This window comes from Nomascus leucogenys, chromosome 5, assembly GCF_006542625.1.
Source record: "Nomascus leucogenys isolate Asia chromosome 5, Asia_NLE_v1, whole genome shotgun sequence".
Lineage (NCBI taxonomy): Eukaryota > Metazoa > Chordata > Mammalia > Primates > Hylobatidae > Nomascus > Nomascus leucogenys.
The window spans coordinates 71,597,145-71,668,579 of NC_044385.1; the positions used below are offsets into that span (position 1 = coordinate 71,597,145).

Here is a 71,435-nt window from a genome sequence, read left to right on the forward strand (position 1 = left end):
GATCAACCCTGCAATGTTTGGGGGGGAAAAAAAAAAGAATATAAGCACACAAAGTTTCACGTGGTACAGGGAAGGTATGAGTTGCCCATTTTAAAGTGACATCAAACTGCTTATCAACCTTGAAGAAGAATCTAGGGATAGATAAAAAGATTTTTTGAGACCTCGTCTCACTCTGTTGCCCAGGCTGGAGTACAGTGATGCAATCTGGGCTCACTGCAACCTCTGCCTCCTGGATTCAAGCAATTCTCTCACCGCAGTCCCCCAAGTAGCTGGGATTACAGGCACCTTCCACCACACCCGGCTAATTTTTGTATTTTTAGTAGAGACGGAGTTTTACTATGTTGGTCAGGCTGGTCTCAAACTCCTGACCTTGTGATCCGCCCACCTTGGCCTCCTCAAGTGTTGGGATTACAGGCGTGAGCCATTGCGCCAGGCCTAAAACATATTTTTTTTTTTTTTTTTTTTTTGAGACGGAGTTTCGCTCTGTCGCCCAGGCTGGAGTGCAGTGGCATGATCTCGGCTCACTGTAAGCTCCACCTCCTGGGTTCACACCATTCTCCTGCCTCAGCCTCCCGAGTAGCTGGGACTACAGGCGCCTGCCACCATGCCCGGCTAATTTTTTGTATTTTTAGTAGAGACAGAGTTTCACCATGTTAGCCAGGACGGTCTTGATCTCCTGATCTTGTGGTCCGCCCACCTCGGCCTCCCAAAGCGCTAGGATTACAGGTGTGAGCCCCCGCGCCTGGCCCCTAAAACATATTCATGATGCAGTTTCCCAAGGCTACACAAAAGTCAGAGAATGTGAACAGGCATCCTGTATTTTGCACTGATTCAGAGTAGAGACCAGTATTGTAAGAATTTCTCATGGTAAAGGCACTCCTATGATAGCCTCTACTTACCAAATCAGCCGATGAGGTAAGTTATGAGTATCTGTTTTCTAGATGGAGATACTGAGGCTTCGAGAGGTTAAGATGCGGAGGTCTCACAGCAAGTGGTCAGGCTTTTATTAGAACACAGATTTCAAAATACCACCACTGCATAGTACTAATTCCACATGCCTTCTTCCAAAATGGAAAGAATGCCTTTTTTTCTTGTAAGTCTGCCAAATTGATGCAGACGCTTATCTTTTATTTGTTTTAGCTGAGCTAAAATAGAATGAAAAAAAAAAAAGAAAAAGGAATTAGGAAGGAAAATATCTAAAGTACACATTGGATGCTGAGACATCTGGTGTGCAAAGTGAGAAAAAGGTATCACAGTATAAGTTTCTGTGTGTTAGTCCAAAATCCACCTGCACCAGAGTGTGGATGGGGCAGACCTGGTTTCAGCAGCAAGCATGAAAACAAGTTTTAGCTGGCAGAAATTCAAGACCAGTCTCCTGTCTGATATTACCCAAAGAAAGCAAACGTCAGTTTAGGCTGCATTAAAATATTATTGCATTGGCTGGGCGCGGTGGCTCACGCCTGTAATCCCAGCACTTCGGGAGGTTGAGGGCAGGGAACACGAGGTCAGGAGATCGAGACCATCCTGGCTAATACGGTAAAACCCCGTCTCTACTAAAAATACAAAAAATTAGTCGGGCGTGGTGGCAGGCACCTGTAGTCCCAGCTACTTGGGAGGCTGAGGCAGGAGAATGGCGTGAACCTGGGAGGGGGAGCTTACAGTGAGCTGAGATTGTGCCACTGCACTCCAGCCTGGGCGACAGAGCGAGATTCTGTCTCAAAAAACAAAAAACAAAATTATTGCATTAACATACAATGTGGAAAACGAGGCCAAGCCACACCTGGGGAACTGCAGGGCCTTCACGGCACTGTGGTTAAGAGGGATGGAAGTTAAGCGTGCTGAGCACTGGAGAGGCGCATTAGATTCCTTTCCACTCTGGCGCTTTATATGTCGCTTTAGCAAGAGGGCAGTAACCACAAGCCAGCTGCCTGAGCTGTTTTCCTTTATCTCATGAGCTCATTTCCTTCCCATGGTTCCTGCTACCATAGTGGTTCCTCAATCCCCAGCAGGGAGCTGAAATCCCAGAAGGGTTTTTAAAACGCTGGACATTCTGGCTGGGCACGGTGGCTCATGCTGTAATCCCAGCATTTTGGGAGGCTGAGGCGGGCAGATCACCTGAGGCCAGGAGTTCAAGACCAGCCTGGGCAACACAGCGAAACCCTGTGTCTACTAAAAATACAAAAATTAGCCAGGCATGGTGGTGGGCACTTGTAATCCCAGCTACTCAGGAGGCTGAGGCGGGAGAATCGCTCAAACCCGGGAGGCAGAGGTTGTAGTGAGCCAAGATTGCACCACTGCACTCCAGCCTGGATGACAGAGTGACTCTCTCTCAAAAAACAAACAAACAAAAAACCCGAAATATTAAATGCTGAATATTCTGTTTCAATAGGTGTGGTGTAGGCTCGGCACAGTGGCTGGTGCCTGTAATCATAACACTTTGGGAGGCTGAGGTGGGAGGATCTCTTGAGCATAGGAGTTTGAGACTACGGGGAATTATGATCACACCACTTCACTTCAGCCTGGGCAACACAGTGAGACCCTGTCTCAAAGAAAGAAAGAAAGAAATTACTCTCATTCGAGAGGTACCCTCCATATACCCAGGGGAAATAAATATCCTCATCTCTGAAGACAGAAACACAGAGTAGAATCTGAACAAACAGGCCCTGCTAAGTTCCCCCAGTTTACCATTAGATCTTCCGCTTTGTCCAATACTTTTGCACAACTGTTCACTCTTCATTAAACCAAAACAGAAAAATACACAAGCTCACCTGTTTCTTTGGGTCATTTCCTTATGAAGGCTCCCATGTCACAGAAAACATTTTAAAAATGTGTACATTGGCTGGGCATGGTGGCTCACACCTGTAATCCCAGACTTTGGGAGGCCAAGGCAGGCGGATCATGAGGTCAAGAGATAGACTGTCCTGGCCAACATGGTGAAACCAACCAGCAGCTACTAAAAATACAAAAATTAGCTGGGCGTGGTGATGCGTGCCTGTAGTCCCAGATACTTGGGAGGCTGAGGTGGGAGAATCACTTGAACCCGGGAGGCGGGGGTTGCAGTGAGCCGAGATCGTGCCACTGCACTCCAGCCTGGCGACAGAGCGAGACTGTCTCAAGAAATAAAAACAAAAAAAAAGTGTATGCTTTGCTTTTGTCGACTTGTCTTTTGTTATAGGGGCCTCAGTCTTGAACTTAGCAATGGGTGTGGAAAGCAATTTTTCCTCCCCTACGTGAAAATCTCTGCTGCTCTCACACTCACACCCAGTCCTCCTCCTCCTCCCTGGTCTATGGAACAGAGCAGAACAGGTTGCACATTACTTAACCAAATTTCAGAAGCTGAGTCACTTTTACTTTTAATAGATACCAGCAGCTGGTGTTACCATGCTGATATAATGGCAGTCACCAACGGTACCAACACACAGCCTGTGTTCCATCTGACAAAATCCACCACTGTGGATTGAGTCCCTTCAAGCTAATACAATGGGAGAGGCCTAGGAAGGATGGGGTGCTAGGAACATAATGAAGAAAAGGTTACAGTGCATCATGCCCAAGATCTGAGTTTGCTTAGCTTCCAATTTTATACTTGCCATCTGTTGATGCACTTTCTTCTACCTCACTGAGGTGGTCAAGAGGTATTCATTTTTTCTTTCTAATTTCATGTGCAGTAATTTTCCTCTTTAACTGCCAGTTTCCACCCCCAGATTGAATACTAGTTTGGGTGTTTGACTTACATGAATTGGTAGTTCTTAAGGATAACTCCCAAATTAATGTACTCAAGGAAAAGGAAATTACATGTGTAGCTGTTTTGAATAGATGTCCAGAAAATACCAGTTTTCTACCAACTGCTTAGGGAACAGTAGAATAATTTGATAACCCTGTGCTCTAGATGAGGTCATGTGCAAGCTGCATTTGATAATAAACTAGGGCTTATCTGCTTTCTTTACATGTTGAGAAAATCAACAACTATATAAGTAGATTTTTTTTTTCTATTTTTTATAGAGATGGGCTTTCACCATGCTGTCCAGGCTGGTTTCAAACTCCTGAGCTCAAGTGGTCTGACCGCCTCAGCCTCCCGAAGTGCTGAGATTACAGGTGTGAGCCACCACATCCAGCCAACAACTAGATTTCTAGTAACTAGGTGTGGTAGCTCATGCCTAAATGTTTCCAGCACTTTGGGAGGCAAAGGCAGGAGGATCACTTGAGGCCAGGGGTTTGAGATTAGTTCCAGCAACATAGCAAGAACCTGACTTCCCCCCCAAAAAAAAAACAAAAATAAAAAAACCCCAGAAACTCAGGACTAAATGGTAGCTAGTAGCTCTACTGTCCTATTATTAAAAACACTGTGTTATAACTCTTGACTAATAATTGTGGCTTGTGTCCCAGAGGGCCCCTCCATTGAGTCCCTTGATGTCTCAATTTTCCTTTGTCTGTAGATTGTGACTCACACACAAAACAGCACTGCAGTGTTCTCCCCGGTTTGTGCTCCTTGCTCTACCTCTGGACTCAGAGAAGAGTGGAATGCATATATAAATGAATGGAGGAGAAAGTAATTGAGGGAAACATCATTGCACAAGTTATTTTGGAAAGAATCTTCCCCTACACTCATATCTCATGTTTCTCTCACTGAATTGTATTGACTCCAGCTAAAGCCACATTTACTCCCAAAGGTTCTCATGGCCCAGCATATGGAGGAAACTTCAATGCCAACTTCCAGGCTCAATTATATGAAACTATGTGTAACCGCACAAATCTACAGACTTTCAAAAAATAAACTGGAATGTTCTGGTAGTTAAAAATATGCCCCTACAGTAGTAAAATCTGTTTTGAACTGCTGACATGCACAGGGGCCTGATTTATCATTGCTGTATTGATTAAGGGATAGACTTGGAGGATTTCAGTGGGGTAAATAGAAACTATCAGCACTATTACGATTTTTAACTTATCTGCAAGCTCCACGTTTAGTGTAGCTAATTGAGATGGCTAGCATAGCAGCCAACTTTTATTCAATGGAAGGTATGTGGCACCCTTCTCTTTCAAGAGACAAGGCCTCCCTCCGTTACCACGGCTGGAGTGCAGTGTTGCAGTCGTTAACTGGCTCCAAGCTCAAACTCCTGGGCTCAAGCGATTCTCCCTCCTCAGCCTCCCAAGTAGTTGGGATTACAGGTACGAGCCACTGTGCTTAGCTATGGCAACTTTTTCTTTACTTGCTTATGTTAAAAACACTTTAATCAAGGCCTTTTCCTTTGGAATAATGAAATATTAAATGTTTCCAGAAACCTCAAGTTGCACTCACAGTTCTTATGGATAGTCTCTAGAAACACATACCAATTGCCACAAAGCTGGAGCTCTTTAGTGACCTACTAGTTGTAAATTACTGATCACTAATTTACTGGTTGTAAATTAGTAAATCCTCATGGTTTTAGTTCCATTTTACTGAGTATTCTGCTGCCAGCCAGTCACTCCACTCCACCTGTGTGCACACACATATAACCTTAAGGATGCTTTGTTATCAGTGTTTTCTCAAGTTGGTTGAGATTTATTGCTCGTCTTGCAATTTTACCATAATTATCACCAGTTTAGTTTGCTATAAGTTACTGACAATCCCTGCAGTTCAGAATGACAGAATTTACATCAATACAAATCCAGTGATTTAACTAGATTTTGAAACTCCTAATGATCCAAATGAGTAATTCACACCTATTACTGAAGCAGATGCACACATTAAAAAAACCATGTACCTTATTGTATTTCATGCCTGCGACTGTTAGTCTCGAGTGCATTTTAATTAGACTTACTTTCCCACTAGTGAAATCCAACGATAGTCAAGTTTACCACTATCAGGCCTCGTATTACTTAAGTACTTTGCAACAGGTAACCCTGTTGACTACTTCCTCCTTCCTAAAACTTTTTCCACCTGACCTCTGCGAGGCCCTCCCTTGGTTCTTACCTCAGGGGCAGTTCCTTCTTTTTTAAAATTTTTAAACTTTTATTTTTGAGATAGTGTCTCACTGTCGCCCAGGCTGGAGGGCAGTGGTATGATCACAGCTCACTGCAGCCTCAATCTCTCGGGCTCAAGCCATCTTCTTGGCTCAGCCGCCTGAGTAGCCGGGACTACAGATGCCCAGTTAATTTTTTTAGGTGTCGCTGTGTTGCCCATGCTGGTCTCTAACTCCTGACTTCAAGCGATCCTCCCCCCTCAGCCTCCTAAAGTCCTGGGGTTACAGGCATGAGCCGTGGTGCCTGGCCACAAATTTTAGAGATGGGGTCTTCCTGTAGTGCCCAGGCTGGCCTCAAACAATCCTACCACAGCCTTCTGAGTACAAGTGCAGTGGGAGCGCCTCTTAATTACCTTTGTTGGTTTCTCTTTGTCAACCAATCTCATGTTGGAATGCAGTCTATCCTCTCTCCAAATGACCTTATCCAGTATCATGGCTTTCAATGTCTATTGGTATCTTTCCACTCTCTATATAGTTCTCCAGCTTAGACTTCTCTGAAGAATCAGCATCTCAAACTTAACACATCCAAAACAAAACTAAACTCGACTTCCCGTCTCAGTGCCAACTTTCTTCCAAACGCTCAGACCAAAATACTTGCATCAACATTAACTCCATCCTGTCACCCATTAACATATCCTGTTGTCTCTCTCTTCATTTCTTACCACCTCAGTCTACCACCCTAGACTAAGCCACTATCATCTTTGCCTTAAAAACACATTATACACAATTATTCTGTGCTTTTGCCCTGCTACCTGGCAGCCAAAGTGATCCTTTAAAAATTTAAGTCCTATCATGTAACTCTTCTGCTCAGAGTGCCTGTGGTTTCCTTGAGGTCTGGTCTTCCTTCCTCGTGCACTCACACTGCTTTACAACCCTTCCTGTCTTCTTGGGTTAGCAAAGTGGCCACTTTTTTCCCAGAACACATCACACTCCAGACCAACTGCTGTTGTCTTGGCCTGGAATGGTTTGTCCTGATATCCACATAGCCTACTTCCACACCTTCATTTGTTTTCAAATGTCACATTACAAGGACCTTCCTAGAAAAGTCCTCTTACTCCACTCAGTTGTTCTCCACACGTTAACAAACCCCAGGGCCCACAGGCTACTAAAGCATGCCTGTGTTAAACCTAGCATCAAAGACAAAATGCTATGAGCTTTCTGATGTGCACATCCTTATTCTTGCCCAAAACGTCTTGACCCTAGGAATAACCAGAAAAAGATATAAAATGAGGCAGTCTTCAAAGTCTGAGAAGATTCTATCTGGAATCTTCAAAGGTTTACCATGAGGTAAACAGCTGGGGTTGATCACTTCTGGCTTAAATAGACATGATAAAATGCTATGTTCCAACCTTGATTGGATCTGGATGTTGGGAAAACAGCTAAGAGCACTGAAAGGACAACTGGGGAAATAGGGGCTCTTCTGCAGAACTGAACATTTTCAAGGCAAGTTGGAGCAGTGGAGCCCACAAGGCCTCTAAATTGCTACTTGTTTCAGGCTTCCAAGGCTAGTTCACCAATTAGCTTCCATCTCTCACCTCAAGGCCCTCTCCACTATCCTGGTTTCCCCAGCTTTGACCACTACCTGAAAATTCCCTTCCTGCTATCATTTCAGAGGACAAAAGGCCCTGTAAATGAGACACTTTTCATTACAATGTCAAATCAGAATGCTAAGCCAGATGCAAATGCCTCACACCTGTAATCCCAACACTTTAGAAGGCCAAAGCTTGAGGAGCACTTGAGGCCAGGAGTTTTCAGACCAGCCTGGGCCACATGGCATGACCCCGTCCCTACAAAAAAAACTATCAGAATGCTTAAAATTGCTATCAAGTTTTAAGTTTCCAATACGTATTTAGGTTTCCAATCACAGGGGGATGGAGGTTAACATGATTAGCATCTGCCTCAGGTTTTGGACACTATGGACATAGTCTGGAATTTCACACTAGGGCAAACTCCAGATTGCTCAAACCACTACATTCACATGTTCAAGCAGACCAGAGTCACCGGCTTGCTTTTAATCTTTTACAAGTGTAATCAACCAGGTAAGGCTGGTAGGGACTATTTCCCAAAACTCACGCTTTGAAAATTCCCCTCCCAGGCTGGGCCTGCACCTTGGGAGGCTGAGGTGGGCAGATCTCCTTGAGCTCAGGAGTGAGAGACCACCCTGGGCAACTAAGCGATACTTGGTCTCTGCAAAAATTAGCTGAGCATAGGGGTGCATGCATGCCTGCAGTCCCAGCAACTAGTGAGGCTGAGGTGGGAAGATGGCTTGAGCACAGGATGCAGAGAATGCAGTGAGTTGCTTGTGCCACTGCACTACAAGCCTGGGTGACCGACCTGCCTCAAAAACTCTTCCTGTTTTTTACCCCTGTATTCCTCTATTCAATCTCAGCTGCCACAATTAGACAGACGGAAAGCGCAAGGACATGTTTTTCTCGCATCTGTGGTGGAAACCTTAGTAGCAGATAGTAACTGCTCCAGGTCTGTCAAATAGATGCATTTTCTTACTCATTCACCCTGTCTTTTCAGATACAATACAGAGAACATTTTTACCCCTTTGCCCACCAGCCAGCTCACATTCTGTGTACCTTCATCTTTTATATCAGGGGCTGGCAAACTTGCAGGCTCTAGTCTGTTAGACACAACTCTGCTCATGCACTGACAACAGCCACGGTCAATCCATAAATCAATGAGCATAGCCACGTTCCAATAAAACTGGACTCGAACTTAAATTCCACATCCCACAAGGTATTATTTTCCCCTCAACCATTTAAAAAGGCAACAACCACCTTAAAGTGTACAAAACAGGTGGTCGGACAGGCTAGTTTGCCAGTCCCTGTTCTAGTTACCAGGGAGTTTAACATTCATCCCAATAGACTTGGCTCTCTTTATGTGAAATAAGCTGAGACAAAGTTGCTTCCACTGAATGAGTCTCTTTTTATTCTCTTGGTAATCTCTTCCAGTTAACTATTTCCGTTGTAGGTGATGAAATGGGCAAGGCTCCACACTTCAGATGTTGGCACTGCTATGAGCATGGTCTTTCCCTTTATTGCAACTCAAAATCAAAACTTTTGATTCTTTTTTATATTCCAGTCCCAGAAGTAGTCTCCACTGTAGAAGTAAATTGATGAGTAGTAGCCTACAACCAGGCTCTAGCTTCTCCAGGAACACTACAGGATGAATTTAGTTTAAATGTGCATTAAACTAAAAGGCATTCTCTCAAATGAGTTTAAATGCATTTTATTTTCAGACAACCTACATGACATGTTTTTCTTAAAAACAATGCCTCCAATCCAAATAAATCACGGTCAAAATAAATGAAGAGCTCAAGATGACATCAGTCCCATTTGTCTTAAGTCCTGGTGTTGTGTGGATGACAAGCAGAAGCCAGTTATGATGACAGGTGATAGATCCAAAATAATTGCCAGATTTGTTACTGTAAAAACAAAAACTACATTAATATTTTTCAAACACTACACTGCAAAAGTTACATTACCATTAACATGCAGCCTACATTTCTAGGCTATAGATGTATTCCCCAATTCAATCTGGGCCGCCACAAAGACAGACAGAAAGCGCAGGGATTTCTTTCTTTTGCATCCTAGTGCAAACCAAAAGAACAACAGTAAATTGTTCAAGGTCTATCAGTGGATGCAGAACACCCTTACCAAATCAGCGGTAGCTCATTTTCCAGAAGGCTGTGGCATGTACCACCCACACCCTGCTCTACAAATAAAAACCTCAGATACTGTCTGAATAACCCCTTTGGTAAGTCATCTTATACTGTTCTAAGTAATTTCTGTCTACTGTTGACTCTAATCTTGCTTGTTCAGTATAGCCTTATGTTTATCTTCTTCCTAATTTATACAGAAGCCTATGAAAGCTAGAATGAATGCCTTTGTTTCTGTACAGCTTCCAGCAGTTCCTTCCATAGCAGGCACCAAGTTATTTATTAGTAAAGCATTTTGCATACCAGTTCAGCAGTCAGCTCTATTTACTAAAAGCTAGTACTGCACTATGCTTTCAATGATCAGCTGCCCATTATCAGTAAACCAAAGTGAAAAACACGGATACTGATCCATACGTATACAGCAAAACATGATTATGAAGTGAAAGTGAGGCCATATCTAGAGGAATATCAATGGTGTTCTCTGATCTCCTTCAGCATTTAAACTGTACTGTATTTTTTTGAGACAGCGCCTCACTCTGTCACCCAGGCTAGAGTGCAGTGGTGGGATCTCTGCTCACTGCAACCCCCCTCCCAGGTTTAAGTGATTTTCCTGCCTCAGCCTCTCGATTAGCTGGGATTACAGGTGCCTGCTGCCATGCCTGGCTAATTTTTGTATTTTTAGCAGAGATAGGGTTTCGCCATGTTGGCCAGGCTGGTCTTGAACTCCCAACCTCAGGTGATCCACCCACCTTGGCCTCCCAAGTGCTGAAATTACAGGTGTGAGCCACCACACCCAGCCTAAACTGTACTTTGTTATGCCCCATCTGCACTCAACGTTTTCCACAAACAAGATTCTAAGCCTTTTTATACCCTAAGAATCTTTTACAAATGAAACACAATTCTCTTGATCCCCAAAGAGAAAATAAAACCATGTTTCAGAACGCTGTAAAACTCATTCTCAGTGTCACAAAACTGCAAATCACATCTAAAATATCTTCTTTTTTACGTTACTTATTTTAACCTACTCCCTTGTACTTACACATTTTTCCATTTCTAAACCATCCTTAAAGAAAATCATATATGGGGTCACACCATCCTCACGGTAGTCCAATAGAGCAACCATGCCATCTGGATTCATGTTTTCACCAATAAAGAACTTGGGAAGCAAACAAAATATCTAGAATTAGATCATTACATACAAATACATGCCATTCAAAACAAACTACAGTACAAGGGAAGGTTTAGACCACCACAAAAATCAAAACTCCAGTACCCAAAAGCTCTGATGCTCACTTATCATAGACATCTGTTCACTGGATTAAGGCACCTTAATAGTGACCTAAATAGAAAAATAATGTACAGAGCAATCCAGGAACACTAGGCTTTCAGGAAACCTTTACTCTCAGTCCTAAATACAATCCCAAACCCCAAAGGGTGCTTATATAGTCAACCACAGGGAACATAAGGCTGACCGTGATAGAATATATCATACAGTCTGGAAGTATCTTATGGCCAGGGGATGCATGAAGCTGGAAAATTAGAGGAAAGGAAAAGCCAATGACATTTTCCAAAAGTAGAATTAACAAGCTCAGATACATTAGGAGGAGGACCAGTAGCAATGAGACACATTAGAACTGTAAGCAGAAAACTCAAAGGTGGTTAAGCAATTGATGAAAAGAAAAACTGAGAAATGTCATCTGGGAAGCACATTTTCAGTCAGAAGACAAGATTTGGAAACACTTGAGAGCTGGGAAAGCCACTTTCTACACCTGGAATACTAGTATAGAATTGAAGATTAATCAACTTAATTTTTGCTCTTGCAGTTAAAATTGTACAATCCTTTGATCCAGATACTTAAGGTATTTACCTGGTAGTTTTTGAAATTAGCAAGGATGTGCTTGATTTGTTCTGCAGCCCCTGTCATAAAAGGTTTTACTCTTTCTGGTCTCTGTTCTTCAAGTTTCCCTTTGATTCTAAAACAACATTTCATTAACAGGTTGAAGTATTGAATTTTCAGTAAAATCAATTTTTAAAGTAAAAAATATCCAAGCTTAAAAAAAGAAAACACTGAAAAAGGCAACCAGCTGTTAAGAAATTACTAGTTCACAGAAGTTATCTTTCAAGAATGTTTACATTTCTTGTTGACTATTTTCAAAATACTATTCTAATTCTAAACAGAACCAGACTGCAGGCTTCAGTATGCTCCTATTATAGAAAAGCAACCACTCTTTTCAGTGAACTCATTAATAAAAAAGGACTTCCACAAAAGTATATCCACTGCGACAGAACCTCAAAAGTTAGCCAATCTTTAAATCCTGTAAGATTCTAGACATCAGCTAGGTACTGCCAATATCACTTACGATTTCATGTAATCTTTGATGTACTTCTTGTAGGCTTCTTTTGTGAAACTTGTTTCCTGCAGGTGATGGTTCATGACAATATCGACACCAGTGATTACTGTGCTTTCGGTACCTTCGCCCTCGGGACCTTCAGCGGAGGCATTTCCACCAATGAGCGAGTCATCAATGTTACCTTCTGTCCTACTGACCATCTGCATTAAGAAAACGCAGTATAATTGCAAAAGACACAAACGCATCCAAAGCACCTTCCACGACAACAGTTCACGGATAAAAAGTATTCTTAGTTCTTGCTGAAAATAAAAAAAGCACCATTTTGGGAATAAAGTTGTGACCTGTGGATTTCTCAAAACGGCCTAACTTAAAAGAGTTGTCTGTTGGCCGGAACAGAAAGTGGGGTCATTAAAAAGTAGTTTCCAGTTGCGGGCATGTGGTGCCTCTGGTTGGTAAGTAGGGATAGGGCAAACACGAAAGGGCTCGGGGCTCCTAAGCCGGAGGCATCATGTCCCTGACAACCCCGGAAGGAGGATGGGCGCCGAAGCGGCGAGCCTATTTCCAGGATCAGCTCCGCCTCCAGTTTTCTAGAAAAACCCAAGCCCGGAAAGAGCGTCTCCTCCGCCAGGAGGCGGCGGGGAGGATTGCACAACCTCAGGCGGGGGAGCGGCGGAAACCCGAACCTGCTCCGCCCGGACTCCCCCACGCGCAGGCCCGACCGACTCACCTTCCCCTCCACCTCCAGGCACAGCCCGTCCGCGATCTCCCGGATCTTGTAGATGTCGGAGAACATCTCATCGTCTGCAGCATACACGGAGCCGCCCGTCACCGCGCGCCCGGCGCCGCCATTTCCCGCATTTCCCGCGCCGGTGGCCGCACGCGGTATCTGCCCCTCCCGAGCGCACCAGGGCCGGGCGCGAGACCCGGGCACTGACCCCTCCGTGCTCGGCTAAGGCCGCCGGCGTCCCCTAGGCCCGCGACGGCTGCGCCTTCCCCGCCCCCACCCGCACCCCAGACCCCCGTGTGCGGCAGTAAGGACAGTGCAGTGAGGACTCACGGCTGATGAGGTCCCGGTAGATAATCATGATGGCGACTGAAGGGAGACGACGGCGGCGCTGGGTTAGCACGAGCCTGAAACTCTGAGCGGGCGCGGTGCAGCCGGAGCGGCGCTCGGGGGGAGGGGGGAGCGGGCGGAAAAGGCCGACTCAGCCGCTCCCCAACCTCATATAGAGGGCACGTCCCTCTACGTCATCGCCCGCTGCGCCTCCGGAAGCGACGCAGGCAGTGACGTGGCACGAAGAGCCGCGCGGGGGCGGGGCCACAGCGGGGGCGAGTCGGGGAGGTGAGCATCCGGGGACTTGACGCGGAGACCCAAGGCTCCGTTCCGCTGGGCACGCCAGCAGGTGGGGGTGGGGGCGGGGAGGTGCGCGCGGAGCGTGGGAGGAGGCCAACTCTTGGGGCGCTTCCTAGCCCTGGGTGGGTGGAGCGGGGGAAGCGGAGTCTGTTGGACCTAGCTCCGCCCTACCCCACGGGGCCGCCTGGAGAGGTGCTGGGAGCTGGGTGAAGCTTAGAGGAATTAAACTTTCGCCCTGCGCCTCGTCCAGCCTAGGTTCCACCCTTTTCTGGGAACCTGAGTATCAACCGATGTAGGAGAACGTTGCATTTAGGGAGGGTCAGGCCCTCTGGCCTGGGGGAGATCTCGGGACTGCCCGAGGGCCTCTGACAACTTTTCAGCATCTGCCCCAGGGCTGCCCCAGCTGGAGTTTTTCGGACGCTTTTGTGGGGGCACCGCTGAGTCCGGGTAGTGGGACCCAAGTCGTCCTGCTCGGCCCCTGGGGAATAATCGTTTGGGGCGCAGGGTCTATGGGAAGGGACTTGGAGAGGAGGGAAGATGTCACGGGAGTCTGCACAGAGTTTCCATGTGTTCCAATTTTGTCCCATAATTGAAAGCTTGTGGCATTTCTCTGGCGGGCGGCTACGGAGCTAGCTCTTCCCTTTGCTATTTCGCACTTGGTCTTGGAAAAGTATGTTGTCACTTTAAGATGAAGTTGGAATTTTATCCCTGGTGCTAGAGTGTCAGACAAACAAAGGGAGTTTCCCACCTGCCCCACCTGTTTTTTGAAGGACTTTACACCCAATTACTAAGTATTAAAACAAAACAGGTCTTGCATGGTAGCTCATGCCTGTAATCCCAGAACTTTGGGAGGCAATTACTGAAACCCTGTCTCTATACACGCACACACAAAAAATTAAAAATTAACTGGGTGCGGTGGTGCCTGCCTGTAATCCCAGCTATTAGGGAGGCTGAGCTGAGAGGATCGCTTGAGCCCGGCAGTTGGAGGTTACACTGAGCTATGATTGCACCACTGCGCTCCAGCCTGGATGACAGAGCAAGACCTTGGCTCAATAACAAAACAAAACTTCCATATTAAGACACATCCTCACATCTTTGGCATAAGGCAAATATATATGCGAGTATGAAGTCTGAAAGCTTGTTCCATTTCGCAAATATTTTGTGCTTTGTATCCCTTAGAACTAGGATTTGCACGAAGATCCCAATTGTGAACAAGTTCGATCCAGTCCTGCTCTCATAGAAGTGTTCATTCTGGTAAATCAAAGTATCAGACAATTATAATACATTAACAATTGTTCATGAATCCAATAATATAGCATTCAGCAGAGTAAGAATGCAACCCTTGGGAAAGAGCAGGACACAGGATGGCAGTTGGAATGATGGAAAAGTCAAAATGCAAGAGCCAAGAAATGAACCCCTTTAAGAAGATGGGGGGACTGGGCGCGGTGGCTCACACCTGTAATCCCGACACGCGCCTGTAATCCCGGCTACTCGGGAGGCTGAGGCAGGAGACTCGCTTAAACCCGGGAAGCGGAGTTTGCAGTGAGCCGAGATCGCGCCATTGCACTCCAGCCTGGGCAACAAGAGTGAAACCCCATCCGCCCCCACCCCCAAAAAAAGAAGATAGAGATCTTGGATGGAAAACTCCAGAGGACATTGGGCAACTGGGAGGAAGCTAAAAATGGGATGAAAGGGAACAAAGAAGAAGATGGGGGTCTTGGATGGAAAACTCCAGAGGACATTGGGCAACTGGGAGGAAGCTAAAAATGGGGTGAAAGGGAATAAAAAAGAAGATGGGGGTCTTGGATGGAAAACTCCAGAGGACATTGGGCAACTGGGAGGAAGCTAAAAATTGGGTGAAAGGGATCCCAAAATAAATGGATAGGACACATGGTCAGTGAAGGCTCTCTGAAACCTCATTTCTGGAATGTATGAGATGATTATCACACAATACTGTGTGAACATTTTTTTTGCAGATTATTACAGTATAATTATTTTCTACCCTCCCCTCCCAGACGGAGTCTTGCTCTGTCGCCCAGGCTGGAGTGCAGTGGCATGATCTCGGCTCACTGCAACCTCTGACTCTTGGGTTCAAGCGATTCTCCTGCCTCAACCTCCTAAGTAGCTGGGATTACAGGCGCCTGCCACCATGCCCAGGCAATTTTTTTGTACTTTTAGTAGAGACAGGGTTTCACCATGTTGGCCAGGCTGGTCTCAAACTCCTGAGCTCAGGCAATCCGCCCTCCTCGGCCTCCCAAAGTGCAGGGATTACGGGCGTGAGCCACTGCGCCCGGCAAGTATAATTATTTTCCTCAGTTTTAATATTTCCAAACTATTCAGAAATATTATCATCGACCCATGCAGTACTCTCAAACATTACTCTCAACTGCCCAATCTCATATTCAGGTCGAAACATTTAAGTTTTATAAAAATATAGTCGTGGTGAAAAAAAGTACCGAAGAGTCATGGCACTCTAGATTAAAATCTTGATTTTGGCCGGGCACGGTGGCTCACGCCTGTAATCCCAGCACTTTGGGAGGCCGAGGCAGGTGGATCACTTGAGGTCAGTAGCTTGAGACCAGCCTGGCCAACATGATGAAACCTTGCCTGTACCAAAAATACAAAAATTAGCCGAGCCTGGTGGCCGTTGCCTGTAATCCCAGCTACTCAAGAGGCTAAGGCAGGAGAATCGCTTGAACCTGGGAGGCGGAGGTTGCAGTGAGCCGAGATTGCACCACTGCACTCCAGCCTAGGCAGCAGAGTGAAACTCTGTCTCAAACTACAAATAACAACAAAAATTTTATTGATAAAATTGCGGGCTCTGAAAAGAAAAGATCTTGAACACCCAACCAACGAGAATAAACAGACAGTTGAGAAACAATTTAGTGAATAGTGAACAACTTTATTTAAAATGAAATAAGATAGAATAGAAAAGAAAAATCACCTAATAAAGGCGAATCACGGTAAAGGTGAGTATTATTTTGTGAAACTTTTATTTTATTTTATTATTTTTTGAGACTGAATCTCGCTCTGTTGTCCAGGCTGGAGTGCAGTGGTGCCATCTCGGCTCACTGCAACCTCTGGCTCCCAGGTTCAAGCGATTCTCCTGCCTCAGCCCCCTGAGTGGCTGGGATTACAGGCACGCGCCACCACTCCCAGCTATGTTTTAGATTTATGTATGTATGAATGTACCAGATCCCACATATATTTCTTCCCGTGGATATAAGTCAAGTGTTTTGAAATCCATTGACTTGGGCAAATTTTCTTTTCAAATATATTACTTGGCACCATAAACTGTTCAATTTCAGCAAATGATTTTTTTAAATGACCCCAATGTTTTGTGAATACTTATATTTGACTCTAGCTCATTTGAACAATTTTTGCCAGGAAGAGAAAACAGCCAAGTGGAGATCTGGCTTGCTGTGTAGGGGCTGAGAGAAGTGTGATCATTCTGACCCTCTGTTAGCAGGAAACTGCTCAACAGTCAGGTCTTGAAGTAAGTTGAGGCAACTGCAGCAGGGCTGCATGGCGGGAAAGAAATTGCTGAAAACAGGCTGGGTGAGCTGGCTTGTACCTGTGATCCCAGCACTTTGGGAAGTGAAGTTGGGCGGATCACTTGAGGTCAGGAGTTTGAGACCAGCCTGCCCAACATGGTGAAACCTCGTCTCTACTAAAAATAATAAAATTAGCCAGGCATGGTGGTAGGCGCCTGTAGTTCCAGCTATTCGGGTGGTTGAGGCCTGAGAATTGCTTGAACCTGGGAGGTGGAGGTTGCAGCGAGTCGAGACTGTGCCACTGCACTCCAGTGTGGGTGACAGAGCGAGACTCTGTCTCAAAAAAAAAAAAGAAATTGCAGAAAATTTATTTTTCTCCCCTCCCTTTTTCACTACTGTCTTTGACTAGTTTAAACACAAACAAACAAACAAAAAAGCCAGCTGGGCTCGGTGGCTCATGCCTGTAATCCTAGCACTTTGGGAGGCTGAGGCAGGTGGATCACCTGAGGTCAGGAGGTTCAAGACCAGCCTGGCCAACATGGTGAGACCCTGTCTCTATTAAAAATACAAATATTACCTGGATGTGATGGCAGGTGCCTGTAATCCCAGCTACTCGGGGGAGGCTGAAGCCGGAGAATCACTTGAACCCGGGAGGTGGAGGTTGCGGTGAGCCTAGATCGTGCCATTGCACTCCAGCCTGGGCAGGCCAAGGTGGGAGGCTCACTTGAGGCAGAGTTTGAGACCAGTCTGGGCAACATAGCGAGACCCCATCTCTATGAAAAAAAAAATCATTGAAAACACCTCAGTTTTCTCTCCCTCTGAAAAAGAAGCTACTGTCTATAGAAAGAAAAGGCGGCCGGGTGCGGTGGCTCACGCCTGTAATCCCAGCACTTTAGGAGGCCGAGGCAGGCGGATCACGAGGCCAGGAGATCAAACCATCCTGGCTAACACGGTGAAACCCCGTCTCTACTAAAAAATACAAAAAATTAGCCAGGTGTGGTGGCGGGCGCCTATACTCCCAGCTACTCGGGAGGCTGAGGCAGGAAAATGGCATGAACCCGGGAAGCAGAGCTTGCAGTGAGCTGAGATCGCACCACTGCACTCCAGCCTGGGCGACAGAGGGAGACTCCCATCTCAAGAAAAAAAAAAAAGAAAGAAAGAAAGAAAGAAAGAAAGAAAGAAAGAAAGAAAGAAAAGGCATTGACTTCACTCAAATTGCCACCCTCTCCACAGGCTATCCTTGACCATCATGTTTAAAATTACAATCCCTGCCTCTTGGAAATCCCTGTGTTTTTGTTTTTTTTCCTTTTGAGACGGGATCTCATTCTGTTGTCCAGGCTGTGAAGCGGCACAATCACAGCTCACTGCAGCCTCTGCCTCCCTCCTCAGCCTCCCGAGTAGCTGGGACTACAGACACGTGCCACCATGCCTGGCTAAGTTTTCTATTTTTAGTAAAGTCAGGGTTTCGCCATATTGGCCATGCTGATCTTGAACTCCTGGCCTCAAGTGATCCGCCCACCTTGGCCTTTGAAAGTGCTGAGATTACAGGCATGAGCCACCACGCCTGGCTTTTCATTTTTTTTTTTTTTGAGACGGAGTCTTGCTCTGTCGCCTGGGCTGGAGTGCAGTGACGCGATCTCGGCTCACTGCAAGCTCCACCTCCTGGATTCACGCCATTCTTCTGCCTCAGGTTCCCGAGTAGCTGGGACTACAGGTGCCGCCACCACGCCCGGCTAATTTTTTTGTATTTTTAGTAGAAGTGGTTTCACCATGTTAGCCAGGATGGTCTCAATCTCCTGACCTTGTGATCCGCCCGCCTTGGCCTCCCAAAGTTCTGGGATTACAGGTGTGAGCCACCGCACCTGGCCCGGTTTATCCCTAATATTTATTTGTGGGACTAATTAACCAACGTGTTATTTCTTTTCTTTTTTTTTTTATTTTTTTGAGATGGAGTTTCGCTCATTACCCAGGCTGGAGTGCAATTGCACAATCTTGGCTCACCAGAACTGCCACCTCCTGGGTTCAAGCGATTCTCCTGCCTCAGCCTTCTGAGTAGCTGGGATTAGAGGCATGCGCCACCACACCCGGGTAATTTTGTATTTTTAGTAGAGATGGAGTTTCTCCATGTTGGTCAGGTTAGTCTCGAGCTCCCGACCTCAGGTGATCTGCCGGCCTTGGCCTCCCAAAGTGCTGACATTACAGGTGTGAGCCACCACACCCAGCCCCAACATGTTATTTTCTTATACTTACTTTATTTTCTGTCTCCCCTCCAGACAATGTAAGTGCCATGGAGGTTGAGAGAGTTTTTTTGTTCACAGTTGTATTCTCAGTGCATTAAACAGTGCCTATGGCTGGGTGCGGTGGCTCATACCTGTAATCCCAGCACTTTGGGAGGCCAGGGTGGGCAAATCACTTCAGGTCAGAAGTTCGAGACCAGCCTCGAGGTCAGGAGTAGAGACATGGCAAAACCCTATCTCTACTAAAAATACAAAAAATTAGCTGAGCCTGGTGGCGTGTGTCTGTAATCCCAGCTACTTGGCAGGCCGAGGCACAAGAATCCCTTGAACCTGGGAAGTGAAGGTTGCAGTGAACCAAGATCATGCCACTGCACTTCAGCCTGGGTGACACAGTGAGACTTCGTCTCAAAAACAAAACAAAACAAAACAAAACAAACAAACAAACAAAAAAACCATGGAGAAGAGCTCTTCCCTGGGAGGAGGAAAAGTGGCCTAAGACATACTTAAATCATAAAAGCAAGTTGTAGAACAGCACTCCTTCATTTAACACCCAGATACACATGACAAAAACCAATAGACTGCTCTAGCTATGTGTATATATTTACAAAAGCAAACATAAGGATCTAGAAGGTTGTGCATCAAACTGGTAACAGTGGCTAATTCTGGGAGGCAGCTGGGGAAAAGTGAGTGGTCAAAGGGGAACTATAGCATTAATTGTTTCAATTTAATATCCAATAATGTTTCACATTTAATATCCAAAATATTCTTTTTCTAATAGATACCAAACATAATAATGCAAATAAAGTATGGGGAAGTATTTATATCATATATAAACAATATATAAGGAAAATGCACCAAAGAAATAAGCATATATACCTGAAACAAGCTAAGGGAGGGCCATGCATAAATTGTTGGCCAGGCGCAGTGGCTCACACCTGTAATCCCAGCACTTTGGGAGGCTGAGGCAAAAGGATAGCTTGAGTCCAGGGTTTCAAGACCAGTTTGGGCAATGTAGTAAGACCCCGCCTCTACTTTTAAAAATAAATGAATAAATTGTGTGGCTGGGTTTTCTGATCACTCAAGCAGTATGTGAGTGTGAGTGTGTGTGTGTGCACGAGCACACACAGGGGTGAACTAGCTTGATTTTTGAAAAATGGGCCCATCAATTGTTTTGCTAAAAATATCAGCAAGTCCTTATTTGGGAGTAGTGAAGAGGGGCTGGGTGAGTGCTTGTCAGCATGCCGCAGGAGGAAGATAAATTATCTTTTTACTTTCCACGTTTTCAAGTGAAGAGCATAGTGAGGTGGGAATTAGAGATAACAGAATTTGGAAAGCATATTAATTTTTTTCATTATGCTTTGCCTTGCTTGAAAAATTACTGCTAGCAGCTTTTATAGTTCTATGTAGCGCAGCTCCCTCAAACATTAAGGAGGCCATTGGTGCAAACCGAAAATACAAATAAGACAGTAAGGTGAAGCCAGGGGTAAGGATGATATCAAAGAATGTGCACAAATGTGCACAGTTGTCAGAGGTGGACTTCACACAAGGCATTTCTCTCATGGGCCCTCATAATGTGATTTAGTCTCAACGAAACCCCTACAGTGAATTTAGTAATGGGTTTCCTATGGCTTATTTCTTTCTTTTTTATTTTTTATTTTTTGTGACGGAATCTCACTCTGTCACCCAGGCTGGAGTGCAGTGGCACTATCTCGGCTCACTGCAACCTCCACCTCCCAGGTTCAAGCGATTATCCTGCCTCAGCCTCCTGAGTACGTGGGATTACAGGCATGCGACACCACACCCAGCTAATTTTTACATTTGTAGTAGAGACAGGGTTTCACCGTGTTAGTCAGGCTGGTCTTAAACTCCTGACCTTGTGATCTGCCCGCCTTGGCCTTTCAAAGTGCGGGGATTACAGGCGTGAGCCACCGGACCTGGCCGGTTTATATCTTTTTACTTTACTTTTCTTTTTTTTGAGACGGAGTCTCGCTCTGACACCCAGGCTGGAGTGCAGTGGCGCAATCTTGGCTCACTGCAACTCTGCCTCCCGAGTTCAAGCGATTCTCCTGCCTCAGCCTCCCAAGTAGCTGGGATTACAGGTACGTGCCACCACACCTGGCTAATTTTTTGTATTTTTAGTAGAGATGGGGTTTCACTGTGTTAGCCAGGATGGTCTCGATGTCCTGACCTCGTAATCCGCCCGCTTTGGCCTCCCAAACTGCTGGGATTACAGGCATGAGACACCGTGCCCAGCCGATTTCTTATAACTTTCTTCAGTGTAGGCCTAACCTTCATATTCAATTCAGTAAAAATAAGTCTGCTAGTAGGCAGAACAAAGGGTCCTGCCTCACAGCTTGCCTGCCTGCCTGCCTGCCTTTCTTCCTTTCTTTCCCTTTCTCTTTCTCTCTCTCTTTCTTTCTTTCTCTTTCTTTCTTTCTCTTTCTTTCTTTCTTTCTTTCTTTCTTTCTTTCTTTCTTTCTTTCTTTCTTTTTCTCTAATGAAGTCATAACTTACAGCTTTCTGAGGTCTGGATTGATCCACAGGTAAAATTATTTCATGATCTGTAATGGACAGAATATTCTTGCAGCAATCTGCCACAAGTATTGCTTCACAACAAAGACTTGAAGGGCAGAGAACGTTGGCACATACACTCTAGGGAATTCCAAACCGTCCCCAAGATTTCTGCTGATGTTTATGTTGTCATAATCACTGATGACACATGGGAAGGAAGAGAGTGGATTACATCACAGCAGTGGAACTTCAGATTAAACTCTGAGTGTCCCTGTGCTTAAAATATCATCAGTCACCCACCATGACTTCCCACAGTCCCCAACTCAGACCAGCTCACTGGCTCTTCTCTCTCTTTCCTCCTTAGCCCCACTCTCCATCAGTAGGAAAAAAATAAGTGACAAATCCCTCTTGTTTTCCCATAAAGAGGCAGCATAAATATTCTCTTTTTCCTTCCTTCAAGGCCTCTCACTTTTATTACAGGTAACTTGTTAAAATATTTTCCTGAAAGCAGTTCTTTCCCTAAAGGAGATTGTCTACTAGTGCCAGAGTGTTTGATAAAAATTGAGTACTGTTAGGCCAGGTTCTGTGGCTCACGCCTGTAATCCCAGCACTTTAGGAGGCCGAGGCAGGCGGATCACCTGAGGTTGGGAGTTTGAGACCAGCCTGACCAATATGGAGAAACCTCGTCTCTACTAAAAATACAAAAATTAGCTGGGCGTGTTGGTGCATGCCTGTAATCCCAGCTACTCGGGAGGTTGAGGCAGGAGAATCGCTTGAACCCAAGAGGTGGAGGTTATGGTGAGCCGAGATCGTGCCATTGCATTCCAGTCTGGACAACAAGAGCGAAACTCCATCTCAAAAAAAAAAAAGAAATTGAGTAGTATTAGTTTTTTATTAATTAATTCAGCAAATACATATGACGCAATCACGATGTATCAGGTTCACTCCTACTAGATGTACGTGAACAAGGCCTTGCCCTGAAGGAAAAGTGGAATAGACATGAGATTAAGCATGCAAATTACAGCCTCTTCCTCAGAGAGCTGCCGATAGCAACTAACCCTGATGAAAGTCAATCACAATATCAGTTCCTTCCTCTACAGAGTGTTAAAAGTTTCTCGGCACGGCTGGGCGTGGTGGCTCAAGCCTGTAATCCCTGCACTTTGGGAGGCCAAGGCCGGCGGATCACAAGGTCAGGAGATCAAGACCATCCTGGCTAACACGGTGAAACCCCGTCTCTACTAAAAATACAAAAAATTGGCCGGGCATGTTGGCGGGCGCCTGTAGTCCCAGCTACTCGTGAGGCTGAGGCAGGAGAATGGTGTGCACCCGGGAGGCAGAGCTTGCAGTGAGCCGAGATCCGCACCACTGCACTCCAGCCTGGGGGACAGAGAAAGACTCCGTCTCAAAAAAAAAAAAAAAAAAAAGTTTCTTGGCTGGGTGTGACGGCTCACGCCTGTAATCCTGGCACTTTGGGAGGCTGAGGCGGGTGGACCACTTGAGGTTAGGAGTTCGAGACCAGCCTGGCCAATATGGTGAAACCCTATCTTTACTAAAAATACAAAAATTAGCCGGTTGTGGTGGCGGGCACCTGTAATCCCAGCTACTTGGGAGGCTGAGGCAGGAGAATCGCTTGAACCTGGGAGGTGGAGGCTGCAGTAAGCCGAGATCGTGCCACTGCACTCCAGCCTTGGCAACAGAGTAAGACTGTGTCTCAAAAAAAAAAAAAAAAAAAAAGAGTGTTAAAAGTTTTTGAAGAGAATAGTCAAAGCAAATTTTTAAACTGTAGAACACCTTTAATAACTGTGTTCTCGCCAGGTGCAGTGGCTCACTCCTGTAATCCCAGCACTTTGGGAGGCCGAGGCGGGTGGATCACGAGGTCAGGAGATCGAGACCATCCTGGCTAACACAGTGAAACCCCGTCTCTACTAAAAATACAAAAAATTAGCCGGGCGAGGTGGTGGGCGCCTGTAGTCCCAGCTATTCGGGAGGCTGAGGCAGGAGAATGGCGTGAACCTGGGAGGCGGAGCTTGCAGTGAGCTGAGATTGCACCATTGCACTCCAGCCTGGGCAACACAGCGAGACTCCATCTCAAAAACAAAAAAACAAAAAAACTGTGTTCTCAGCAGTGGCCTAAAATTGCTAATGCTTACCTATATGACCATGTTGGGGTCTTTGAGGGGCATTGTAATGGCACCCTTATTCCTCACCAGGGTTCTGAAGCAATTAAGATATGAGAACAGGGAGGCAGCAGATGGAGACTAAAATGTCACCTTTACTACTGACAAAGGCTAGGTTGGAGGGCAGAGATTTTTTTTTTTGGGACAGGAGCTCACTAATTTGCCCAGGCTGGTCTTGAACTCCTGAGATGAGGCAATCCTCCTGCCTCAGCCTCCGGAGTAGTTGGGATTACAGGTGTGAGCCACTGCACCTGGCAGAGGTCAGAGACTCTGTGAGCAAATGACTTCCTAATACTTTATAAGACTTAACCCTAAAATGAGACAGACAGGCCTATAAACCTTACTACGTAGAGGAGGGAGTGGTAGGCCAGCTCCCAATAGGAAAAAGGGAGAGGAAGAGGCTACACATGTTAGTTTGTTCTTCCAGATTCCCCAGATAGGTGACAAGGGGAACAAGGCCGTGGGAAAAGCAGATTCTCACAATGGAGTATGGTTGATTCCTTATCTCCTTTTGAAGTTAGAGAGAGTAGCTATACCTTAGGAAATCTGGCTGGACAATTAAGCTGGGTTTATTAAGAATATATGCAGGATGAAAGTGGAGTTAGCTGGTACCCATCCCTGGGCCTTATGGTTGTGGAGGAGTTCACTTAAGGTAACTATCCTGTATGTGCTGGCAGTGGTGGGGGAAATACTTTTGTTCTTGGGGCCCAATCTGTTCCAGGTGGCCATGAACCTGCTGTGAGCCTGTGGTGAGGAAGAAGAGAATGAGAAGGGGCCAGCTCTTGGGATTGGACATTAGTGATTTCAGATCAGATCTGTGATGCTTATCCCGGTTTTTGTTTTGTTTTCGTTTTTGAGACAGGGTCTTACTCTGTGACCCACGCTGGAGTGCAATGGCACCATCACGACTTACTGCAGCCTCAACTTCTGGGGCTCAAGTGATTCTCACGCCTCAGCCTCCCGAGTAGCTGAGACCACAGGTGTGCACCACCATGCCCCACTAAATTTTCTGTTTTTTGTCGAGATGGGGTTTTGCCATGTTGCCCAGGCTGGTCTCAAACTCCTGGGCACAAAAGATCCGCCCGCCCATCTCGGGCTTCCGAAAGTGCTGGGATTACAGGCATGAACCATCACACCTGGCTTACTCAGAGAATAGGGAACGCTTCCTTGTGCCAGGGGAGGTGGAGCAGTCATGACTTGGGCTTCGGGAGCCTCAGGCTCGCAGCCACAGTCTTATACACACTCACATCAAATGCTGATGGGGCCAGAGTCTGAAATAAATTAGCCAGACTAAGAAAAACAAGGCTTTGGAAATACAAACATTTGAATGAACATTTTAAGCATGCTATCTGCCTGCCACCGTGGTTCTCAAAGTGGTCTCCCAGACCTTTTCAGGGGTCTATTACATCAAAACTATTTTCATAATTAATACCAAGATGTTATTTGCCTTTTTCACTCTTATTTTCTCACAATGTTCCATGGAATTTTCCAGAAGCTACATGATGTGTGATATTGCAATAGACTCAATGCAGAAGCAGGTATAAAATTCAGCTGTTAGAGATATTTGAAAAAATGTAAAGCAATGCCACTCTTTTCAGTCTTTATTTTGAACATATATTTTCATTTAAATGTATTTATATTAACATGAAATGGGCTTATTATTGTTAATAAATACATATTTTAATTTTCTCTTCATTTTAGTATTTAATATGATACTAAAGTACCAATAGGGATCACTCAGATAAACAAAAGCTTTTGAAGGCCTCAATAATTTTTTTTTTTTTTTGAAACGGAGTCCTGCTCCATTGCCCAGGCTGGAGTGCAGTGGTGCGATCTTGGCTCACTGCGACCTCCACCTCCCAGGTTCAAGCGATTCTCAATAAAGGCCTCAATAATTTTTAAAAGTGTAAAGAACTGGCCAGGCACGGTGGCTCATGCCTGTAATCCGAGCACTTTGGGAGGCCGAGGCGGGTGGATCACCTGAGGTCAGGAGTTCAAGACCAGCCTGGCCAACATGGTGAAACCCCCATCTCTACTAAAAATACAAAAAATTAGCTGGGCGTGGTGGTGGGCACCTGTAGTCTCAGCTACTTGGGAAGCTGAGGCAGGAGAATCACTTGAATGTGGGAGGCAGAGGTTGCGGCGAACTGAGATTGTGCCATTGCACTCCAACCTGGGCAACAAGAGTGAAACTCCATCTCAAAATAAAAAAGGTAGCCGGGCGTGGTTGTGTGCACCTGTTGTCTCAGCTAGTCCAGAGGTTGAGGCAGAAGAATCACTTGAACCCAGGAGGCAGAGGTTGCAGTGAGCCGAGATCTTGCCATTGCACTCCAGCCTGGGAGACACAGCGAGATTCCGTCTCAAAAAAAAAAAAAAAAAAAAGTACATTGGTAGGAAAAGCCAGTGAAATCCAAATTAGTTAGCAGTATTATACCAATGTTAGTTTCTTAGTTTGATAGTGTACTGTGGTTGTATACAATGTTAACATTAGGCAAAGTGGGTGAAGGGTATATGGGAACTCTTTGTGCTATCTTTCTGACTCTTCGTAAATTCTTTTTTGTTTGTTTGTGTTTGAGATGGAGTCTTGCTCTGTCACCCAGGCTGGAGTGCAGTGATACAATCTCGGCTCACTGCAAGCTCCACCTCCCAGGTTCACGCCATTCTCCTGCTTCAGCCTCCCAGGTAGCTGGGACTACAGGCGCCCGCCACCAAGCCCGGCTAATTTTTTGTATTTTTAGTAGAGACAGGGTTTCACCATGTTAGTCAGGATGGTCTCGATCTCCTGCCCTTGTGATCCACCCGCCTTGGCCTCCCAAAGTGCTGGGATTACAGGTGTGAGCCACCGCGCCCGGCCTTGTTTGTTTTTTGAGACAGAGTTTCTCTCTTGTTGCCCAGACTGGTATGCAATGGCATGATCTCGGCTCACTGCAACCTCCACCTCCTGGGTTCAAATGATTCTCCTGCCTCAGCCTCCTGAGTAGCTGGGATTACAGGCATGTGCCACCATACCCGGCTAATTTTTTTTTTGAGATGGAGTCTCGCTCTGTCGCCCAGGCTGGACTACAGTGGCGCGATCTCGGCTCACTGCAAGCTCCACCTCCCGGGTTCACGCCATCCTCCTGCCTCAGCCTCCTGAGGAGCTGGGACTACAGGCGCCTGCCACCAAGCCCGGCTAATTCTTTTTTTGTATTTTTAGTAGAGACGGGGTTTCACCGTGTTAGCCAGGATGGTCTCGATCTCCTGACCTCATGATCTGCCCGCCTCGGCCTCCCAAAGGGCCGGGATTACAGGCATGAGCCACCGCGCCCGGCTAATTTTGTATTTTTAGTAAAGACGGGGTTTCTCCATGTTGTTCAGGCTGGTCTCGAACTTCCAACCTCAGGTGATCCACCTGCCTCAGCCTCCCAAAGTGCTGGGATTACAGGCATAAGCCACCTCGCCTGGCCAATTTTTCTTTTTTCTTTTTTTTAAATAGAGACATGGTCTTAGTATATTGTCTGGGCTGGTCTCAAACTCCTGGGCTAAAGCAATCCTCCTGCCTCGGCCTCTCAAAGTTCTGGGATTATGGGGGTGAGCCACTGTTTTTAAGGCTGGGCACTGTGTGGCTCATGCCTGATATCCCAGCACTTCGGGAGGCTGAGGAGGGGGGATCACTTAAGGCCAGGAGTTTGAGAACAAGACCAGCCTGGGAAACATAGTGAGACCCTCTCTCTACAAAAAAAATTTTGAAAATTAGCCAGGTGTGGAAGTATATATGTGTAGTCCCAGCTACTCGAGAGGCTGAGGTGGGAGGATTGCTTAAGCCTGGGAAGTTGAGGTTGCAGTGAGCCGTGTTCATGCTACTGTACTCCAGCTTGGGTGACAGAGTGAGACCCTGTCTCAAAAAAATTAAAAAAAAAAAAAAAAAAAAAAAGTGGCCGGGTGCGGTGGCTCACGCCTGTAATCCCAGCACTTTGGGAGGCCGAGGCGGGCGGATCACGAGGTCAGGAGATCGAGACCATCCTGGCTAACAGGGTGAAACCCCATTTCTACTAAAAATACAAAAAAATTAGCCGGGCGTGGTTGCAGGCGCCTGTACTCCCAGCTACCTGGGAGGCTGAGGCAGGAGAATGGCGTGAACCCGGGAGGTGGAGCTTGCAGTGAGCCAAGATAGCGCCACTGCACTCCGGTCTGGGCGAAAGAGCGAGACTCCTTCTCAAAAAAAAAAAAAAAAAAAAAAAAAGTTTTTAAAAACTGTAAAAGACTTCCAAGATGAAAAGTCTGAGAATTACTGGCCTACCATAATACAAACCCCATGTCAGGATCTGGAAATATGCAAATAAATGAAAGGTTAAGGAATACACACTAGCCAGGTGCACACAAGCAGGGTATACCATCAGCTGATTCTTTTGAGCAATTAGTTTTTATTATATGGACCCAGTCTTATAACTGATCATGTTTCCCTTCTCTCTTTGACTGCTAGCAAGCTCAGAGCCAAATTTGGGCTTATTTCTGTTAACAGGATCTTAGAGAATGCTTTTACATTACAGCTTACTCCTGGTTACACCCAATGTAACTATTTGTCCTGATTTGTTTTGCTTTTGTTTTCTTTTGTTTTGTTTTGAGACAGGGTCTCCCTCTGTCACCCAGGCTGGAGTTCAGTGGCGTGATCTGGGCTCACTGCAACTTCTACCTCCCAGGCTCAAGCAATACTCCTACCTCAGCCTCTCAAGTAGCTGAGACTATAGGCGTGCACCACCAAGCCCGGCTAATTTTTTTTTTTTTTTTTTTTTTTTTTTGTAGAGAAAGGGTTTTGCCATGTTGCCCAGGCTGGTCTCCATCTCCTGAGCTCAAGCAATCTGCCAACCTTGGCCTCCCAATGTACTGGGATTACAGGTGTGAACCACGGCACCCTCTCAATTTTTTGTTTGATTTTGCTTTTTGTTTTTTTTTCTTTTTTGAGATGGAGTCTCCCTCTGTCACCCAGACTGGAGTGCAGTGGCACAATCTCGGCTCACTGCAACCTCTGCCTCCTGGGTTCAAGTGATTCTCCTGCCTCAGCCTTCCAAATAGCTGAGATTACAGGTTTGCACCACAACACCTGGCTAATTTTTGTATTTTTAGTAGAAACGGGGTTTCACCACATTGGCCAGGCTGGTCTCATACTCCTGACCTCAAGTGATCCACCGGCCTCAGCCTCCCAAAGTGCTGGGATTACAGGCGTGAGCCACCACGCCCGGCCTCAATTTTTATACTAAGGATTTTCCTCGTATGTATTTTACTTGCTGTGCTATCAGGTGTACATCTGTAAACCACATACAATCCTGTTTGAAACAAGGCAGGACGCAAAAAAGAAATACCTAGAGTGAGAACTCATGGAATTTCAAATCTTTTTTTTTTTTTTTTTTTTGGGATGGAGTCTCACTCTGTCTCCCAGGCTAGAGTGCAGTGGCACGATCTCGGCTCACTGCAACCTCCGCCTCCCAGCTTCGAGCAATTCTAGTTCCTCAGCCTCCTGAGTAGCCAGGATTACAGGCATGTGCCACCACGCCTGGCTAATTTTTGTATTTTTAGTACAGATGGGGTTTCAACATGTTGGCCAGATTTATCTCGAACTCCTGGCCTCAGGTGATCCACCATCCTCAGCCTCCCAAAGTGCTGGGATTATAGGCGTGAGCCACTGCACCTGGTCCAAATCTTTTTAAAAATGCACTCTTAAAACTTGGGAATATATAAAATACCATCCCTGCCTTTGATGAACTTAAAATCTATTGTCATACGTGTAAATGGTTACCAGAAACAACGGAATATGATAGATCACGAAGGTAGTACAAGCAAAGTCCATAGCAAGGGTTGCACCTTCTCCCCAGAGGCAAAGTTAAAATGAATGGAGTTACCAGGATTTAACTTTTCTTTTGTAGAACTCTAGGAATTCAGGGAAAGAGAGGCTCATTCCTGCCTTAATGGGAGGTTTCAGGGGAAGAGAGGCTCATTTCTGCCTTTATGGTGGGTTTCAAACTTGAGTAGAAAACACTGTAATTGGAAAATGGCTTGAAGACTAATTGAAAACATCAGCATATTACCAATTCTGAGATGCATGTTTTTCACATTTTAAGATTTCTCGTCTTGGGATGCATCTTATGACATGCCATGATTACTCGTCAGAATTTTTTTCTGAGTGATATATAAAATAATGATGCTTCTTATGATCGATAATGTCTTAGATTAGATGAAGACCATTATTAGTTGTTATTATTATTATTATTATTATTATTATTATTATTTTGAGACGGAGTCATGCTCTGTTGCCCAGGCTTGAGTGCAGTAGCACAATCTCGGCTCACTGCAACCTCCGCCTCCTGGGTTCAAACGATTCTCTCGCCTCAGCCTCCTGAATACCTGAGATTACAGGCACACACCACCATGCCTGGCTACTTTTTTTGTATTTTTAGTAGAGACAGAGTTTCGCCTTGTTGGCCTGGCTGGTTTTGAACTCCTGACCTCAAGTGTTCCGCCAGCCTCGGCCTCCCTAACTGCTGGGATTACAGGTGTGAGCCACCGCGCCCGGCCTTGTTATGATTATTGTTATTATTATTATTATTTTGAGACAGAGTCTCACTCTGTTGCCCAGGCTGGAGTGCAGTGGCGCAATCTCAGCTCACTGCAACCTCCACCTCCCAGGTTCAAGTGATTCTCCTGCCTCAGTCTCCTGAGTAGCTGGGATTACAGGTGTATGCCACCACACCTGGCTAATTTTTGTATTTTTAGTAGAGATAGGGTTTCACCATGTTGGTCAGGCTGGTTTTGAACTCCTGATCTCGTGATCCACCTGCCTTGGCTTCCCAAAGTGCTGGGATTACAGGCATAAGCCACCGCGCCTGGCCTAGTTAGCATTTTAACATGCCATATGTCTACCACAGTGGTTCTCATGGTGTGGTCTTTGAGATGACTGTAGCATTGTACAGCAGAATGTGGCCTACTGCAGATGAATGCTATGTGGCTAACAAGTTGCTAGAAGACCATCACCTATTGAATGGAGAGAAGTGGGGACAGACTCATGGAAAGCAATGAAACTCTCAGCTTCCAATTCTGGGTTTTCATCCTCCTCATGCCTCAATCTCAAAGGCTCTTCCCAGCTCAAGAACTGGGGGCCGCCCTTGATAAAGCTTTATCTGGCCCCTGATGTATTCTCATCTCCCCAGCAACCTTGGCCTAGATCTGCAGAAATCCCTTTCCTTTTCCTTCTGTAAACCAAAAGCTGAAAATTTTCAAAAATAACATGACCAGAGAACAAAAGAAAATCAAGTACAGAGAAAACACTGTAGCATGAAAACAAACATGTATGGATTTTGCATGAATTTCAAAACAGATTTTACAACTTTCTCATCCTAATGGATGTAAGGTATAGCTACAGGTTTGGTAAGGCTAATGGAAATTTCAGGGCACCTGCTCTTTCCCCTTAAAGCTATCAGGGTGGAGTGCCAAGCTCACTCTTGACCATGTAGATTTGGGTGGGCATGGAGAGAGGCATGCTGGAAAATTCAGGCCCTCCCCAAATCACCTTCCATGTTCAGTCTGCCAAGGCCACGTTGCTGACCGGGGTCAAGACAGCCTACAGTTGCCTTGTTCCTGAGGCCATGGCTGGATGAGGACGCCAGCTTCCAGTCCAGCCCTTCCGATTCCTTGCCACACTTCAAGCTTATGGCTCTGATTGCCACTTCTTCCTGGAAGGCTCAGATATAATTTCTGAAAGTCACGTTTTCACCAGGACCTCTTTTCCTGTGTCTCCTTCACTTGCTCAAAGGAAGCAGATGCGCTGTGGTTTCTCCCTGTAAGCAAAGATTAGCGTCTTCACCAGTTCTGGTCAACTAGAACCTGGCCCTTACCTTCCCAGTAGTCATGGGGCGTGTGGTTTGGCTGGCTCCGCACAGGGTTAACAAATGCCTCTTGGGGAAGACAGTGTGGTCTGGTGGAAAGAACCACCACTTACTAGCTACATGACTACTAAGCCTGCAAGCCTCTGTTTCCTCACCTGTAAAATGGGGTGTGACTTTCACAGTAGTTGTGAGGAGGGACTGAAATCAAGCATATAAAAGCAACAACAAGGGACAGGTGCGGTGGCTCACGCCTGTAATCCCAGCACTTTGAGAGGCTGAGGCGGGCAGATCACCTGAGGTCAGGAGTTTGAGAGCAGCCTGGCCAACATGGTGAAACCCTGTCTGTACTAAAAATACAAAAATTAGGCGTGCTGGTGTGGGTCTGTAATCCCAGCTACTAGGGAGGCTGAGGCAGGAGAATTGCTTAAACCTGGGAGGCGGAGGTTGCAGTGAACCGAGATCACACCACTGCACTCCATCCTGGGTGACAAAGTGAGACTCTGTCTCAAAAAAGAAAAACAGTAGACAATTTTTTATAGCAATGGGACATCATCTTACAAGGCATTTGTTTCACTAAGAGAGGAATTTTGAGACACATGGTATTTCCAAAGCACTTTCTGGCCAAGGAGCTCAAATAGCCATACGGATATTCTTAAGGAATGAGAATTACCACTTCCTTTCCTGGCAGCTTTCTTTTTTTTTTTTTTTTTTGAGACGGAGTCTTGCTGTCGCCCAGGCTGGAGAGTGCAGTGGCGCGATCTCGGCTCACTGCAGGCTCCGCCTCCGGGGTTCACACCATTCTCCTGCCTCAGCCTCCTGAGTAGCTGGGACTACAGGCGCCTGCCACCTCGCCCGGCTAATTTTTTGTATTTTTAGTAGAGATGGGGTTTCACTGTGTTAGCCAGGATGTTCTCGATCTCCTGACCTCGTGATCCGCCTGCCTCGGCCTCCCGAAGTGCTGGGATTACAGGCATGAGCCACCGCGCCCCGCCAGCTTTCTTTTTTTTATTATTATTTTTTTGAGATGGAGTCTCGCTCTGTTGCCCAGGCTGGAGTGCAGTGGCGTGACCTCGGCTCACTGCAACCTCTGCCTCCCAGGTTCAAGCAGTTCTCCTGCCTCAGCCTCCTGAGTAGCTGGGATTACAGGCATACTTTTTGCCGGGCGCAGTGGCTCACGCCTATAATCTCAGCACTTTGGGTGGCTGAGGTGGATGGATCATTTGAACCCAGGAGTTTGAGATCAGCCTGGGCAACATGGCAAGACCCCATCTCCACAATAAATATACAAATTAACCAAGCATGGTGGCACACACCTGTAGTCCCAGCTACTTGGGAGGCTGAAGTGGGAGGATCCTTTGAGCCTGAGATGTGAAGGTTACAGTGAGCCGAGACTACACCACTGCACTCCAGCCTGGGCAACAGAGTGAGACCCTGTCAGACACAAAAAACAAAACAAAACAAAACAAACAAAAAAACAAAAACGACTCCACCCCTGCCTGTTGCCCTCTTCCCAGAATCCTCTGTATGGGACTTCACACCTTCACACACACATACACATACACACACACACACACACCCCAGTTTGGCCACTCATCAAGGAATACATCAAACAAACACTTTTACAGCTGATTGCTTTACAGGATCATAATTTTAATTTCTCAGAGATCTCATTTAGTTTTCTCTACTACTGATAACTATGACAGATTCTATTATCAGAATGTCCTGACTTTTAAGTATCAGGGCCCTAACTCAAGTCACCAGAGGCAGCTTGAAGAGGACCTCTGCCTTGGCGTGCTGTATGAATGTTTGTGTCCTTAGGGCTGGCCGAGCAGGGCTCAACCTGGGCACTTTAAAAACATAGTATCTGGCCTGAATTCATGGCCAAGGATATTTGTAAAATGATGTGCTTCTCATTGGGAATAGAGGCCACATTAAGGTTGGAGGCAGAAGAGAATGTAAAACACAGTTCCTGTGTTAGCTCAGACAGGAAATGATGGACATTCAGTTCAATAAGCCCAGTGTGACACCATTCTGAAACAGATTGCCTTCAAGTTTTTTTTTTTTTTTTTGAGACCGAGTCTCGCTCTGTCGCCCAGGCTGGAGTACAGTGGCGCGATCTTGGTTCACTACAAGCTCCGCCTCCTGGGTTCACGCCATTCTCCTGCCTCAGCCTCCCGAGTAGCTGGGACTACAGGCGCCTGCCACCACGCCTGGCTAATTTTTTGTATTTTTTTTAGTAGAGACAGGGTTTCACCGTGTTGTCCAGGATGGTCTCAATCTCCTGACCTCGTGATCTGCCCGCCTCGGCCTCCCAAAGTGCTGGGATTACAGGCGTGAGCCACTGTGCCTGGCCAAGATTCAGTTCTTAAAATGAACCAAAGTGCTCTTTATCCTGTTTGCTGTCTTGGCATTTCCACTGATGTTAAATCCCAAGAGGTAAAATCTGCATACAAATACTCACTGTCACTCAGGAGGACGCAGCTCAGGTGGACATCACTGAGTTGGTACAGGTCTTACATGCAAGGCAGAAGCCGTGTTCTGGCAGATTCGCTGCTCTTCTTTGGTGTTAAGCCTCTTGCTTTATTAAACAACTAAGTCATATGATGAACCATTGGAAGGAGCTACGTTGTTTCCAGTTTGTCTGGAGGATGTACTAAAAGACTAGTTTCTGGAATACATTTGCATAACTTAATTTTGTTGATGTTTTCTTATTTGATGTCTATTAACACTTTTTTTTTTTTTGAGACGGAATTTTGGTCTTGTTGCCCAGGCTGGAGTGCAATGGCGTGATCTCAGCTCACCGCAACCTCTGCCTTCTTTTTTCTTCTGTTTTTAAAACTTATGGTAAAATCTAGATAACATAAAGTTTGCCATTTTAACCATTTTTAAGTGGACAGTTCAGTGGCATTAGTTATATTCCCAATGTTGTGTAACCACCACTACTATCCATTTCCAGAAAGTTTTCATCGCCTGAAACAGAAACTCTGTACCTATTAAATAGTAACCCCCCAATCTACCCTTCTCTCCCGCCATAACCTCTGTTTTACCTTCTGTATCCATCAAATTGCCTATTATAGATAATTCACATAGAATCATGCAGTATTTGTTTCTTTTTGTATCATGTATCAACATTTCCTTTTTTATTTTATTTTTTTGCTTTTGAGACAGTCTTGCTTTGTCGCCCAGGCTGGAGTGCAGGGGCGCAACCACAGCTCACTGCGGCCCTCGCCTCTCCTGCTCGAGAGTTCCTCCCACCTCAGCCTTCTGAGTAGCTGGGACTACATGTGTGCGCCACCACACCTAACTAATTTTTTGGGCTTTTTTTTTTTTTACAAAAAAACCCAAATGTTGAAACCCCGTCTCTACTAATACAAAGTTAGCCAGGCCTGGTTCATAAACACTTAATATTATATGCAAAATTTTGTGGATATATGCATTTTTCTGAGGAAGAAGGTTTTGCCATGTGGCCCAGGGTGGTCTCGAACTCCTGGGCTGAAGTGATCCACCTACCTTGGTCTCCCAAAGCGTTGGGATTACAAGCATGAGCCACTGCGCTGGCTAAAACAAAAGTTTCATTAAACAATACTTCTTATTATTATCATAATTGATGCACTCTGTTTTATATTTTATTCTAGTCTATTTTTTAAAATACAGTCACAACCCATTAATGAATCATAATGCACAGTTTGAAAAATATAGCCTGCTGCTGTATACCCTTTAAAACTAGTAGGTTCTCCAGCCTGGCCAACATGGGGAAACCCCATCTCTACTAAAAATACAAAAAAAAAAAAAAAAAAAATGTTAGCCGGTCATGGTGGTGTGGCCTTGTAATCCCAGCTACTCGGGAGGCTGAGGCGGGAGAATCACTTGAACCTAGGAGGCGGAGGTTGCAGTGAGCAGGGATCCCATCTCAGAAAAACAAAACCAAACAAACAACAACAAAGAAATACATGAGGCCGGGCACGGTGGTTCATGCCTATAATCCCAGCACTTTGGGAGGCCGAGGCAGGAGGATTGCTTGAGACCAGAGTTGAAGACCAGCCTGGGCAAAATGGTGAGATGCCATCTCTACAAAAATAAAAAATTCAGGTGCTCATGCCTGTAATCCTAGCACTTTGGGAGGCCGAGGTAGGTGGATCACCTGAGGTCAGGGGATTGAGACCAGCCTGGCCAACATGGTGAAACCCCGTCTCTACTGAAAATAGAAAACTTGGCTGGGCGTGGTGGTGGGCATCTATAATCCTAGCTACTCAGGAGGCTGAGGCAGGAGAATCGCTTGAATCAGGGAGGCAGAGGTTGCTGTGAGCCAAGATTGTACCACTGCACTCCAGCCTGGGCAACAGAGCTGAACTCTGTCTCAAAAAAAAAAAAAAAAAAAAAAAATTAAAAAAAATTTTTTTAAAGAGGAGAATTACTTAATTGTTTTGAAATGAATGTCTTTGGCCACAAAGATCAATAACAAGGGTGACACTAGTCCACATTTGCACAGGCAGTTGCTGGGCAGATGTCCCTGCAGAAGTATTTGTGTAAGGTTTCAGTGGCCTTTGTGCACGGTTGTGGTTTTTGTAGTCTTTTGTTGTGATAGTTTTTGTTATAATGCATTCAAGCATAAGAATCCTCTCTCCGTAGCCTTCCCTGGCTCTATTTGTCAGGGTTTCCTAACATTAGTAACTCCATTTTGATTCTGATATCTTCCACATTTTCTTTTTATTTTTTTTATTTTTTGAGATGGAGTCTCGCTCTGTCGCCCAGGCTGGAGTGCAGTGGTGCAATCTCGGTTCACTGCAAGCTCATGCCATTCTCCTGCCTCAGCCTCTCCGAGTAGCTGGGACTACAGGCGCCCGCCACCACACCCGGCTAATTTTTTGTATTTTTAGTAGATACGGGGTTTCACCATGGTCTCGATCTCCTGACCTCGTGATCCGCCCGCCTCGGCCTCCCAAAGTGCTGGGATTACAAGCGTGAGCCACCGCGCCTGGCCCACATTTTCTTTTCTTTTTTTTTTTTTTTTTTTTTTTTTTGAGACGGAGTTGTGCTCTCCTTGCCCAGGCGGGAGTGCAATGCCACAATCTGTTCTCACTGCAACTTCTGCCTCCCGGGTTCAAGCAATTCTTCTGCCTCAGCCTCCTGAGTAGCTGGGATTACAGGCATGTGCCACCATGCCCAGCTAATTTTGTATTTTTAGTAGAGATGGGGCTTCTCCATGTTGGTCAGGCTGGACTGGAACTCCCAACCTCAGGTGATCCGCCTGCCTCGGCCTCTCAAAGTGCTGGGATTACAGGCGTGAGCCACTGTGCCCAGCCACATTTTCTCTTTTTAATCAAGATCTTTACTCGGAAAGCATCACTGATCAATCATCCTGTAATTTTAATGTCCCTTGATGTTGGGATGGACTTGACCCAGTTGCTGGTGTCATCCCATATTGGGGCAAGTGATTGTTGACTAGGAGTAAGTGTCAAAAACCTTTTTGTCACATTTGAGCAACAAGGGAAGTTTCAAGGGAGTGGCTCTTGGACTAAGTCTACCTGGAGTCCATTATGAAGTTAAATCTTGTCTTCTGTAGTCTTTTGCTATCATCTTAAAGTGCTGGGAAAGCATTATTTTGTGAGGAGTTGTACTTCTGCAAATACTTTAACAAGTAACATATACAAAGTTTAAAAAAGGAAAGTACAAAATAAAATTAATAGTAATATGACAATTCCAATTTGCATAATGGTTTTGAGCCATGAATTTAGGCTTAAAGGCAACCAGATGAATAAATCAAATGACCACAGGGAAGTAGGTGAGATCTGTTATAACCATGTGGCCTATTTTCTTATTTTGTGTATATGAGTCTCAAATTTTGCAGATGAGTCTATCCAGGTATAGCATGTAATATTAGCATTAGCCGCCAGGCACCGTGACTCAACACTTGTAATCCCAGCACTTTGGGATGCGGAGGCAGGGTGATTGCTTGAGCTCAAGAGTTTGAAAAAACCAGCCTTGGCAACATAGTGAGACCTCGTCCTACAAAAAATTTAAAAACCAAATTAACAGGATGTGTTGGCTTGTGCCTGCAGTCCCAGCTACTCGGGAGGCTGACACAGGAGGATTGCTTGAGCCCGGGATATCATGCCACTGCACTCCAGCCTGGGCAAAAAAAAAAAAAAAAGCAATAGCACAGACATTTTCTTATTTAACCAATGGATACTAAAATTGTCTTAGATTAGTTTATGTTAAGTTAGAAGCAGAAGCTAGGCCAGGCGCATTGGCTCACGCCTGTAATCCCTGCACTTTGGGAGGCCGAGGCGGGCAGATCACGAGGTCATGAGTTCAAGACCAGTTTGACCAACATGGTGAAACCCCGTCTCTACTAAAAATACAAAAATTAGCCGGGCATGGTGGTGTGCACCTGTAATCCCAGCTACTCAGGAGGCTGAGGCAGGAAAATTGGTTGAACCCAGGAGGTAGAGGTTGCAGTGAGCCGAGATCGTGCCACTGCACTCCAGCCAGGGTGGCAGAGCAAGACTCTGTCTCAGAGAAAAAAAAAAAAAAAAAAAGAAGCAGCAGAAGCTATTGATGTGAAATTTCAATCAGATCATTATTCCTGCCAAGTGAAAAAGTAGCACTAAAGTGGGTAAAGTCTCAGTATAATTTGGAATCTTGCTCTGATGTCTTGGGAACAACGTATAAATAGCTGCTTGTAGTATGGAAACATCAACTTTTCCTCTTGGGTTGTAGTTTGAATGTCTTGGGCCATGACTTTGGGTGGTGTGGTGAACTTTTTGTGTGACCTGTACATCAGGCACAAGGCTTGTGCCTTTTTTTTTTTTTTTTTTTCCTTGAGAGGGAGTCTCGCTCTGTTGCCCAGGCCACAATGCAGTGGCACTGCAGCCTTGAACTTCTGGGCTCAAGCCATCCTCCCACCTCAGCTTCCCAAGTAGCTAGGACTACAGGAGTGTGCCACCACAGCCAGCTAATTTTATTTATTTATTATGCAGTCTCACTCTGTTGCCCAGGCTGGAGTGCAGTGGCATGATCTTGGCTCACTGCAACCTTTGCCTCCTGGGTTCAAGCAATTCTCCTACCTCAGCCCCCTGAGTAGCTGGGATTACAGGTACAAACCACCACACCCAGCTAACTTTTGTATTTTTTAGTAGAGACAGGGTTTCGCCATGTTGACCAGGCTGGTCTCGAACTCTTTTTTTTTTTTTCCGAACTCTTGACCTCAGGTGATCTACCCTCCTCAGCCTCCCAAAGTGTTGGCATTACAGGCCTGAGCCACCATACTCAGCCTATTTATTATTATTATTATTTTTTGTGTGTGACAGAGTTTCGCTCTTGTTGCCCAGGCTGGAATGCAATGACACGATCTCGGCTCACTGCAACCTCTGCCTCCCGAGTTCAAGTGATTCTCCTGCCTCAGCCTCCCGAGTAGCTGGGAGTAGAGCCATGCGCCACCACGCCCGGCTAATTTTTGTGTTTTTAGTAGAGACAGGGTTTCACCATGTTGGTCAGGTTGATCTCGACCTCCTGACCTCAGGTGATCTGCCTGCCTCAGCCTCCCAAAGTCCTGGGATTACAGACATGAGCCACCGCACCTGGCCTATTCTTTAAGTAAAATAAAAATAGAGATTGGGTGTCTGGCCATATTGCCCAGGCTAGTCTTGAACTCCTGGCCTCATCCTTCCCCCTCCGCCTCCCAAAGCACGGGGATTATAGGTGTGAGCCACCACATCTGATCCTTCTGGTGCATTTTGAAGGTAGAGACCCTAAGTCAGATTTGCTGATGAATCAATGTGGGGGATGTGGCACAGTTAACCACTCCCTCCCCTCCCCCCTCCCCTTTCCCTTTCCCTCCCCTCCTCCTCCCCCCACCCCCTCCCCCTCCCCTCTGCCCTCTCCTCCCCCTTTTCCTCCCCTTCTTTTTTTTTTTTTTTTTTGAGAGTTTTGCTCTTGTCCCCTAGGCTGGAGTGCAATGGCGTAATCTTGGCTGAATGCAACCTTCGCCTTCTGGGTTCATGCAGTTCTTCTGCCTCAGTCTCCATAGTAGGTGGGATTACAGGCGAACACCACCATGCCTGGCTAATGTTTATATTTTTAGTAGAGATGGGGTTTTGCCATGTTGGTCAGGCTAGTCTCAAACTCCTGGCCTCAAGTGATCTGCTGGCCTTGGCCTCCCAAAGTGTTGGGATTACAGGTGTGAGCACCGCCCCCAGCCCACACCCTTTTGCTTGAGGCACTTTCTTCTTCTTTTTTTTTTTTTTTTTCGAGGCAGAGTCTCGCTCTGTCGCTCAAGCTGGAGTGCAGTGGCGCGATCTCGGCTCACTGCAAGCCCGTCTCCCGGGTTCACGCCATTCTCCTGCCTCAGCCTCCCGAGTATCTGGTACTACAGGCGCCTGCTACCACGCCTGGCTAATTTTTTTTTTTTTTTTTTCATTTTTAGTAGAGACGGGTTTTCACTCTGTTAGCCAGGATGGACACTTTCTTCTTCCTTTGGAAATACATCCTCTGGTTTCCCTCCTCCCACGCTGGCCTCTCCTCTCAGACTCTTCTGCCAGCTCTACTCCAGGTGCCTTGAAATGCCCAAGACCTCTGCGTGGGGAGTCTTCTATGCCACACCCTTTCTGATGACATCATCTGGCCCTAGGTTTTCAGTGTGAGTCAATGTGCTGGTGACACCCAGATTCCCACCTCCAGCCCTGATTTCTTCCAAGTGCTCCAGATTCATATACTTACTTGCCTACTTGATGTCCCTTCTTGGATGTCAAACAGGCATCTTAAAATTCAACTCTTGATCCTCTCCCCTGCTCCAAACCTCGCCATCTCAGTAAATGCATTATATTCCTCCTGGTTGCATAGGCTTCAAACCGAGGAGTCATCCTTGAATAGACCCTCTTTCTTGCGTCCACGTTTGAGCTTTCAGCAAGTCCTGTCATTCAGACCATTCACACGTATTGAAAATCCATCCCTTTCTTGCCGCCTTGGCTGCACATTCTGATGAAGTCGTCACCACTGCTCCCTGGACCTCTGTCCTCACTAACAGCTCTTCCTGTTTCCATTCCTGCTGCTCCAGAGTCCATCCATCTCCTCCCTTTTCAGAGAGGCTTCTCTGACCACCTTTTGCAGTGGCTGCTCCACAGCCCCTGCTATTACAGGCTGTCATGCTCTCGTGGGTCTGCTTGTATATTTATCTCTTTTCTGCCTCCACTAGAAGGTGAGCTCCGACAGGGCAGAGGTTCTGGCTGCCTGGTTCCGTGCTGCATTTTCAGAGTCTGGAATAGTGCCTAGCACATGGTATGTGACGAGGAAATCTCTTTCCTGATGAATGAGCGAAGCAGAGAATCCTCAGAATCTGAGGATGCTCTCTGTCTGTCTTGGGAGCTAGAGGAACTCTTCCTTTTCATTTTTCCCTTCGTGAATCTGCTCCACTGTCCTTTCTGTTTATTGGCTTTCTCAGTGTTTGGTTTGCCATGGCGCCATCTTGGTCCCATTTCTCATGCTCTGCTCAGCTCAAAGCAGTCCACGGGCTCAACTCTCAGTGTCCAAGGAAGGGGAAACCCACTTCACTTGGTTCAAGTGTTCATTTTCCATCCTCCCTGTCCCCACCCCAATCAGCAAAGGCTAGTGGCTGGGGGTAAAAGGAAGGTGTCCCTGGCCACCAGCAGAAGGGGGCTCTCCAGAGGCAAGCCCATCCCTAGCTCCTCCCCAGTAAGTGCCAGTCACCCAGAGGTGGATCCTCTTTCAGGGCTGTGACTTGCAAAGCTGAGGACCAGCTTCCTGTCAGTGGTAACCCTCGGTGAGGGCCTTGTCTGAGCAGCCAGCAGCCTCTGAGTCATTTGCACATGGGCACTCGCTAACTTAAAAAAGATAAGCACTCACCCTTCCCAGGAGGTACTGATGTCAGGAATAGCCAAGAGTGCAGTCTTGGTCTGTAAGGAGGTGGCCTTTCCACTCCATACGGCCCTTCCCGGGATACTGCTGTATCCTGGGGTCTGCTTGTGGTGCCAGCAAGCAGGTGTTCCTTGAGAGCCCCCCTCAGCCCTCCCACCCACTGCTGTCCTCTCTCCCTGCCCCCATCTGTGTAAGGACCCTCTGCTGTATGTTCACTTAGTAAGCTGTGTGTGTGTAGTGAGGTGTCTTTGTCAATGATCTGCTCCTTTTCTCTGAAAACTTTAAGGACTTTGTCTTTGATATTCTTGGATTCACAATAGCATGTGTAGATGTCAGATTTTCCTCATCTCTCCCCTGTGGCCTCTGTGGGTTCTCTCAGTCTGAGGTCTTTCATCTCTCTTTAATTCTGGGAAATTAATCTCCATTCTGTCTTCAAATATCACCTCCCTTCCATATTTTCCCCTTCCTTCTGCAACTCCTATTACCTGGATATTAACACTTCTGTTTGTTTCTGTCCTCCATGATTCTAACTTTTTAAGTTATTTTTCTTGTTTTTTTTTTCTTGTTTTTTTTTTATCCTTTCCTTCCTATCAGAATTTCTCAAGTTGATCTTTCATTTTTGCTAATTCTTTTCTTGGCTCTGTCAATTTATTCCATTAATTCTGTTCTGTATGTCAATATTATATTTTTTACCCTGATCTTTCCACTTGGCTCTTCTGTGTGGTTTGTTGTTTTTGTGACATGGCCATGGCGGTGTGGGTTGTGGTGGGAGGGGGTTACCCCCGATATAGTCTGGATATTTGTCCGTGCCCAAATCTCCTGTGAGAATGTGATATCGGTTGCTAGACGTGGGGCCTGGTGGGAGGTGTTTGGACCAGGGGGGCAGTGTTAGTGCCCTGCATATGCTCTCTTTGCGAAAATAACCAAGTTATTGAAAAATCTGGTCATGTGAAAGTATGTGACACCTCTCCCCCTCCCTGCTCCTGCTTTCTCCATGTGAAATGCCTGTTCCCACTTCGCCTTCTGCCGTGATTGAAAGATCCTGAGTCTTCATCAGAAGCTGAGCAGATGCCAGCACCATGCTTCCTGTAGAGCCTGTAGAACCATGAGCCAATTAAATCTCTTTTCTTTATAAATTACCCCGTCTCAGGTTTTTTGTTTTTTTTTTTTTTTTTTTTGAGACGGAGTTTCGCTCTTGTTTCCCAGGCTGGAGTGCAACGGCGTGATCTCAGCTCACTGCCAACCTCTGCCTCCCGGGTTCAAGTAATTCTCCTGCCTCAGCCTCCCGAGTAGCTGGGATTACAGGCATATACCACCACACCTGGCTAATTTTGCATTTTTAGTAGAGATGGGTTTCTCCATGTTTGTCAGGCTGGTCTCGAACTCCTGACCTCGGGTGATCCGCCCCCCTCAGCGTCCCAAAGTGCTGGGATTACAGGTATGAGCCACCGTGCCCAGCCAATTTTTTTTTTCATAGCAATGGAAGAATGGCCTCATACACACCCTGGAGTGGAAAGTCCTAGGCACCAAGGCTTCCCACCCTAGAAGCAAGCCCAGGGCTTTCTCTTCATCCTCCCAGGGAGAACACTGAGAGATGATGGGGGGTTGGCAGGGGGCATCCCTTGGATTATCATTCTCCAGACTTAGGCTTGGAGGGGAGGGTGGAGAAGTGGATTTCTGGGTCTGGTCCACCTCACCTGTTTTCTCAGCTTCTCACCCACTCAGAGCTCTTGCCCCAATTCTCCCTTTCATCCTGCAGATCCCTGCATCTGACTCACCTCAGGCGAGGAGGCAAAGCATTAGTTATCTCAGGCAGCAGCAGGACGAGACTCCTCTCTGATTTTCTCCTTCCCTGGCCACCTCTCCCCACCCTATACTCACTTGTTCCAAACCTCTGGCCTCCCCAGCGACTCTACGTCCTCATCTCCATCTGTTCCCTCTCTCTATGCTCTGGGTGACGTTGGAGAGGGAAGCCCGGAGCCCTGAGCTAGTCTAGCGTGGAGAGAGGGATGGAAAGCAATGTCCCATTTGAGGAGGCAAATTTACAGCTGGCTTTTGTAATCCTAGCTATTTTTTGTTTGTTTGCTAAATCTTTGATAGTCCCAAGTGTGGTTTGTCCGCCAGTGATCTCAGCACCACCAGAGAGCTTGTTAGAAATGCGGCATCCCAACCCCACCACAGCCCTCCCAAGTCAGACACTGCCGCCTCACAAGGCCCCCCAGGGGATCCACAAGTTCATTAAAGTTTCAGGAGTCCAATTCTACAACAAAATATACATTTATAATTAGGAAAAGGATAGTTTCTTTTAAATGGTAGAACTTCCCCAATGAGTCAACTACCTGTATTTCTGGCCTGTCAGGCTAGACACTGGAGACCATTCTGCATAGAATTGTACCTCCCTGAACTACTGTTGGGCCTTAGGGTGAGGATTCATCTTTCCCTCCTCCCCACCATGGAGATAAAATCCGCTTAAACATATCCGGGCCCTGCATGGTGCTCACGCCTGTAATCCCAACACTTTGGGAGTCTGAGGAGGGTGGATCACCTGAGGTTGGGAGTTCAAGACCAGCCTGACTAACATGGAAAAACCCCGTCTCTACTAAAAATACAGAATTAGCCGGGCATGGTGGCACATGCCTGTAATCCTAGCTACTCGGGAGGCTGAGGCAGGAGAATCGCTTGAACCCGGGAGGCAGAGGTTGCAGTGAGTTGAGATTACACCACTGTACTCCAGCCTTGGCAACAAGAGCAAAACTCCATCTCAAAAAACAAACAAACAAACAAACAAACAAAACATATCTGGCAGTAGGCCAGTTGCGATGGCTCACCCCTGTAATCCCAGCACTTTGGGAGGCTGAGGCAGGTGGATCACTGGAGGTCAGGAGTTTGAGACCAGTCTGGCCAATACGGTGAAACCCCATCTCTACTAAAAATACAAAAATTAGCTGGGCGTGGCGAAACGTGCCTGTAGTCCCAGCTACTTGGGAGGCTGAAGCAGGAGAATCGCTTGAACCTGGGAGGCGGAGGTTGCAGTGAGCTGAGATTGCGCCATTGCACTCCAGCCTGGGCGATAGAGTAAGACTCCTAACCAACACACAAACAAACAAACAAACAAGCCAGGCGCGGTAGCTCATGCCTGTAATCCCAGCACTTTGGGAGTCCAGGAGTTCAAAATGAGCCTGGCCAACGTGGTGAAACCCCGTCGCTACTAAAAATACAAAAATTACCCTGGCGTGGTGGTGGGCGCCTGTAATCCCAGCTACTCGGGAGGCTGAGGCAGGATAATCGCTTGAACCCAGGAGGCGGAGATTGCAATGAGCCAAGATTGTGCCACTGCACTCCAGCCTGGGTGACAGAGCAAGACTCCGCCTCAAAATAAATAAATAAATAAATAAATAAATAAATAAATAAATAAAACATATCTGGCAGCAATTTTCAAGAACTCAAAAGAGATGTGAAAGAAAAAATTTGGCTGGGTGAGGTGGCTCACGCCGGTAATCCCAGCACTTTGGGAGGCTGAGGGGGGCGGATCATGAGGTCAGGAGTTTGAGACCAGCCTGACCAACATGGCGAAACCCCGTCTCTACTAAAAATACAAAAATTAGCTGGGCGTGGTGGCACCTGCCTATAATCCCAGCTACTCAGGAGGCTGAGGCAGGAGAATCGCTTGAACCCAGGAGACAGAGGTTGCAGGGAGCCGAGATCATGCTACTGCATTCCAGCCTGGGCAACAGAGTGAGACTGTCTCCAAAAAAAAAAAAAAAAAAAATTAAATCAGCATATTAATTGATGAGGACAAGGACATTTTATTGTCATGGGATTATGAGGACAAATGATTTCTAAAATCATAATTAGCTTTCTAGGGGGGAAGATAATAAGATAGAAGAGAAATGGGTGAAATCAAAGGAAGTGGCAGAGAGAGATTGAAGAAAAAGCGCAACGGGAGATGAGAACAAGACACATGCACACGTATGTTTATTGCGGCACTATTCACAATAGCAAAGAGTTGGAACCAACCCAAATGTCCAACAACGATAGACTGGATTAAGAAAATGTGGCACATATACACCATGGAATACTATGCAGCCATAAAAAATGATGAGTTCGTGTCCTTTGTAGGGACATGGATGAAACTGGAAAACATCATTCTCAGTAAACTATCGCAAGGACAAAAAACCAAACACCGCATGTTCTCACTCATAGGTGGGAATTGAACAATGAGAACTCATGGACACAGGAAGGGAACATCACACTCCGGGACTGTGTGGGTGGGGGGAGGGGGAGGGACAGCATTAGGAGATACACCTAATGCTAAATGACGAGTTAATGGGTGCAGGAAATCAACATGGCACATGGATACATAGAGCACATTGTGCACATGTACCCTAAAACCCTAAAGTATAATAAAAAAAAAAAAAAGAAAAAGAAAAAAAAAAAAAAAAAAAAAAAAAAAGAATATGACTAACAATGCCTGAGCCCCACCCAGCCGTCCTCAGAGTGGATTCCGCCTCTCAAAGGCTTGTAGGCCCCTGCCCCCGAGCTGACTCACCCTGTTCAGTCATCACAGCTCACTGCAGTGATGAAGGCTGAGGTCATCAGCCTCTCCAGTAGCTGGGACTACAGGCATGTGCCACCACACCTGGCTAATTTTTGTTGTTGTTGTTGTTGTTGTTGTTTTTGAGATGGAGTCTTGCTCTGTCACCCAGGCTGGAGTGCAGTGGCATGATCTTGGCTCACTGAAACCTCCGCTTCCCGCATTCAAGCAATTCTCTGCCTCAGCTTCCGAGTAGCTGGGATTACAGGGGCCCATCGCCATGCCCGGTTAATTTTTTGTATTTTTTTTGTATTTTTAGTAGAGACAGGGTTTCACCATCTTGGCCAGGCTGGTCTCGAACTCCTAACCTCAAGTGATCCACCCACCTCGGCCTCCCAAAGTGCTGGGATTACAGGCGTGAGCCACCACGCCCAGACACCTGTCACCTGCTAGTGTAGAGAAATGAATAAACTTAGACAAGCCCATGGGCTCCCTTTATACCAACCTAGACTTTGACACCGAAACTCCACGAGTCTGGGCCACTTCCTCCCACAAGTGTGAATGGAAAATAAATCATTTTCCAGGGAACCCAAAATCACTAAGCCAAGGAGTCAAGCTGAGAACTTTCAGGCAAACCTGCCTCCCATTTTATTTCCTAAATAAGAGAGCTACAAAAATTAAAAAAAAAAAAAAGAAAGAAAGCAAGCTACATACCTTGCTCATAATTTGCCCACAAGGAAATTCCTAATTCCACAAGGAAGGGCTAATCAGAAACTCAAAAGAATGCAACTGTTTGTCTCTTATCCACCTGTGACCTGGAAGCCCCGTCCCTCACCTCCAGTTGTCTCGCCTTCCTGGACTGAACCAATGTACATCTTACACGTATTGATTGATGTCTCATGTCTCCCTAAAATGTATAAAACCAAGCTGTGCCCTGACCACCTTGGACACATGTCATCAGAACTTCCTGAGGCTGTGTCACGGACGTGTGTCCTCAACCTTGGCAAAATAAACTTTCTAAATTGGTTGAGACCTGTCTCGGATACTCGGGTTCACATAAGGGAACAGGAAGCAGGAATCTGATGTCTATTTCTTTTTCCGAGCGCAATGTAAGCACAGTTCTAGGCTGTGTTTGTCTCGTGAGTCCTTCCTGGCTCCCCGCAGGCACTGGCTTTCTCTCCTGTCTCCCGCCTTCTCTTTCTGGATCCACCCTCCAAATGTTGGAGTTCCTTAGGGTTTGATTCTTGGAACTCTTCTGTGTTTTTGTGTTCTCCCTAGATAGTATCATCCATAAGTGACTTAAATAGCACTCATAATGCTTAAAAAAAAAATACATTTCCATTTCTAGCCTGGATGTCTCCGAATTTCAGAATAAGGTAAATGAAGAATTCACCTTTATACACCTTAAGTTTGAAATGCCAGTGATTTATCCAACAGCCTCCTTGGTTTTGGTTTTAGCCGTATCACCAGCATCTCATTTAACTCAATGTATGCACATCTGAATTCTACTGACTCTCCTAAATTTGCACCCTGCTCCATCTCAGCCAATGGTACCACCAGAACCCAGTTTCCTGAGCTAAGTGCCTTCTTTGACACCTTCCTCTCCAACACCGCCTCACCTGATCTGTCACCAGTCCTGTCACTTGTTTAAATCCTTGCACTGTCTCCCACCTCCGCAGCTCTCCTCCTTGTCTCAGCCTGCTGTCTTGCCCTTCTACTCTTCCTCCCTAAAGTCTGTAATCATCTAGGACCATCTTGTTAAAACATAAAAGATCATACAGAGTCCCACTTAAAAGCTTACAAATATCTCATTTTACTTAAAGCTCAAATTCAGCAATGCCTAGAAGGCAGTGAGGAGTGGATAGGTATGAGGATGGCTGCTGATGTGGACTGCCTGGGTTTAAATCTTTTTCTTCCTTTTTTCTTTTTTTTCTGTGACAGGGTCTCACTCTGTCGCTCAGGCTGGAGTGCAGTGGCCCAATCATGGCTCACTCTAGCCTCTGCCTCCCAGTCTCAAGCAATCCTCCCACCTCAGCCCCCCAAGTAGGTGGGACTACAGGCGACACCACCATACTCGGCTAATTTTTGTACTATTTGTAGAGACAGGGTTTTGCCGTGTTGCCCAGGCTGGTCTCCAGCTCCTAAACTCAAGTGGCCTACCTGCCTTGGCCTCCCAAAGTGCTGGGATTACAGGCGTGAGACACCACGCCCGGCCCAGGTGCTTATTGTTAACTCCTGCTTCCTTAACCTCACCACAGTTCACACCCCGCCACTCCTGAGCGCCACACACCGGCTTCCTCTCAGTCCCTCATCTGAGAACTCATGAAGCCACCTGGAATCCCTCTCTGCTTTGCCTGGTTCATTCCATCTCAATTTCAGATCTTCGCTACAGGTCAGCTCCAAGGAGGCCATCCTTGCCCATTTTCCTAAAATAGAGCTCTCAAAACCTAGCTCTTTTCCTTCAGAGCACTGGCCTCCAATTGTAAGTAGATATTTATCTGTTTACTACGTGTCTCCATCACTAGGCTATACACTTCAGGAGGGGAGAATGTTTTGGTTCTCTGCCATAAGAGTGCATGGTATTTACTAAGCATGCAATAAATAGTTGTTGGGGGGAAAAAGAATGAGTAAATGAATAAATGAAGTGTGGGAAACTCCTGAGGATGCAACTCTCTACCTAGTGGTGGCCAAAGCTACTGGATAAACCATGTATGTACCCGTCTTTTTAACCTATGTGTGTTTTGCTAAAATGGAGTGTTCTGATTAGAAGTAAATTCTTCATTTGTTTGTTCTTTAATAGAATTTAATTTTTTTTTTTTTTGAGCCAGTCTGATTCTGTTGCCCAGGCTGGAGTGCAATGGCACAATCTCGGCTCGCTGCAACCTCTGCCTCCTGGGTTCAAGCGATTCTCCTGCCTCAGCCTCCCGAGTAGCTGGGATTACAGGCACCTGCCACCACGCCCGGCTAATTTTTTGTATTTTTAGTAGAGACTGGGTTTTGCCCTGTTGCCCAGGCTGGTCTCAAACTCCTGACCTCAAGTGATCCACCCGCCTCGGTCTCCTAAAGTGCTGGGATTACAGGCGTGGGCCACCGCGCCAGGCCTTTTTTAAAATTTTTTTTTTTTTTTTAATGTTTATCTACAAGACCGAGACGGGGATCTCACTATCTTGCTGGTTTCAAACTCGGGCTACAGGGTTCCTCTCGCGTCGGCTTCCCAAAGTGCTGGGATTACGGGCGTGAGCCACCGCGCCCGGCCTGTTAATAAAATCGGCTGACCTTGCACTTTCTCAGTCAGCGGGTATTGTTTAGTACTCACCTCCACTTAGCGGTAGGGAGCTGCGTTGCAAAGGGGGCTGGTGAGCGCGGCTTGACGCCCCTACACACCCCGCCGAGGAGGTTGGCTGCAGTTACGGTTTCGCCGAATGTCCGGCAGAGGGCGCTGCGAACACGCCGCTCCAGCCGCCGGGCAGGGGAGAGCGGAATGACGTTGCCAGTGACCACAGTCAGAGGCATCAGCGCATTCCTAGGACGCTTTCCAGCTGCTGGGTGGCTTCATACCCCGGTAAAGTGCATAGTTTCCAAGTTCCCGCTGAGTATTGGGATCTGGAGAGCTTTTGAAAAACACGGATTTCTGGGCGGCACGCTCAAAGATTCTGGTTCCATAGGAATTGGGCGGGCCCTGGACCCTCTTGAAGATGTTTCCCGTTGATTTTGATGATCAGGAGGTTTGGGGCCCATTGGTGGGAACTCCCCAAGGCGACTGCGGAGCCGAAGGAGAGAGGAGGACACAAACCTGGTTTCCACTCCCAACCCTGTTGCTTTTTAGCTGCGCGATCCTTCTGTGTGCTACCCCCCATCACAACTTGTAAAATGGAGCTAATGGTAAAGATAGATCTAGGCCAGGCCCTGTGGCTCAGGCCTGTAACCCAGTATTTTGGGAGGCTGAGGTGGGAGGATCATCCGAGACCAGGAATTCGAGACCAGCCTGGCCAACATGGTGAAACTCTGTCTCTACTAAAAACACAGAAATTAGCCAGGCATGCGGCATGCACCTGTAATCCCAGCTACTCGGGAGGCCCTGACACGAGAATAGCTTCAGCCTGGGAGGCAGAGGCTGCAGTGAGCCGAGATCGAGCCACTGCACTCCCGCCTGGGCGACGGGGCCCGATCCCGTCTCAAAAAAAAAAAAGAAAAGAAAAGAAAAGAAAGAAAGAAATTTTGGAATTATCACTTTGGCTAAATGAATGACTATCATTTTATAGTGGCCTGTGATCCTAGGGTCTTAGGCACAGGGGATACAGCAATGAGCAAACATGCATTCTGATGAAGAGATGCTGACAATCACAGCCACACAAATAAGCAAGATGATTTCCCATAGAGATAAGAGCTTTGAGGAAGCCAGAATGCAGGAATGGGATAGAAAGTGGCTGGGAACAGGGAGCTGAGGCTGATGGGTCCAAGAAGTCCTCTCCAGGGAGGTGACATTTGAGCAGTGATCTGGACAATGAAAAAGCGCTGACTGCACCTCCAGGGGAGGAGAAGAACTTACTGGGCTGAGGAAAAAGCGAGTCATCAAAAACCTCAAGGAATGAGTTTGGTGTGTTCAGAGAGGTGGAAGGAGGGAACGCCATGAAAGAGAGGCCAGTAGCATGTGCTGGGCAGAGAGGGAGCCAGCTTCTTAGCCCGTGGAGAGAGAAAGCAGGAACTAAAGCCAGCACCAACTGGAAAGGCTGCATCTGGAGAGAGAGGGAGAGCAGCTGCAGGTTGGTCAAACTGCTGTAAGGCCCTGCCCAGGCCATACGAACACAGGGAGCTAATTTCCCTGTCCTTGGGACAAATGTCACAGCGGCAGAGAGGTCTGGGGGATGGGGGAATATGGAAAATAGTTGCATAACTTTAAGAGGTGGGTGCCATTTAACTCATTTCACACAGGAGGCACTGAGCCAGGGCACACTGAATGATGGCCCCCATTTCAATTTCCTTCCAGCCCTGCTCCTCGCTTGCCTGCATCCATGCCACGTGCTTTCCTGAAACCACGCCCCTTGCTTTCCTGAACCACGCCCCTTGCTTTCCTGAATCCACGCCCCTCGCTTTCCTGCATCCATGCCCCTCGCTTTCCCGCATCCATGCCCCTCGCTTTCCCGCATCCATGCCCCCTGCTTTCCTGCATCCGTGCCCCCTGCTTTCCCGCATCTGTGCCCCCTGCTTTCCCGCATCTGTGCCTCCCGCTTTCCCGCATCTGTGCCCCCCGCTTTCCCGCATCCGTGCCCCCCGCTTTCCCGCATCCGTGCCACCTGCTTTCCTGCATCCGTGCCCCTCCGCATTCCCTCTCCATGCCCTTTGCTTTACCTGTGAGTTCTCAGGGCTCTATTTCCATTGAAATTAAAACCCAGTTCCCTTTAGAGTAACTGTCTATCAGTAGTTCGTGCCTAGTTTCCTTCTCCTTTGTATTAAGTGACACCCTCTGGCCTTCCCAGTCACCTCGGGCTCGTGTTTCCTGTGGATGGCTTCCCAAGGGGCAGGGGGCTTCTGAGCAGCATGTCTTGTGACACAACTTAATTAGGATTGTATTTCATTCTGCATTTTACAAAGATGACTCAGCTTTGGTTCTAAAAAAAAAAAGACCTCTCCTTGGACTTAGTTGATGACATTTCTTACAATTTACTAGAATGTATGGAAAGAATTGACAGACTCATTCCCTTCATTCTTCTGTGTACATAAGCTCCTACGACGGTGTCAAGCCCTGGGGACTGGAATTCTGTCTTTAAACTTCAGGAAGTCACAGTAGAATCACAATGTCAGACACAGTCTACGAAACGCTTCCCATATGTTACCTCATTTGATCTTTGTAATCAACCCATGAGGCAGATGAGGTGTGGCAGGTATGATAGTCTCCTTGTATGTTGCTGCCTTAGAGAAGGTCAGTGACTTGTTCAAGGTCACACTGCTGGTTCCTGGAAGAACTGGGCCTAACACAGGCCTGTTGGCTCTGTTTTCATCCCTCTGAGATCTTAATCCTTAGCACTTCAGAGTGGTTGAATTCAAGATTGGGCCACTTAGCAAACTGGTCCCTTACTTTATTAAATTGTATTGACATGTGAGCTGCATGACCACTGCTTGGACGGGGCTTCTTAGGTAGACAAATTCTGTTTTCATAGAGAGGGCATGAACTTCCCGGGAGGCTGGAAGAAAGTGAGGGAAGTGAATGATGAGCAATCAGCTGATCTACTCATAATATCCTCAACAGGGACCACTTCCAATGGTAGCCAGGTAACCTATCAGAATGACCTCCTGTAGATAACAACTCTAAACTCTGGAATGCAGAAAAATCACCTGAAGTCACTAAGAGAGATCAAAAGCCAGAATCTCAGAAAGGAGTCAATACTTGAAGGAAGGGAATGGCACTGGGTGAGTTTCCTGTGTTTTTTTTTTTTTTGAGACAGTGTCTCACTCTATTGCCCAGGCTGGAGTGCAGTGGTGCCATCTCAGCTCACTGCAACCTCCGCATCCTGGGTTCAAGTGATTCTTCTGCCTCAGCCTCCTAAGTAGCTGGGATTGCAGGCACCTGCCACCATGCCTGGCTAATTTTTGTATTTTTAGTAGAGACAGGGTTTCGCCATGTTGGCCAGGCTGGTCTCGAACTCATGACCTCAGGTGATCTGCCTGCCTCGGCCCCCCAAAGTGCTGGGATTACAGGTGTGAGCCACCATGCCCAGCCCAGACATTTATTTCTTACTGGAAAATCCAGGATCAAGGTGCAGCAGACGTGGTTTCTGGGGAGGATGCTCTCTACTTGTCTTGCAGATGGTACCTTCTTGCTATGTCCTCACATTGCAGAGAGAGAAGGAGAAAGAGGTGGGGGGAGGATGGGGAAGGGAGAGAGAGAACTCTAGTCTCTCTTCCTCTTAGTATAAAGCCACTAATCCCATCATGAGGACCCCACTCTCTTGACCTTATCCTTAATCACTTCCCAAAGCCCCCCGCCCTGCAACTCCAAATACCATCATACTGGGGATTAGGGCTTCGACCTATACATTTTTATTACTACATGTTATGAACTGAACACAATTCAGTCCATAGCAGGTAGTAATAAAAAATACAAGTGGTGCTCTTCACTTGTAGCAGCTGAAGAACCTAAATTCTCATGCCTGAAGCCTCCTTTCTGCTTCTCTGGCCATGTGGTCCTCGCGACCAGGGGTGCACGCTGGGCCCAGATTGTCCCCCACAGGTCAGGAATTTACTTGAAAGGAACGCTGCAGGCCAGTGAAGAGCTGGCAAAAATTGTCATGGAGAAGCAATTATCTAAAGACAGCTTTGGGACCCGCTGGCTCAGGGAGACTGGCTAGATGTGGGCCACACGTGCCCAGAAGGTGGGAGATGTGTGTGATGCTCATTGTGTGTACCTTCTTGTCACTTCTGTCAGAGCTGAACTTGAATTTGCCATCTCATTTTTGGAGACTCACAGTTGAATATTTGCATATTTCCGGAATGGTGTCTTAGTCTGTTTTGTGCTACTGTAACAGAAGATCACAGACTGAGTCATTTATAACGAGCAGAAAATTTATTTGGCTCATGGAGCAGCCTGGAACCCTACTATTAGGTCTGAGTCAGTCAGATGGAAAGTTGGCGAGGTAGAAACATCAAGGTCGAATCAGTCACACATGGATTTCCCTAGTGGACTCATTGAAAACCAGACCTTCTGAGCCACCCTTGGTAGGGGCTCTGGAAGTGGCTCGTGAAGAGACCCCATTCTGCACCTCCCACAACTCTATCCACCAAGGGCCTGGTGGGAGAAGTGTGCCCTGCAGTGTCCTCAGAAAGGCCCACTGAAACTGCAAACATTCCCTTTCTGCACTGCCATTTGGTTCATGAAGACATATGGCTGGGAGAAGTTGAGTATCCTATGTCACCTTTTAGTCCAACAATTTTATGGAGGCTTAGCATGGGCAGGCCTGGTGCCAGGTGATGAGGATGCACATGGGAGCAGATCTGGCCCTGCACAAAGGAGCCCATATTTCTGGATAGTGGGGCGGAGGTGACGCATGTCCATATGACTGCAGTGTACAGAGATAGCAAAACAGTAAGATACAGGATAATCGAAGGTCCGTCTGTAGCTCATCCAAATGATATGGTGACCAGTTACTAACAGGAATCTCTACACATTTCCTGCTATTGAGCCTATGGAGCGTGATAAAAGAAATCTGGGCTGGGCATGGTGGCTCATGCCTGTAATCCCAGCACTTTGAGAGGCTGAGGTGGGTGGATCACCTGAGGTCAGGAATTCTAGACCAGCCTGGCCAACATGACAAAACCCTGTCTCTACTAAAAATATAAAAAATTAGCCGGGCATGGTGGCAGGTGCCTGTAATCCCAGCTACTTGGGAGGCTGAGGCAGGCGCCACCCCAGCCAACATGGCACCATCCCAGCCACCGTGGTGCTATCCCAGAAAATATGGCACCACTCTAGCCAACATGGCACCACCCCAGCCTCAGGTTTTCCTTTATAGCAATACGAATGGACTAAGACACTGGCATAGCAATAAAATTAATAAATAGATATTGACTGAATGAAAGAACAAACATGTTATCTTTCTCAAAGAATATATTTTTTGGCCAGGCTTGGTGGCTCATGCCTGTAATCCCAGCACTTTGGGAGGCCGAGGCGGGTGGATCACAAGGTCAGGAGATCAAGACCATGGCTAACATGGTGAAACCCCGTCTCTACTAAAAACACACGCACAAAAAATTAGCTGGGCGTGGTGGCAAGCGCCTGTAGTCCCAGCTACTTGGGAGGCTGAGGCAGGAGAATGGCGTAAGCTTGCAGTGGGCGGAGATGTGCCACTGTACTCCAGCCTGGGTGACAGAGCAAGACTCTGTTTCAAAAAAAAAAAGAATATTTTTTTTACAACACAATCAAATCAATGCCTTAAAACTAGGCTGTCATCACATTTTTCCCCCTGTTTTACGTACTTAAATTGGCTAAATCAAGAATAAGATTTTTTTGAGAATAAAGTATTGAGGAAATGAGATCTAGACAACTGGGTAATCTGCTGATCTGCATTCAATTTCTTTTTGGTGCCTAGTGAATTTCCTGTAAGTCTTAAAATTGGGTCGTAAAGGAGATTATGTATGATATCAATTTAGTGCATTAAGCTCTAATTTCTAATTAGAAACCATGAAAAGTTATTGTCTCAAAGTCAGCTGGGCCCCCGCCAGCAGTAAAGGAAGAAGAGATTGGGTAAAATAAACAGCCCAGCCAGATAAAATCGGGGCATCTGATTGTCCACATTGGTTGAATTCTCTGTTTTATGTTGTGATGACCAGAGACAATTGAACTCTCAGAGGCTTCATTTATTTAAACAATGAGAGGATGAGATAGAATGTTTGTTCAAATTAACTATGAAGTATGTGGTAAACCTAGGCTTTCATTTTTACATAAAAGCCTGATACTATGGTAGAAACCTACTCCAGAGAACTCTTTGAGAGGTAACTGGGTTGTTACACTTGGGCGTGAATGTATGGGTGCAAAAAGACTATATAGGCTGTGGGAGGCTGGATAATGGCCCCCAAAGATGCCCAGGTGCTAATGCCTGGAACCTGTGAGTGTTAACTCATATAGTGAAAGACACTTCACAGATGAAATTAAGTAAAGGATCTTGAGATGAGGAGGTTATCCTGGATTACATGGGTAGGCCGCACATGTCATCACAAGAGTCTTATAAGACACAGGCAGAGGGAGATTTGCCTGTAGAAAAGGAGATGACAGTGCGACAGTGGAGGCCAAGATAAGAGCGACGTACTTTGAAGATGGAAGGAGCCACAGCCAAGGAATAGGGATGTCACCAGAAGCTGAAAAAGGCCAAGAATGGCTTCTCCTGTCAGAGCCTCCAGAAGGAACCAGCCCTGCTAGCACCTTGATTTTGGCTTAATGAAACTGGTTTCAGACTTCTGACCTCCAGAACTAGAAGAGAGTAAGCTTGCGTTATTTTTGTTTGTTTGTTTTTTGAGACAGAGTCTTGCTCTGTTGCCCAGGCTGGAGTGCAATGGTGCGATCTCGGCTCACTGCAACCCCTGCCTCCTGGGTTCAAGTGATTCTCCTGCCTCAGCCTCCCCGAGTAGCTAGGACTACAGGTGCACACCACCACGCCAGGCTAATTTTTGTATTTTTATTTATTTATTTATTTATTTATTTATTTATTTATTTTTGAGACAGAGTTTTGCTGTTGTTTCCCAGACTGGAGTGCAATGGCACAATCTCGGCTCACTGCAACCTCTGCCTCCTGGATTCAAGTGATTCTCCTGCCTCAGCCTCCCTCATAGCTGGGATTATAGGCATGTGCCACCACGCCTGGCTAATTTTGTATTCTTTGTAGTGATGAGGTTTCTCCATGTTGGTCAGGCTGGTCTCAAACTCCTGACCTCAGGTGATCCGCCTGCCTCGGCCTCCCAAAGTGCTGGGATTACAGGCGTGAGCCATCATGCACGGCCTTTTGTGTTGTTTTAAGCCACTGACTGTGTGACAATTTGTTACAGTGGCCACAGAAAATGAATACATGTCCTTTCTGGGATTTCTTGGCTTCCGAGGAGTGGGAAGCAAAGCATCTGAGTTAGATGCAACTATGATGCTGTGCACATCGGCTGTTGCCCTGGCCTTGTCATCTGGGAAGCAGGACCTGAGGCAAAGGTTAGGACCTGAACAAATGGATATGGGGGTGCAAGCTAGAGGTGGTGAAGGTGAGAGAAAAGGAGAAGTGAAGCAGAGAAAGACGCCTAGATTTGCTGTGAGGATACTGCCTGGCCACCGCTTTGCCATGAGTTGTGAGGAGACACAGCAGGTTGCTCAGCAGGCATTCATGCATCCACCCACAGAGAGGGCTGCATAGACAGGCAGAACAGTCCACGGAGCCAGAAAAGAGGGAAAGTGTCTGTCTGGCTCCCTCCTGTTCCCCATTTTCAACTGGTCAAGGTTCACTATGGGTGGTTAATGCTCCAGAACCTCTGTTTTATTCCATCCAGCCCCTCCTCAGAGGCTGCCCAGGAGATTATATCCCAAAACTCACGTTATGTCGTTTTATTTATATCCAAAAATGAAGTTCAAGTTCACGCAGTGATTGGATAAGGATCTAAGAGATCAAGTAGTCACTGCAGACCTCTTGAGGCCCAGGCTCAGAACATGCTTCCAGCACATTCTATTGGTCAAAGCAAATCCCAGACCAGTCCAGATTTGGCAGATGTGTTGATAGACTCCATCTCTTGATGATTGAAGCTGCAGAGGCACCTCGCAAAGGAGCCTGGATACAGAGAGGGGAATGATTGGGACAATTTTTACAAGCAATCTAGCAAGGAGTTAATCAGAACAAAGGAATGGGAAGGGGCCCAGGCAGAAAGCCCAGTGTGAAGACTGGGAGGGGCAAGCACTGCCTATGTGGCGAAGTGCTCCTGCCTTACCAGAGCTGAAGTTCTGCATGCCATGGTGTGCAGGAAGGAGAGGCTGAAGCCAAAGAGGAAAGCAAGACCCAGGTCCAGAAGGCCCTTGGGTGCCATGCCAGGGCACTTGGATTTTAATTTGAAGACAATAGGGAATCACAAAGGGGAAGGAGATGAGCAGATTTGCATTGTTTGTGTGTGTGTGCGTGTGTGTGTATTTGTTGTTGTTGTTGAGACAGGGTCTCACTATGTTGCCCAGGCTGGTCTTGAACTCCTGGCCTCAAATAATCCTTCCACCTCAGCCTCCCAAACTTTTGGGATTACAGGCATTAGCCACCATGCCCAGCTAGATTTTCATTTTTGAAAGACCTTTGATCCGCATATGGAGAATAGGTTAGGTAATCCAGGCAAGTCCAGAGGCAGGAGGCCAGTGAGTCCTGGTGGGTTACAGCAGGGCAGGTAAGGAGATCTTGGGGGCCTGATATGGTTTGGATGTTTCTCCTCTACAAACCTCATGTTGAAATGTAATCCCCAGTGTTGGAGGTGGGGCCTGATGGGAGGTGTTGGCTCATGGGGGCGGATCCCTCATGAATGGCTCAGCACCATCCCCTTGGTGATGATGAGTGAGTTCATGGGAGATCTGCGTGTTTTAGCTGGGCGTGGTGGCGCACATCTGTAGTCTCAGCTACTCGGGAGGCTGAGGCGGGAGAGGTGCTTAAAAACCCGGGAGGTGGAGCTTGCAGTGAGCTGAGATCGTGCCACTGCACTCCAGCCTGGTGATAGAGTGAGACTCTGTCTCAAAAAAAAAAAAAAAATTTAAATAAAATAAATAAATAAATAAATAAAGGTGTCTGGCACCTCTCACCTCAGTCTCTTGCTCCCACTCTCGCCAGGTCCCATTGCCTGCTCTCCCTTTGTCTTCTGCCATGATTGTAAACTTCCTGAGGCTCTTACCGGAAGCAGATGCGGGAGCCCTGCTTGTACAGCCTGAAGAACTATGAGCCAAACAAACCTTTTTTTTTTTTTTTTTTTTTTTTTTTTTTGAGACACAGTCTTGCTCTGTTGCCCAGGCTGGAGTGCAGTGGCGCAATCTCAGCTCACTACAGTCTCTGCCTCCCTGGTTCAAGGATTCTCCTGCCTCAGCCTCCCAAGTAGCTGGGATTACAGGTGTGCACCACCACGCCTGGCTAATTTTTGTATTTGAGTAGAGATAGGGTTTTGCCACGTTGGCCAGGCTGGTCTCAAACTCCTGACCTAAAGTGATCCACCTACCTCGGATTCTCATACTGCTGGGATTACAGGTGTGAGCCACTGCACCCGGCCACAAACCTCTTTCTTAATAAATTACCCAGTCTCAGGTATTTTTTTTTTATAGCAATGCAAGAATGGCCTAACACAGGGCCTGCTCAAGGGACGTGTGGGAGGGGACACATTTTGGGTGCAGGAGGGAGACATGCTAGTACTTGTGGATGGAGGTGAGGGAGATGATGGGTTAAAGATGACCCTGGAGCTCTGACTTGGATGACATAAGGAGCAGGATCAGAAAGAAGATGATGGGCTGAGGAATGGGGTTTTGTGGTCAGCAGTCAGGAAAGGAAGTGAAGAGGTACTCAGAGAAGAGAGAAGCCCACACTGGTCTGGGGTGACTGAAAGATGCCCTTCTTATTCAGTTTAATACCCGGCCTATTATCAGAATTTTGTTATCCTGAATCACTCAACAGAAGGAATGGGAGTAATTAATGCCATCGCCAGCCCTCAAAGTCCACTATTCTGGGCTCTTGATGCTGACAAGCACAGTCCAGGTTCAGTGTGTATTCAGGTGCTTCTCCCAGGCCTGCTGCCCTTTGACCGGAAAGGTCGGGACAGAGTTGGAGTAGGGGCCCTGATACCACCATGTCCTGCCTTGTAAACTGGATCGATGAAACTAGTTCCAGAAACTTTCTCAGACCAAACAGTCTTACAAGAATCTGATATACAAAAATTCAGAATGCTACTATTTTTTTGTTGTTTTTGAGACGGAATCTCGCTCTGTAGCCCAGGCTGTAGTGCAGTGGTACAATCTCAGCTCACTGCAACCTCTGCTTCCTGGGTTCAAGCAATTCTCCTGTCTCAGCCTCCCTAGTAGCTGGGACTACAGTCGCACACCACCGTGCCTGGCTAATTTTTGTATTTTTAGTAGAGACGGGGTTTCACTATATTGGTCAGGCTGGTCTTGAACTCCTGACCTTGTGATCCACCCACCTCGACCTTCCAAAGTGCTGGGATTACAGGCGTGAGCCACTGCGCCTGGCCCAGAATACTACTTTCTTTATATTCACTGAATAATATGGAATAGATGGGAAATTCGTATTTGCTGCTCAAAGCATTCTTTCCCAATAAGCAAAGCTACACAGGTTATTGAATCATCATTAGGGTGCTTGTTAAATCTACATCCTGAGCCTCACTTTCCATGTCTGGAAAATGGGGTAATAATTCCTACCCTCCATGGTTTGTTACAAGGATAAAACAAAATAAAGTATTGTGAAAGGAAAGTAAACACTCGGGACCCCAACTCACTATGCCAAAAGAAAAAAATTAAGCTGAAAGCTGAGTAATGCAAGAAGCTGCCTTTCAGACTGGGTGTGGTGGCTCATGCTTTAATCTCAGCACTTTGGGAAGCTGAGGTGGGCCGATCACTTGAGTCCAGGAGTTCAAGACCAGCCTGGGCAACATGGGGAAAATCCATCTCTACTAAAAAAATACAAAAATTAGGTAGGTGTGGTGGTGCTCACCTGTGAGCCGAGATCATGCCACTGTACTCCAGCCTGGGCAACAGAGACCCTGTCTCAAAAAAAAAAAAAAAAAAAGGAGTGGGGGGCAGGTGTGGTGGCTCACACCTGTAATCCCAGCACTTTGGGGGGCCGAGGCAGGCGGATCACGAGGTCAAGAGTTTGAGACCAGCCTGGCCAGCATGGTGAAACCCCATCGCTACTAAAAATACAAAAATTAGCTGGGTGCGGTGGTGGGTGCCTGTAATCCCAGCTAATCGGGAGACTGAGGCAGGAGAATTGCTTGAACCCGGGAAGCAGAGGTTGCAGTGAGCTGATGGTGCCACTGCACTCCAGCCTGGGTGACAGAGCAAGACTCTGTCTTGAAAAAACAAAACAAAACAAAACAAAACAACAACAAAAAAGAAGCTCCTTTTCTCTTGTTCCTAAGGAGACAGCTACAGATAAAGGTTAAATATCTCCACAGGTAGCTACTCTATGTTCCCTTTGTCTTCTGTAAAATGTTGATTTACTGATGCCAGGTAAATATGTAATTGACGATTCCCCTACCTGCTCCTTTTCTCTTGCAACATGTGGATTCAGTAATGTGACTATAACCTCCCTCTTTTCCCTCCAGCCCACTCTCCCCCTATAAATATTTGAAGCCCTCAAAATAATCTCTGAAGAAAGACACATACCAGACACTGTTTCTGTGATTCTGTGTTTATTTCTTCCAGGCATGTTCTTAATCTTGGCAAAATAAGCTTCCAAATTGATTGAGACCTGTCTCACATACTTTTTGGTTTACCGTATATAACACACATAGCACACAGACATTAATATATGTGCTGTGGGCCCAAGAATTAATTGCTGAGATACATTTTTTTATTTTTAAAAATTTATACTATGTAAAAGAGACAGAGTCTCAATATGTTGCCCAGGCTGGTCTTGGACTCCTGGGCTCAAGTGATCCACTAACCTCAGCCTCCCAAAGTGCTGGGATTTCAGGCGTGAGCCACAATGCCAGGCCTTAAATACATTTTCAATGGAGGATGTATAATTTTATAATTAATAACAATATGAGTAGCTTTATCAGTGAACCAACCTTTTTTTTTCTTCTTTTTTCTTTTTTACCAAATACCCAGACTTCAAGGAGAGAATCGAACTTTGGCAACCAGACTAACTAGTTCAGAAGTTAGAAAAATTGGACTCTGGCTGGGTGTGGTAGCTCACACCTGTAATCACAGCGCTTTGGGAGGCTGAGGTGGGTGGATCACGAGGTCAGGAGATCAAGACCATCCTGGCTAACACGGTGAAACCCTGTCTCTACTAAAAAAAAAAAAAAAAAAAATTAGCCGGGCATGGTGGCGGGCGCCTGTAGTCCCAGCTACTTGGGAGGCTGAGGTAGGAGAATGGCGTGAACCTGGGAGGCAGAGCTTGCAGTGGGCTGAGATTGTGCCACTACACTCCAGCCTGGGTAACAGAGCAACACTCCGTCTTAAAAAAAAAAAGAAGAAAAATCAGACCCTTACCAAGGTTAATTTTGAGGGATCAAAAAAAGCAACACTTAAGAAAAGACACGTATGTCCATCCAAGCTGTCCTATAAAATCCTCGTTGAGGTCACATTTTACTTGGTGTAATGTAATGCTTGGTGTTAAGCCTCAGAATTGTATGATCTCTCTTTGTTTTCTTTTTTTTTTTTTTGAGACGGAGTCTCGCTCTGTCGCCCAGGCTGGAGTGCAGTGGTGCAATCTCGGCTCACTGCAAGCTCCGCCTCCCGGGTTCACGCCATTCTCCTGCCTCAGCCTCTCCAAGTAGCTGGGACTACAGGCGCCCGCCACCACGCCCGGCTAATTTTTTTGTATTTTTAGTAGAGATGGGGTTTTACCGTGGTCTCGATCTCCTGACCTCGTGATCCGCCCGCCTCGGCCTCCCAAAGTGCTGGGATTACAAGAGTGAGCCACCGCGCCCGGCCCCTCTCTTTGTTTTCTACTAAGTCCCTGGAAAAGTTAAAAAAAATAGCCTCATAAGCTGAATTCCACATGGCGTTTGCATTTTATTGCCTCTGTCAGCTCTAACTACTTACGTCAGGGTCACCTCCCAATGAATAGTGGCTCATGGTTCAGTTTACTGTACAAAGTAGCTATTTGGCCTTGGGACTTTTTCAGTTTGGAAGAATTATTCTCAAGGTATTTTCTTCAGTCATCTGGAATGTTTTCCCAGGGAATCTTAAGTCCATTTCATTGCCCTCCTGGAGTCTTGCTGTTTTCTCTTGACTGTTCTGGGTGTTTCTGGAGGTGAGAACTTGTACTGCAGGGTAGTGTTAAAGGTCAGAGGATGAACAGATGCAAGGTCAGGATGAGTCTGGAGGGAGTTGAGGAAAAGGAAGCTCTTTGGCAAAATTCTAGAGTCTTTGTCAGACAACAAGTATTATTGGATAGCAATAATGTACAAAATATTGTGCTCAGGGCGAGCAGTGTGGCTCATGCATGTAACCTCAGCATTTTGAGGTGGGAAGACCACTTTAGCCCAGGAGTTAAGAGACCAGCTTGGACAACATAGCAAGACCTCATCTCCACAAATAATAAGAGAAAAATTAGCCTGGTGTGGTGGTGCCCATCTGTGGTCCCAGCTACTTGAGAGGCTGAGGTGGGAGAATTGCTTGAGCCTGGCGGTTGAGGCTGCAGTGAGCCATGATTGTATCACTGCACTCCAGCCTTGGCAACAGAGCAAGACCCTATCTCAAAAATAAAATAAAATAAAATAAAATAAAATAAAAAAAAATAAAACATAAAATAAAATAAAATAAAATAAAACATAAAATAAAAATATTGTGCTCAATGATGTGAAAGAGAAGCATCAAGACATGATATCAACACTAGATTTCAGATATGAGATATAAACTTATTAAAGTTAAATAATATAAGAGATGTACCAAGATAGGTTGATTGTCAATATTAATTACTGAATAATAGCATCAATAAAACCTTTTATGGAGTTAGATTCATTCATTGATAACTTACTTGGTTCTAGGCATCTATGCCCTAGGTTTCTTGGTGAATAATTTGTTGAGCCTGCAAGCCTCACCTCTTGGGTTCACACCATTCTCCTGCCTCAGCCTCCCGAGTAGCTGGGACTATAGGCACCCGCCACCACACCCGGCTAATTTTTTGTATTTTTTAGTAGAGACAGGGTTTCACCGTGTTAGTCAGAATGGTCTCCATCTCCTGACCTCATGATCTGCCTGTCTCAGCCTCCCAAAGTGCTGGGATTACAGGTGTGAGCCACTGCGCCTGGCCTGTTGAGCCTTTCTAGAGGGTGGGAAGTTTGACTGTGTGAACTCCAAATATCTGAGATATTGCTTTCTCAGTCAATTTAGAAAGTGCCAAGGTAAAGGACGTGTCCATGTCACAGCCTCAGGAGGTCCTGACATGTGCTCGAGGTGGGCACAGCTTGGTTTTATATATTTTTGGGAGACATGAGACATCAATCAATGTATGTAAGATGTAACATTGGTTCAGTCCTGAAAGGCGAGACAACTGGAATTGGGAAGGGGGCTTCCAGGTCATAGGTAGATAAGAGACAAACAGTTGCGTTCTTTTGAGTTTCTGATGAGCCTTTCCAAGGAAGCAATCAGATATGCATTTATGTCAGTAAGCAGAGGGATGACTTTGAGTTCTGTCTGTCCTTTGTCCACAGGAATTTATCTTAGTACCTATCTTTTTTCGAAGTAGAATAGGAGGCAGGTTTGCCCTAAGCAGTTCCCAGCTTGACTTTTCCCTTTGGCTTAGTGATTTGAGGGTCTGGAGATTTATTTTCCTTTCACAGCTGGGCCTTCAATAACAAGTTAAAGGAAGAAAGTGGGAAACGACAATGTGAAAACTCCAAGATGAATTTATGGGACTGTGTGTAAATCATTTGAATTATTTCTTCCCAATGGATCTGCTGGACCAGGAGCCTTTTAAGAGATGAAATGAAAGGGAATTGTTAAGAGGTTGTTAATTTTTAACAGAGCAGCTCTGAGCTCTCCAAAATAAGCTCAACTGCTTTCATTGTCTTGTCAGAAAAGGTCTCTGTTATGCTGAAACCTGGCATGAAGTGCAGGATAAAGGTCAGGGACAAGCTTGGGGCACGTAATGAAAAGCTGGGAGCAGAGTGGGAATGATGCCGCTTTGAACCCAGCCCCTCTGCAGTGTTGAGATCAACAACCATGGGACCTGCACCAGTGACATCACCCTGGGTTCCAACTGAGGGAGTCAGTGGCTCTGCTGAGGCTGTAACAGGCTTTTCCTGTTACAACCAGGACACCAGGAGCTGCAAGGTCCTGTAGGGGTGGGAGACTCAAGTGAATAGACCTCGTCCCACTGAACTGCCTTTGCAAAAATTGTAACTGAGGAAATTATGACAGTGAAAGAGATCTGACCGAACCGACTCCATCTTGCTTCTAACCTCCAAGCTATCCTTGTTCATTACTGGTCAAACTAACTTTGGGAGGAACTTAGTTTATACTTTAACTTTGAAGCAAAGATGATAACAGCCGTTTCCCAAAACAGACTCCCTTCTTGCCTACGGACTGGTCTACTTGTGTAGGACTAACAAATTAGCTACAAGATTAGAAATTATGGTTTAGGGCCGGGTGCGGTGGCTCACGCCTGTCATCCCAGTACTTCGGGAGGCCGAGGCAGGTGGATCGCCTGAGTCAAGAGTTTGAGACCAGCCTGGCCAATATGCTGAAACGCTGTCTCTACTAAAAATACAAAAATTAGCCAGGTGTGGTGATGGGCACCAGTAATCTCAGCTACTCGGGAGGCTGAGGCAGGAGAATCGCTTGAACCCAAGAGGTGAAGGTTTCAGTAAGCTAAGATTGCGCCACTGCACTCCAGCCTGGGCAACAGGCAAGACTCTGTCTCAAAAAACAAACAAACAACAAAACAATTATGGTTTAGGAGTCATGCATCCTGAGGCTCCAGGATTCTGAACCTCCCCGAATTGCTTCTAGGAATAACATCACTGTTGTAAAACCCAAGATCAGTGCTTGAGATATTTTGCATTCCAATGCATCAGCTGACACCACCCATACCCGTAATTGGGCTCATCTGGTCTTGTGGCCCCCACCCAGGAACTGACTCAGTGCAAGAGGACAGCTTTGACTCCCTCCCTGTGATTTCATCTCCCACCCGACCAATCAGGACTCCCCACTCCCTCGTCCCCTACCTGCCAAGTTATCCTTAAAAACCCCAACCCCAGAGTTTTTGGGGAGCATGATGTGAGTAATAATAAAACTCAGGTCTCCCATACAGCTGGCTCTGCATGAATTAAACTCTTTCTCCATTGTAATTCCCCTGTCTCAATAAATCAGCTCTATCTAGGCAGCAGTTAAGGAGAACCTACTGGTTCTCCAGCCACCAGTGCACCTGTTAAGATTTGGTTCCCTGGGGCTCAGTAGGACTTACCTTGGCTTTGAGAAGGCTGGTGGAGAGAGGGCCAGTGAAATCACCTTTGCAAAAATTATAACAGTGAGAGAATTATAGCAGTGGGGGAGATCTAATCTAGCCAACCCCCCTCTTGCCTATAGCTTTTAAGCTGCCTTAGTTTTTACTGGGCCAAGCTAACTGTGGGAGATACTTAATAATAGACCTTCCCCAAAACTCAACCGCCTATGTAAAGCTACTGAGAGACCACCAGGCTAGGCAGAGGAGAGAAGCCTGAATTCTGCTAAGGTGTAGACATAAACCATTGCTACCCATCATTCTGGAAGTCACAAGATATGCAACTTCCCCAATGCCTCCTGCAGATAACATCACTACTGCAGAACCTAAGACTGGCTTTTTGAGATGCCTTTTCAGGTTTTTTGCATGTCTAACACCGATGATGGTTCCACCTGGACCCACCAACCATTCCTGTGGCCCCACCCAAAGTGAATCAGCACACAGGAAGACCATTTCCCACACCCCTACGATGGCACCCCCCAACCAATCAGCAGTAAGCACCCACTTCTTCCCCCAAACTACCTTTGAAAAACTCCTAACCTACAGGCCTTGGACAAGATTGATTTGAGTGATAATCCGTTTCCCACGTGGTGTGGCTGGCCTCAGGTCAATTAAATGATTTCTTTACTGCAGTGCTATGGTCTCCGTGAGTTGATTTTGTTTGTACAGCAGGCAAGAAGAACCTATCAGGTATTCAGCATGAGTGGGAAGTTAGTCTCCCATCTTAAAGGAAGAAGGAAACGTAGAGGTCACCCAGGCTCACCAGGATCACCTGGCTTGTTGGTGACAGAGCTGGCCCTCATCTCTACCATGCTTTCTTGTCTTTTGTGGAAACGTGTTATCGCTCAGCCCCTGACCAACTGTGTGCCAGGAATGATCCTCAGTAATCTCCTCTTCAATGTGTCTCTGATGCTATCATTTGCCTTTTTCTTCCTCTCCAAGTCATCTCTTTATCCCCCTTTCCCCTTCACTTCTTTCTCAGAAGAAAAGGCAGTATCCTTCATTTCAAAGTTTATCCTATTTGTCCTGTCTTAGTTCAGGTTACTGTAGCAAATTACCACCGACTGGGTGGCTTAAACAACAAACATTTGTTTCTCACAGTTTTGGAGGCTGGAAGTCCGAGATCAGAGTGCTAGCACGGCCAGGTTCTTTCTTTCTTTTATTTTGTTTTAGATTCAGGGGGTACATGTGCATGTTTCTTACATGGACATACTGCATACCGGTGGGGATTGGGCTTCTAATGTACCCATTACTCAAATAGCGAACATGGTTCCTGATGGTAATTTTTCAACTTCACTCCCCTCCCAACCTCCACCCTTTTGGAGTCACCAGTGTCTATTATTTCTGCTTATGCCAAGGCTGGTTCTTGGTGAAGGCCCTTTTCCTGGGTTCACAGATAGCTGCTTTCTCCTTGTATTCTCATCTGGCAGAGAGTAGAGAGAGGAAGCAAGCTCTCTCCTCTTTTTTTTTTTTTTTTCTTTGGCGGAGTCTCACTCTGTTGCCCAGGCTGGAGTACAGTGGTGCGATCTTGGCTCACTGTAACCTCTGCCTCCTGGGTTCAAGTGATTCTCCTGCCTTAGCCTCCCGAGTAGCTGGGATTACAGATGCATGCCACCACACCCAGCTGATTTTTGTATTTTTAATAGAGATGGGTTTTTACCATGTTGGCCAGGCTGGTCTCAAACTCCTGACCTCAGGTGATCCACCTGCCTCAGCCTCCCAAAGTGCTGGGATTACAGGTGTGAGCCACTGTGCCTGGCCCTGTCTCTTCTTATAAGGACACTAATCTCATCATAAGGGCCTCATCCCCAGGATCTAATTACCTCCTTTGTCTGTCCCTGCTGCTATAACAGAATAGCACAACCTGGGTAATGTACAAATGACAGAAATTTATTTCTCACAGTCCTGGAGACTGGGGAGTCCAAGATCAAGGCACTGGCAGGTTTTGTGTCTGGTGAGGGCTGCTCTCTGCTTCCTAGATGGCGCCTTTTTGCCTCATATTCCGGAGGGGACAAACACTGTGTCCTCACATGGTGGAAAAGATGGAAGGGCAAAAAGAATTAGGATACTCCTTTTAACTTCTTTTATAAGAGCACGAATCCCATTCATGAGGGCAGAGTACTCATGACTTAATCATATCCCCAAAGACCCCACCTCATAATAATACTACAGTGGATATTGGGTTCCTACTTAAGAATTTCAGAAGAATGCATACATTCAAACCATAGCACCTCCCAAAGCCGGCACCTCCCAAAGGTCCCACCTCCTAACACTATTACATTAGGGATCAGGAATTCAACATATGAATTTGGGGAGCTGGGGACACAAACATTCAGTCCATAGCAGTCCTTTTGGCTTGTGATGTGTTGACCACTCCCTCCTGGGCTTTGGAGGCCCTGATCTCCCAGCTGTCTGGCTCATGCCGCCCGTGTTGGCACCTCCTAATATGGCTCCCTACCTAATGCTTATCTCACTGCCCCTGGGAGCCCTCATCCAGAGCCATAGATTTAGCTACTGCTGGTGTAGCTTCAATGACTCTACATTTGTTTCTAGCTCATATATATTTCTTGAGCTCAGACCCAGCACATAGCACATTGACTCCCATACTCTTACAAGTAAATACTCTTGGACACCTTAGACCAACATGTCTCAAACAGAAACATCACCTTGCCTTCTAAATAGCCCCTGTTCCCTTAGTCTCTGCTCTGTGAGACATACCACCAGACACCTTTTGCCACAAGCCAGGAACCCAGATGTTTGCCTCAATTACCTCTCCTCCACCTTCATAGCAGATCAGTCAAATTCCATGGATTTTACCTCCTTAATCTCTCTTGAATCTATTCTCCCCATTCCCACTATTGTAATTTAGCTTTTGCACTGGGAAACCTACATTAATGCTTCAAGACTTGGTCAACTCAAGTGTCGTCTTGACCAAGCATGGTGGCTTACACCTGTAATGCCAGCACTTTGGGAAGCTGAGGTGGGAGGATTGCTTGGGGCCAGGAGTTTGAGACCATCCTGGCAAATATAGTGAGGCCCTGTCTCTATTTTTTTTTTTTTTTTTTAGACAGAGTCTTGCTCTGTCGCCAGGCTGGAGTGCAGTGGCACAATCTTGGCTCACTGCAACCTCTGCCTCCTGGGTTCAAGCGATTCTCCTGCCCCAGCCTCCCAAGTAGCTGGACTACAGGTGTGCACCACCATGGCCGGCTAATTTTTTTTATTTTTAGTAGAGACGGGGTTTTACCATGTTGGCCAGGCTGGTCTCAAACTCCTAACCTCAGGTGATCTACCTGCCTTGGCCTCCCAAAGTACTGGGATTACAGGTATGAGCCACCACGCTTTGCCCTATTTTTTTGTTTAAGTGTCATCTCTCCCAGGAAGACTTCTTTTTTCTTGCTCTGTCGCCCAGGCTGGAGTGCAATGGTGCGATATCAGCTCACCGCAACCTCCGCCTCCTGGGTTCAAAGGATTCTCCTGCCTCAGCCTCCCGAGTAGCTGGGATCACAGGCGCCCGCCACCATGCCCGGCTAATTTGTTTTTTGTATTTTTAGTAGAAATGGGGTTTCACCATCCTGGCCAGGCTGGTCTTGAACTCCTGACCTTGTGATCCACCTGCCTCAGCCTCCCAAAGTGCTGGGATTACAGGCGTGAGCCACTGCACCCGGCCTCTCCCAAGAAGACTTCTAAGAACCTTTCCAGGCCATTATATAATTTTGGATTTTTTTTTCCTCTTCCATCAGACTGTAAATCTCTAAATGTAAAGGCATTTCCCCACCTTTTGTACCCAGCATGGCAATCAATCGGTGATTGTTAAACGCATGCATTTAAATAAAAAATACATTTATTTTCCACAGCAACATGTAAGATTTTTGGTGAAATGTGAAATGTTTCCATTTTTACCAACCACTCTCCACAGATTTAATCAGGTTTTTTTTCTAGGCATATTTCCTCTTGTGATTGTTTCATTTTCTACTTTACTAAACCCAAAAGGAAACAAATATTCAGGATTCACATTGGTAGCTAGAAATTCTGTTCTAGTTTGCTAGGCCAGAGAATTAAGTGAATGCATATCTTCAAAGGAAGTTGAATTTGTAAACCACAGTCAGACAAAATTAGCAATCAGAAATGCCATTGTCCTAGGCAAGAGAATCTCTTTACACCCCTCCTGTGGCTGGCTGTGGAAGCACCACAGCTAGACAGTTCACCTCCTGTCGTGTTCTTGCTGGATAACTTGCTGTTATGATTTATTTTAAAGTGAAGCACTAGCGCATGAGAGCAAGTGATAAGGTGTAAAGTTGGAGACATTCATCCTGGACGAGCCCTGGTAGTGTTCCCCTGGTATTCTCACAGAAACCGAGGACAAGAAACAATTCTCAGCTGAATCTTGTAAATTTCCAGATTGGCTTTACTGATGATAACTTGCCTAACTTTTATTTAGCACTCATATCATGCTATGATGTGTATGATAGAGTAACGACTGAAAAACTGAACAACTGAAAGTTATTGAAAGTAACAACTGAAAAAGCCATCTGACCATTCTATCAAGTTTCTTTTCTTTTTTTCTTTTTTCTTTTCTCTCTTTTTTTTTTTTTTTTGAGACAAAGTTTCGCTTTTGTTGCCCAGGCTGGAGTGCGATGGCGCAATCTCGGCTCACTGCAACTCTGCCTCCTGAGTTCAAGAGATTCTTCTTCCTCAGCCTCCAGAGTAGCTGGGACTACAGGTGCCCACCACCACACCCGGCTAATTTTTGTATTTTTAGTAGAGACAGGGTTTCACCATGTTGGCCAGGCTGGTCTCAAACTTCTGACCTCTGGTGATCCACCTGCCTTAGCCCCGCAAAGTGCTGGGATTACAAGCGTGAGCCACTGCACTCAGCCTTCTTATCTTTTTAGTATAAATGGAAAGAGGACAATGAACACCACATACAAACTATTTTGTTAAATCATCCTTGGTTTTTGTTTTTCAGTGAACTTTGATTAAAGGAAACATATTTGGGGACAGAGTCATTCTGTTTATTTATGTGGACATTGCATTACATCTGGGAAATAGACTGAGTGTCAAGGTACAGAGGGCACTCTGTTGCCTATATCAATAAGCCCCAGCCAAGGTCTAGTTATCCCTTTTTAGGTAAGTAGGTGAAAGGGTAATGGTGGTAATGTGAGTACTTGCGTCTCTGGTTGTAGAATTTTTCCTAGGCCATTGGAAAGTCTATATTAAGGCTGGGAGTTCCTGGTCATATAGAGACCTCTAGCCATTGAAAAACCCTTCTGTGGTGTTGATAGAGCAAGTTTGGCATTTGTCCACTCTAAGAGGACTGCATGTCCTTGTGACTCAAACCATTAACTGAGAACTGGCCTTGACCTGTGGGGAAGGACATGATGAGGAGAGAAACCCAGCAGGACATTGTTATCAGTGCCAACATAAGCACGAGGGTGAAATGCATCTGCTTCTTGAGCTGCCGTTTTGCAGAGGAATTTGTTAGTTAACCGGCATTGGCTGAGTGTCTGTTCTATTTAGAGCTCCTGTTACGTGGGTTAGCTAAGTATCAGCTCTTCAGGTCATAAATACATTGAGCATTTTGGGAAGACATTTAGTATATGTGTGGCTATGTATTTCTCTAACAACCATCCCCTAATTTTTTTTACGTGATTCATGTTGTCCATATTAGATTCTGTACAGGGTTCCTTCCTTCCTTCCTCCCTCCCTCCCTGCCTCCCTTCC

General features: G+C 46.3%; 1 protein-coding gene and 2 non-coding genes across 3 annotated transcripts; all 3 read right to left on the reverse strand.

Moving 5' to 3' along the window:
* Nucleotides 1–8,359: 8,359 nt before the first annotated feature.
* LOC115835300 lies at nucleotides 8,360–8,493 on the reverse strand. Its single transcript, XR_004030288.1, has one exon. It is a non-coding gene; the product is annotated as a small nucleolar RNA SNORA31 (small nucleolar RNA).
* A 417-nt stretch (nucleotides 8,494–8,910) lies between these two features.
* On the reverse strand, nucleotides 8,911–13,395 carry TPT1 (tumor protein, translationally-controlled 1). Its single transcript, XM_003270046.4, has 6 exons — nucleotides 13,072–13,395; nucleotides 12,742–12,815; nucleotides 12,024–12,214; nucleotides 11,531–11,636; nucleotides 10,703–10,819; nucleotides 8,911–9,429 (listed from the first exon to the last, which is right to left on the reverse strand). Exons 1-6 carry the CDS (start codon nucleotides 13,097–13,099, stop codon nucleotides 9,427–9,429), a joined length of 519 nt encoding a protein of 172 aa, XP_003270094.2. The 5' UTR covers nucleotides 13,100–13,395; the 3' UTR covers nucleotides 8,911–9,426.
* On the reverse strand, nucleotides 9,521–9,650 carry LOC115835299. The gene has a single exon (XR_004030287.1). It is a non-coding gene; the product is annotated as a small nucleolar RNA SNORA31 (small nucleolar RNA).
* Nucleotides 13,396–71,435: the final 58,040 nt, after the last annotated feature.

Bases quoted from the DNA above. Each gene is read 5' to 3' on its own strand.
- TPT1 (XM_003270046.4), bottom strand. From the start codon at position 13,099: ATGATTATCTACCGGGACCTCATCAGCC. The intron at 12,816-13,071 runs GTGAGTCCTCAC...TGTATGCTGCAG, and splicing joins CTACCGGGACCTCATCAGCC to ACGATGAGATGTTCTCCGAC. The intron at 10,820-11,530 runs GTAAATACCTTA...TTGCTTCCCAAG, and splicing joins CTAATTTCAAAAACTACCAG to TTCTTTATTGGTGAAAACAT.